Raw genomic sequence first — 63553 nt, 5'->3', positions numbered from 1 at the left:
GCCTACAGGGAGGGGCCGCCAAAAGGCGATATGACGTATCACCTTAGCGGTCCCTGGGCAGAAGGAGGAAGTGGGACAGGAAGTCCCACTCCTCCTGAGGAGAAGTCCCCCACCAAAAAAAATTACATGTGGCATGTAAGGGGGTGAGGAGTGGATTAAGCGGAAGTTCCACTTTTGGGTGGAACTCCGCTTTAAAGGAACCTATTTAGGGAAAAAAAAAAAAAAGAAGCAAACCTTTACAACCCCTTTAAAGCTTGTACTAACAGGCCAGATATTTTTGGTTAAAATTGTAACAAGAGATGGAGGTGCAATTGTGCAAAGCAAGTAAGGCATTGCTTCCAGTGCTGTAGTACACTCTATCCTTAAAGTGGATGTAAAGCCACTCTCATCCTTTCTAAACTACTGCCATAGTGCTGATCTATAAGGATGTACATGCCTCCTGCATGTATCCTTACCTGTCAAATGTCTCCCCTCTGTCTGTTATAAGAACTGAAAAACTGCAGATTCTATGGGTGGGTCTGTTGTCTGGAGGTGAAGTCGTGATGTCAGTAGACTCCCTGCCCTCCTCTACACTCCCCTTGTCAACATGCATTTTTTCCTATGTATTCCTTACACTGAATTCTGCTATGATCACTAACATCCAGTCAAAATCCAGAAAAGTAACCACATGACTTCAGAAAAGGAGTGGGGGTGGGAATTAAAAAAGAATGCCTGTCTCCAGGCTAGTGCATGAGATATGTAAATAACCTGTCACTCACAGCAAGGGGCAGAACGGACTAAGGTTTTTCTCTGTAAGTCCGTTTTATTTCCCTGAACAATAAAAGAGGATTGCTCAGAGCTGGATTAACTCTGTGTGGCAAGACTGGGTACAGGTGATAGGAAATCTTATACTGTACATTGTGACATAAAAAAAATAATACAATTTTTGAGTTTACATCCACTTTAAGGCCCCTGGGTACAGAACCGATATTGAGGAAGGACCAGGGAAAAAAAATTGTGTTTTTGTCCTATTTTTCTCCACTTTTTTTCCAAGTCCGAGTGCTGTGGGAACAGTTTGCCTTTACGGTGCAGAGATGGAATGTTTCTGTTATGTAATATACTGTTACCAGTGGTATCCATTACAGAATTCTCAGGTTACTGCCACTATTCTTTATACAGTGAAAATGTTAACTGTTAGACATCATACAGATCCCTTGTGATGTGGGCTGCTTCTTAAATAGGTTGAGCATTTGTCATCTTTATCTGCCATCAGCAAACTCTAGTCAGAGACTGTTGCCTATGGATAAAATTGCCTGCTATTTGGTTTAGATCTACAGGATTGCAGCTTGCTGTTCATTGGGTTTAGCATACAAATATTTAGAATTCTTGTAGATGTTGTAACCTTTCCAAACTCTATCCAAAACTAAAAGCTGAACAATGGCTCATTAAAAGTAGCTTTTGCTGCAATACTCGCTTTCAGTTTGACCTCAGTACTTCCTTTCTGCCACTAGATGGCTGCAGCCTTTTAGGTTATATGAAGACTCTGCATCATTAAGTCCACTTCCTCTGAGCCCAGGCTGTTATAGAACAGCCTCCAGCCTGTGACTGGACAGTGAATAAAAGGAAGCACAGTGATGAGATACTTTTTTCTTTCCCATTCTAGCTGTGCTGTACAGGAACTGGAAGAGGCTTATACCAAGTCAAATTCTGGTACTTTTGCTGTTTTCATTTAAACCTCTTGCCGCCGCCAACTATTACTCAGATATTTGAGCATATAAAAACAATGATTCCATCACACATATTGGCATGCTGAAGTGAAGACAATAACAGGACCATCATTCACTGGTAATCCTAAATTGATGAGCTGTAAAATCCTTCAAAGTTTTGCCTATGGACAATTTGAGGTACCATAATATTTTCACAATTTTATGGTCTTGTGCAGTTTTGAAACTTGACATATACTGTAGTATGGTTTGCTCAATGCAACCTCACCTTTTATATTTCCCCCCCAAAAATGGGTATTGTGTTTGTGTACATCGAAATTAGTTTTAATGTTTTACTGAAATTATTGATTTATTAAACAGTAGCAATAATCGTGTGACCTAACAAGGGCCACAATTTTATTCTACAGGGTCTCTGCTCTAAGTAAATATGTAGGGCCAGATTCACAGAGCAAGTACGCCGGCGTATCTACTGATACGCCGGCGTACTTTCAAATTTCCTGCTTCGTATCTTTAGTTTGAATCCTCAAACCAAGATACGACGTCATTTGGGTAAGATCCGACAGGCTTCGTACGCCTTTGGATCTTAGATGCAATACTTCGGCGCTCGCTGGGTGGAGTTTGCGTCGTTTTCAGCGTCGGGTATGCAATTGAGCTTTTTCCGACGATCCACAAACGTACGTGCGGTCGTCGCATTCTATTACGTCGTCTCTAGTCGCCTTTTTCCGGCGTATAGTTAAAGCTGCTATTTTGGGGCGTATAGATAGACTTGCCATGTTAAAGTATGGCCGTCGTTTCCGCGTCGAATTTTGATTTTTTTTTTGTGTAAGTCGTCCGTGAATAGGGATGGACGTAAGTCACTTCTAAGTTCAAAAAATGACATCGTTGCGACGTCATTTCGAGCAAAGCACGGCGGGAAATTTCAAAACGGAGCATGCGCAGTTCAATCGGCGCGGGGACGCGCTTCATTTAAATGATTAACGCCCCCTACCCGCCGATTTGAATTACGCGCCGAGAGATACACTACGCCGCCGTAACTTACGGAGCGAAATCTTCCTGGATTCGACTTAGAGCCAGGTAAGATACGGCGGCGTAGCGTATCTCTGATACGCTGCGCCTTTCTAAATCTACCTGAATCTAGCCCGTAATGTTTTGGGGGATTTAAGTCATTTTCTATCTTAAAATGTGTACTTTAGCATGTGCAAAATGAATGTCTCTGATAGCAGAATGGTTAATAAAACATGTTTAATAATGGGTTAAAAAATGCAAAACTACAATATTGTGTGTCTGAACTTGTCAAAAATGATGCTAGGAGCAGGCATCTAGCTGAGGGGCTCCGGGATCTGGCTTCTCAGCTGTTCCCCTGATGCAGGGTACATTCTCATTGATCTTATCTAGCCCTCCTTCCTCCTGTGGTCTTGAGGAATACGACAAGGGGCAGAAGTGTCAGCCTGACCCGTCCAACCGGTGATCCAGTAAGTGCTGTAGCTCCTGCAGGAGATCACGCCGCTAATACATGCCTCATAACCACATAGACAGATGGACTGGAGTCCACCTCACTAGATTCTCCTAAATTCATAAGGACTTAGATAAGTTCCAGGAGCGTGTTACTGGAGTGGAACAAAGGGTTTCCTCTGTGGAGGATGTTCAAGGTGACCACCTAGCGAACCTCCAGGGCGCAAGATGCTGAAAACCACAATCGCCAAAATAAAAAATACTTCATATCCTGAGCCTACCAAATGTCCTCGGCATAATATGGGAAACTGATGTTTTTTTTATACTCTTTATCGCCATTATTTTGCTCCTCTCTGAGCTCATTCTGTGTTGGGAGGGGAACCTGCCTTTCGAGACTGTTGTTACCTCACTCTATGCTTTTTGCATATTTCCCTGTAGGTGGCTCAAAGCATGTTTGGGACTGGTATATAAGCTAGCCTAAGTTTTAAGGGGGTTTGCGGGGTGGAGAGGGGGGGACCTGGTTATATTTTTTTTCCTGTTGTTTTTGTTTTGCTTTTTACTTTTTTATTTGCTGCCATTCAGTATGTTTTGGCTAAAGTATATTTTGGTGCACTGCTCTCTCCTTTACATTTACTATGGTATGAGCCATGCCATTCCATCTGGGTCCGTTCTACCTATAGTGCCCTGCGTACCTATTTCTATGTTGATACAATGCCTCATTTTGGTATTCTCTCAGAATACGAAAGGCATGAACTCCCCCATCAAGCCTTCCCTGTCTTCCAATTTATGAAGACCTATAATGCTCATCTTTGTGTTTTACAAGAGACACATCTCACAGGTATCAAAACTATGACAAAACTTTGCCATGGGAGTATTTGGTGAGAAAGTCCATACCCTTTCGGTTGATGGACTTTTTACTGGACCAGGATGGAGGGTACATAGTTATACATGCACAGATTGAATGCATGAATGCTGTCCTGGTAGGTCTCTACCTGACATTTCCTGCTATACTTAAGTTACCTTATAAACTGATAGCTATTGTGGCCGCCTACTCCACTAATTGCTTCACTAATTGCTGAAAAAGCATTTGATTCTGTTTAGTGGGAATAGCTCTGCACAATCTTGGATAGCTTTGCTTTAATTCATAAATTAATTTCATGGCGTAGACTAAGGACCAATGCTAGTCTTGCTGCTTCTTTCCCCCTGAGTAGAGGGACAAAGCAGCATTGCCCTCTTTCTCTGGGCCTGTTTTCATTAGATTTGGAGCGACTGGCGATTCTTGTCTGCAATGACCCTACGGTCATTGTAGACAAGGAAAATAGTGACTGGGAACCTGCCATTGTGATACAGCATATTCTGCAAATTAACAGAAGGGGCAGAATCCACCAGACAGAAAGGCAGGAGTTATAAAGCCAGCAATTTTGACAAGCTGGAATTTAGATGCTGGGCATGTGGTTGGCAGGGAGTGTATTTTTTTTTTCAATGCAGCAGCTGGGGCAGAGAAATTTGCCTGCTATACTCTACAGCTGGTGGTGTGCTGCTAACAGACGTGTTGCAAGGACCTGTCACAACCTTTGCTATACCATCATCCCTGTCAGTGGAGGCTGCTGAGAGTTCATGAGATAAATTGGAAGGGGGGGTTAGACATGAAGGATGAGAATGAGAAGAATTGTGTCCCTTGTGTGTGGCTTTCAGGTGCTCTTGCCAACGGACTGAGTGGTGGGAGGTTAGATATGACTTGTCAAGCATGTGGTACCAAAATGGCTGGTGTTTTTGCCACGCTTAATCCTTAGGCAGAGATTGCACGTGCGATCTGTGGGAAGTGGGCCAGGAGATAACAGCTCCACAATCTGATTAAATAGGGTGGCTGCTCTCTACTGTTCCATGATTGCTGCCTCTGGAGGACATCCTGCCTCGTTGGGGTTGTTTCTCCCCCTCAGTTTCCTCTCTATCCGGAACATCAGTATCCTCTCCATTCTCATCTTCACTGGAGTCAACTTGGCAATACGCTGCGGCTGGGGGAACATGACTGCCAATTTGTTGTTTACTAGTGTTCTCCTCTCTTTGTGGGGTAGGTTCATTTTACTCCCTTCCTCTACCTCAGAAACAATATCAGAATCAAGTAATATATGTGCATCCTCAAGAAGCAAGTAGCTGATGCTGTGTTCAAATAATTCAGCTGACTCTTCCATGCATGATGCTATGGCAGGAGTAGCTGTGGACAAGGAGGCAGAATAAGCCACTCTGGCAGCAGCGGTGGACTGTGCACTAGTGTCAGCTTGGATCACAGAGGATGATGAGGATGGTTCAGTAAGCCAGTCCACCACCTCCTCTGCAAGCTGTGGCAACATCACTAAACAGAGACAAATGTGCCCTGCCTGAGGATGAACCACATACACCTTTGTCTGTGGACACAGATGCGCTGGCCCCTCATAATGACATGGGACAATGACATGCCTCTCCTTGTTGGCCTCCCAGACATGATGGTGGGGGGGCTTATTACCCAAATTTAATAGAAACTGGGAAATGTGCATACTGACACACTATACTCATGCTATACTGACACACCATACTCACACTGTACTAATACTACACTAAAACCGGGTATACATTAACATTTTTTACACACTAACTGACAGCTTTGCTCGGAGCCATTGTACTAACCATGCAAGGTTTGTTCAGCAATCTCCCCCGCTCAGTTTTTGTGTTCTGACTGGGGGATGGCCCCCTTGCCAGAACACACCAATCAGCGCTCTGTGCCATTGGATGAGAGCGTTGATTGGGAGTCAGTTGGCTGCTGGTTTTCCAACATGCACGTCCGACAGACCGACATACACATGGGCTGAATGTCAGCGTTTTTTTTTAACCAGCCGTTGTCTTCCGAAATTTGGCCCATGTGTACCCAACTTTACACTACACTCAAATAGGTAAACACACTAACTTGCTAGTAGCAAACTGAGCCCTGCTCTATCTATCTCCATTCCAACAACACACTGCAAAAGCTTCCTGTGGGAAGGAACCTTTTATAGTGCTGGGTGGGACATCATCACTTTGTCCAATCAGGGCTCTGTGCCCTAATTGGCAAAGCCTTGCACCTGACCAGCAGTCAGGTGCATTGCTTAATCCAATTGGGAGCCCTAGAATGCACTGTGAAGCACGCAGTGCATTGTGGGGTGCTCAGCGTGTGAACATCCTGCAGAGTGCCCCCTGCAAATTTAGGTGTTTGCTGAACAGGCGATGTTCAGGCCAAACTTTTGCTCAGCCTGAACCGTTCCCCCAACTCTAGTCCCAAGCAATCTGAAAGCCTTCTTCAAGCTTCAGCTTACACTGGCACAAAAGTATCCCAGAAAGATACTTTTGGAAGTTACCTGGTTGTTCCTGCGACTTTGGAGTGATCCATCAGCTCTTTAAGAACACACAGCTCGGCCTGGGACCTGACAAGAACGTGCACACATGACTGCCTCCTTAGTTTTTCAGGTGGACCTGATCAAACAGTCCATGCACCTCTATGGAGCAGTGGAATCCGCTGGTATCCTACCCGAGCCTGTCTGTGAAATGCAGACGGATACAAACCCTATTTTCCATCCATCTGGAGGATCGAATGAAAATGGACAGGTGGTCAGTTTTCATCCGATCTCCCCATAGAGGAGAGAGGGGCTCTGACAGGTCCATCTCTGCACAGTGAGCAGAGATGGACCTGTTATCCGCCTGCTCAGCGGGGATCAGCAGGTCGATCCCCCACTGAGCAAAGCGGAGTCCGCTGGGCGGACCGCCTGTGTGAAATGACTCCATTGGTATTTTTGTTTTACCAAAAACTATGTAGCAGAATACATATTGGCCTAAATTTATGAAACAAAAAATGTTTTTTTGTTTTTTTTTACCTTTTTATTGGTTATGTTTTATAGCAAAAAGTAAAAAATAATTTTTTTTTTATTCAGAATTGTCAGGCTTTTTTTGTTTGTAGCGCAAAAATAAAAACCGCAGAGGTGATCAAATAGCACGAAAAGAAAGTTTTATCGGTGGGAATACAAGAACATACATTTTATTTGAGTACAGTACAGCCTGCGCAATTGTCGATTAAAATAATGCAGTGCCACATCTCAAAAAATAGCCTTGTCATGAAGAGAGCTAAACCTTCCGGCGGTCAAGTGGTTAATTAAAAAAGTAAATGTAATGTAAGGAATTTTTGCTAGCCTTTTCCATGTTATCGCGGCCAGAAGACTTTCCCATACAGTCTTTCCTATATACCTTCCCTCTTAGATTGTAAGCTCTCCTATCCTCTTAGATTGTAAGCTCTCATATCCTCTTAGATTGTAATCTCTCTATCCCTCTCAGATTGTAAGCTCTCATATCCTCTTAGATTGTAAGCTCTCTATCCCTCTTAGATTGTAAGCTCTTCTTCCCTCTTAGATTGTAAGCTCTCCATCCCTCTTAGATTGTAAGCTCTCCATCCCTCTTAGATTGTAAGCTCTCCTATCCTCTTAGATTGTAATCTCTCTATCCCTCTCAGATTGTAAGCTCTCCTTTCCTCTTAGATTGTAATCTCTCTATCCCTCTCAGATTGTAAGCTCTCCTTTCCTCTTAGATTGTAAGCTCTCCTTCCCTCTTAGATTGTAAGCTCTCCTTCCCTCTTAGATTGTAAGCTCTCCATCCCTCTTAGATTGTAAGCTCTCCTTCCCTCTTAGATTGTAAGCTCTCCACCCCTCTTAGATTGTAAACTCTCCACCCCTCTTAGATTGTAAACTCTCCATCCCTCTTAGATTGTAAGCTCTCTATCCCTCTTAGATTGTAAACTATCTATCCCTCTTAGATTGTAAACTCTCTATCCCTCTTAGATTGTAAGCTCTCCTTCCCTCTTAGATTGTAAACTCTCCTATCCTCTTAGATTGCAAGCTCTCCTATCCTCTTAGATTGTAATCTCTCTATCCCTCTTAGATTGTAATCTCTCATTCCCTCTTAGATTTTAAGCTCTCTATCCCTCTTAGATTGTAAGCTCTCCTATCCTCTTAGATCGTAAACTCTCTATCCCTCTTAGATTGTAAGCTCTCCTATCCTCTTAGATTGTAATCTCTCTATCCCTCTCAGATTGTAAGCTCTCCATCCCTCTTAGATTGTAAGCTCTCCTTCCCTCTTAGATTGTAAGCTCTCCTATCCCTCTTAGATTGTAAGCTCTCATTCCCTCTTAGATTGTAAGCTCTCCTTCCCTCTTAGATTGTAAGCTCTCCTATCCTCTTAGATTGTAAGCTCTCCTTCCCTCTTAGATTGTAAGCTCTCCTTCCCTCTTAGATTGTAAGCTCTCCTATCCTCTTAGATTGTAAGCTCTCCTTCCCTCTTAGATTGTAAGCTCTCCTTCCCTCTTAGATTGTAAGCTCTCCTTCCCTCTTAGATTGTAAGCTCTCCTATCCTCTTAGATTGTAAGCTCTCCTATCCTCTTAGATTGTAAGCTCTCCATCCCTCTTAGATTGTAAGCTCTCCATCCCTCTTGGATTGTAAGCTCTAAGGAGCAGGGCCCTCTGATTCCTACTGTATTAAAGTGTATTGTATTTGTACTGTCTGTCCTCATATTGTAAAGCCCTGCGTAAACTGTTGGCGCTATATATAAATCCTGTATAATAATAATAATATACATCAAACCATGACAGATAAAATAGAAACGCCTAGAAATCGTAGTGCCTGAGCCCCACATGTGATGAATGTGGAGAGCATGGCGCTGTCTCTGTGTTTATGTCTGCATGTAACAGGATAGCCGAGGATGCTGCAACCTTCTTCACCATGGTAACGGTTTCCATGGAGCCGCCTCTCTCTTCCTCCTGCTGCCATGGTCACGGTAGTCATGGCCCAGCTGCTGGATGTTGCTAGGGAGAAAAAGAAGACTGTGTGCTAATGAGCAGAGAGAGAGAGATCCGTCCACAGCCCCGTGCCTGTGTATACACAGTGTGCTGATGATACATTGTATACATTGACACAAAGTGACAGCTGATGTGTGTGTGTGTTCACCCGCTCCCCTTTATTGCATCCATCTGCCCACACCATCCCAGCCATGCCCCAGGAGCTCCCGATCTGTGCCCAAGTTGTGCCAGCATCCATCTGTCCTCCACCCACACCGATCCCTCCCTCCTGGGCATCCCGATAGAAGCAGATCACATCGGGGAAGATACCTGTCTGCCTGTGTAGCAGCACCCGATGTGGGCTGCCATCCTCTCCCACCCCAGCGCCCTCCTTACAACCTGGCACTTTTAGCTCTCCTCCTCCTCCCCTCCATCCTCCACCCCCATCAGCCGTCTCCAAGCTGCATCTATGGGCACTGCGAGGTGAGTACACAGCTGCTCTCCGGTATATGAATTTGGGTGGTGGTGGTGGTGGGGGTTACCATTCATGCAATGCTTTGTATAATTGGGGTGATCAAACCCCCTCCCCTCCCCCTTCCTCCATCAATCCTATGTGTGTGTCTGTGTGTTGTGCATAAACAAGCCTGTCATTTATGGTTGCCTTTTTGTAAATGCCAATTAAAAAAAAACAAATGTGTTTGTGTTCATCCCATGTGTTTGGCCTGCATATATTTATTGCAAGTAATGAACGCAATCTGTTTCCAATATGTGCGTTCACTCATTTTATACAGTATGTAAACGCCAATTTTTTCATTTTCCTTTTTTTTTTAAGGTGTGTATTGATTTTTTTTTTATTAAAGTATGACTGTGTTGCATTTTCCCCCACTGATCTTTTTTTTTTTTTTTTACTATGTGCACTGTAAGCTATTTTTGTGCATCGCATGTTTTAATGCTCGGGTTAGTGCAGTTTACAGGAAGTCAGTCAAGTCATGTAAGACGCTAACGTTCCTTCTTATGCCATGTATGTACTAGTAAAATGTGCAAGCAAAGCACAAATGGTTGTAACATAGCAGCAAATCAGCAGACGGACCCAACGCTTTCCCTAAACGTGTCAACTGCATTGGGTAGAGAGTGTGTAAAGTCACTGAACCGTACATAGTATTTGTTGTAATTGTCATGTTTTTTTTTTCCTTCTTTTTCTCCCCAGGTGATCCTAGCAGGCGCGTATACTAACTAGGATCCAGCGGGAAACACTTTTACAGACTACTTCAATTATAAGTCTCCGTTTTGAATCATGGATTGTCATTTATAAGGATATATTATATGAAAATTCGATCCAAGATAACAAAAAATTGGAGGGTCTTGGAAGGTTTCTTTTTGTCACTAAACTGGTTGCCCCCGTGATACAAAAACAACAAGGCGCATTGACAGCGGAGGGTATATAATGTGACCTGCCCCCTACATTTTTTTTATTTTTGCTGATACATCCTGAAGTTGTGAATTCTAGTGGAAACGTAGAAGCACGTGATGCGTTCTGTGTGGAGCAAATAATCAAACAGGCAAACTGGGGCTTGGAAAAAATCGATGTGAAACCGGCTCTTGCATGTTCAGCGGAGGGACATTTGGATTTTCAGATGGTGGGTGTTATATGGGAGACTGGCAGGATGGCCGAGCACATGGATATGGTGTATGCAAGGGTCCAACGAGGCAAGGTGAATACAGTGGACTGTGGAGCCATGGGTTTGAGTCTTTGGGAGTTTACACCTGGCCTAGTGGAAACACATATCGTGGCTACTGGGACCAAGGCAAGAAGAATGGCCTGGGAGAAGAACATAAAGGACGGTGGCTGTATCGGGGTGAATGGACACATGGACTTAAGGGAAGGTTGGGTGTGAGAGAAAGTCTTTCTGGAGCACGATATGAAGGACTGTGGACAGATGGTCAGCAAGATGGTTATGGCATAGAGACGTACTCAGATGGAGGTGAGAAGTTAAGCAATATAGTTGTAGATATAGAATTGTACTGTATAATATGTAAGATGATGTATACAATGAATTGACAGGTTCACCCATAAATGATAACATAGCTTATTTTTTTATTATTGACAATGTAATGTAACCATTTAGTGACCAACCTCCTTCTCTCTCTTCATATTTGCACTCTATGTTTACCCACCCTGCCTACATCCCATTCCATCTCTGCAGGTACATATCAAGGCCAGTGGCAAACCGGTAAGCGTCATGGATATGGGGTACGTCAGAGCGTCCCATATCATCAAGCTGCACTTCTCCGTTCTCCCCGAACACCAACCCTCACTTCTTTGCCTAACTCCCCTGATGCCCACACCAATACAGCCCCAGAACTACTTCCAGGAAGCCCTGCCTCTGGATCCCGTGGCGGTTTTGTTTTGAAAGTTCGAGGAGTTGGCACTGAATCCACTGGTCCTGGCAGCAGTGGCAAGCCTAAAAAGAGAGGGTTTTTCTTCCCACGTTCACTTATACTCAGTGGGTTCCGATTACATCGTGGATCAGAAACCAAAGCCCCCACTAGTGGCCGGGACAGCCAGCGCAGTTCTTTGAGAAGTGAAACTCGGGGGGCTGGCGGCTCTCTGGGATCCAATGCCAGTCAAGATGGATCCAGTGCTAGTGTAGCAGAAACAGAGTCCGAGCTGCCAATTGCTGCCTGGGAAACAGAGACTTATGCTGGCGAGTGGAAGAGTGATCGCCGCAGTGGGTATGGGGTAAGCCGTAGATCAAATGGGCTTAGCTATGAAGGGGAATGGCTGAGAAATCGACGGCATGGTTATGGTAGAACCACCTATCCTGACGGGTCACGAGAAGAAGGAAAGTACAAGATGAACATGTTGGCCAGTGGTAAAGTGAAGAGTCTGTTCCCATTGCGCAGGGGTAAAGGGAGGGAGAAGGTGGAGAGAGCAGTGGAGGCTGCGAGAAGAGCAGAAGCAACTGCCAGACAGAAACAGGACATGGCAATAGCCAGGTAAGAGCAAGCAAAAAAAATGTACTTACCATGAAGCCTTACCTTGCGTTATTTTTTAGGGTATTTATTTTTGCCTGCCTGCCGGTTAAATTCACGCTTGTGTATTATCAAAAAAAAGAAAAAGGGTACTTTGTATTTGTAAAAATATGCATCAGTATTTCAGTGAAGACATAAAAAACATCTCTTATTGCATATAAACTTCATATCTGGATTACTTGTCTATCTATAACACTTGTTTTCTATATACTGGTACGGGGGTCTCCAAACTTTCTAAATAAAGGACCAGTTTACTGTCCTGTGGGCTTTAGGGGGTCCAGACTGTGGTCAGTGTGAATATAAAATGTCCTAGTGTAGGAGCAAACAATCCCTCATCATCGGTGTCAGTAGGAGGAATAGTGCCCCGTCATTAATGTCAGTGACAAGATTTAGGCCCCATTATTGGTGTCAGTGGGAGGAATAATTTATTTGATCGTTGATCTCAGTGGCAGTAATTATGGCCAATTGTTGGTCTCAGTAGGAGGAATAGTTTTTTATATTAGTGGAAGAAGTAGTGCCCCAAGGGCAAGACAAAAAGCAAGTAAAGGGCCACATCTGGCCCCTGGGCAGCATTTTGGAGACCACTGTACTGGAACATAAGGCGCCTGAGCCTGCGCAGTGTAAATGCTTTGAGTACAGCAAACTGGTATCTATTTTTTGCATATGTCCATACACTTTGCTTGTGTTTACCTAATCATTGGTGTATACACACGTACAGCTGTGCATGGTCCTTTGTGTCTATGGGCAGCTGTACGCAGCACCAGAGCTTTCCGGGCAAGGGATATAGCCCATATGCAAGAGGTAAAAAAAAATTCACAATCATGGCCAATCTCCAGGCTGAAGGTTTTAATCACTTGTGAGCAGGGCTGGACTGGGACAAAAATGTGGCCCTGGACTTCATCCAGACCGTCCCAGGGCACAACACATCAGGGTACAGTGCACATCAGGGCACGGTACAGAGCTCAGCACATCAGGTCACAGCACATCAGGGTACAGGGCACAGCACATCAGGGCACAGGGCACATCAGGGAACTGGGTACATTAAGGTACATAGCACATTAGGGCACATGGGACATCAGGGCATGGGACACATCAGGGCACATAGCACATAAGGGCATATAGCACATCAGGACACGGGGCACATATCACATCAGGGCACATAGCACATTGTTCACCAGGCAGCATGCAGAGTAATGCAGGAAGTTTTTGTAATATGTTCTCTCTCCTGTCACGGCACTCCCTTGGCTCCCCGGCGGCCTCTCCTCCCTTCTCGTCCATCCCAGATGATGTCACAAGCAAATGGGTATGGCCGAAAAGAGAGGAGGGGCCGCCGGGGAGCAGCCTTCCTGGTTTCTTGCCTAGGTAAATGATGTCATATATCCTAGGAGTCTTCAGGAGGGGAGAAGAGGAGGAGGGGTGTTCTGTCAGAATCGGTGACCTGTCAGATTAGGTAATGGAATTGACGTTCCATCAGCTGCGCATGCGTCCACCACTACCAGGTTTGCTCATCTGGCAGAGAGAAGAAGCGTCATTTTAGCATTAAAGCGTATATGAGCGTATATGAACAAATATAGTATATTGACATCTGTGATGCTGTTTTGTTGTTACACTTTGAAAGAAGCTGGACGCCAGCAGTAGGAAGGTGGCGGAAGCCATGTTGGTACACCCCGCTCTGGTCAGCGCTAAACCTTTAGGCTTTCAAAATTAAACATCCAAACAGCATTATAGATGTCAATATACTATATTTATTTAGATACGCTCACTTTATTTATGCTAAAATTACTGTGAAATTCAAGACATAGTTGGGTGTACTAAGATATCCGCTGCCTTCTTCTGACTGCAGGTGTTCTGTCAGATGAGAAAACCTGGTAGCGGTGGACCCATGCGCAGCTGACCGAACGTCACTTCCGTTACCTAATCTGACAGGTCGCCAATTCTGATGAAACAGGGGCTTTCTCAGCTAAGCACACTCTCCTGTATGCATGCTTGAGATAAGGGCCTATGGAATTTCAGGAAATAAATGCAACATTAAAGGGTAACTCCACTTTTTTTCTTAACAAAAGTGGAGTAACGCTTTCGTTATTTGCCCTTATTCAAGATGGCCACGGGCAGAAATGCCAGGGAGGTGTTTTCCAAAGTAATTCTTCAACACAATAAAGCATGGAGACATGGATGGATGATGGAGTTTGCTTTGAATAGTAAAAATTAATTAAATAGGGGTTTTGATTTGTGGTGCTCAGATGCAGTGAAGATCCGCTTTAAAACACATTCCAGAATCTTGAAACTTGATGCTTGTTGCGGGACCTCTGGAACAACTCATAATAGCGCCAGTAGAAATGCGCTCAAACATACTGTATTCAGATCGCCTCCACATTTTTATCCTGGATGAAAATGATTAAAATTGGAGATTTTCTTAATGCCATGGACTGAGTTATTACAGTCTACAGTCTACAGTACCTAATATAAAACTAAACATAAATATTCAAAATGGTAAATATATGGTGCCAGTTTAAAGTGGACCTTAACTTTCCATCTATTAAATCTTCTGCCCTTTTAACTTTGGATAGCATTTTTTTTCTGCCAGTAAATACCTTTATACAGCCCAGTTCCTGTTTATTGTCTGGGAAAAAGCCTAGGTTTATGATATCATGCACAGCTCTCTCACTCTCATGAGTCATAAGAGGGCCAATAAGAGCGGCAGAGCTGGAGGTGTGCCTCTGTGTAAATCCAGGAAGTAAACAGGAAGCAGCTTCAGCTGCCCACAGTTAAAATGGCTGCAGCCAGACTCAGTGGAGGGAGATGTCTGCAGCATATTTGGGGCAAGTACAGAATCACAGTATATATAAAATAATGTGCAAAGTGGTTGGAGGGAAGCTTCAGAATGGCAAAGATGTTTTTATTACAAATGATGTGAACAGACTGCAATTCCTCTTTAAGTGTAGTCTTTGTTTTCCTCTAGCTCCCTTGCAAAACCCAACATTTCCTGTTGATCCTACCAGACCAGTGACAAGTTTACTGCTCTCTGTGATGGGGTGACAGTACTATCACACCTCTTCTTAAACCTGGGCAGTGTTCATTGCCACGTTCACATCTGCTAGTCAGTGCCACATGCCGACAACGCAGGTGGCATGCCAAGCATCATTATATCCAACTTGTATCTGGCTGGTCATACCTGGCCTTACTCCTGTTGTATGTTTCTTCTAATGTTGGCTCCACATCCTACTGCTATAGTTCTGGCAGGGTTCCAAAAATAAGAGGAGTAAAATAATCTAGAGATCTTTTACATCAAAGACCCTTTTCTAAAAAGAACTGACTTACGCAATGGCAATGCTTACAGGTGGTATATAGCCTGCCAGCTGGCCTTCTAGTGGCATATAGCCTGCCAGCTGCCATGACTGGTAAAAAAATAAATGAGGTTGCCTAATGAAGTCATGGGAGTTGTAGTCTGCTCAGTTGCCTGCATATCTCACATCTTACAGGCACTGGATAAACCCCCCCCCCCCTCCCACTACCAGGCTTATTCTGAAGAGGGAAAGAAAGGAGGAACGTGTAAAGCAACAGTTTTACACATTCTAAGGGACACTTTTTTTTTTTATTATTATTATTACTTTGGAAATGATTTAGGCCCAAGATTTAACTCAGATTTGTCCAATTATTGCCCATAGTTATACTATATATATGTACTAAGCATGGCTTTTTATTTAAAGGCAGGTACTCCCCCTCATTCACCCAAAAGTCATCCTTGTTGAACACCATCCCATGTCTCCGCCCTCTCCCACCTCCCAATACCACCCCTTTTTAAAGAATACATCCCTCAGCAGCAACAATAAAATCCCCATCAGCAACAATAGATTACCCCATCAGCAACAATAGACCCCCCCCCAGCAAATTCCCAGCAACATCCGTAAAGTAGCATCAGTAAATTCCACAGCAGCAATATTAACTCACCCAGCAGCATCAATAAATCCCCCAGCAGCAATATTAGCTCCCCCAACAGAAACAATATACCCCTAAGCCATACCTCCCAACTGTCCCTGATTTCGAGGGACTGTCCCTGATTTGGAGCGATGTCCCTCTGTCCTTCATTCTCCTCATTTGTCCCTCATTTTGGTCTGATCTGTATAGTTGTATATAAAATGGACTTTTTATCTATCAAAAAGTGTTTCCCAGTGCTAAACCTTTCATCTGATTGCTAAGATGCTGTGTTTGTAAATTCTAAAAGCCAATATAAAGGAATAGTAGTGGTAAAAAAGCACTTGTGGGCTTAACTAATCTTGTTTTTTTGTACAATTCTCCTTTAAGGGGGCGTGGTAAGGGGTGTGTCCTATGCCTGCATACTCTTGCTGATAGGTGTCCCTCATTCCCATCTCAAAAAGTTGGGAGGTATGCCTAAGCAGCATCAGTAAATTCCACAGCAGCAATATTAACTCGCCCAGCAGCATCAATATATCCCCCAGCAGCAATATTAACTCGCCCAGCAGCAGCAATCAATCCCCCAGCAGCAATATTAACTCCCCGAGCAGCAAAAATAAACCCCCCAGCAGCAACAATAGATTCCCCAGCAGAAATATTATCACCCCCTCAGCAATAAAAAAAAAATACCTCAGCAGCAACAATAAATCCCCCAGCAGCAATATTAACTCCCCCAGCAGCAACAAACCCCCCCCCCCCTCCCGTGGGGGAATACAGCATAGCATATGGAATGAAGTGGTGCAGAATAAGGAATGCTTAACATGGCATATAAAATAAGGGGGTGCATAATATGAAACATACAGCATGGCATGTGGAACCAGGTGGTGCATAATAGGAAACATACAGCATGGCATATGGAATAAGGGGGTGCAGAATAGGAAACAAACAGCATGGCATATGGAACCAGGTGGTGCATAGTAGGAAACATACAGCATAGCATATGGAATAAGGGGGTGCAGAATAGGAAACACACAGCATGGCATTTGGAATAAGGGGGTGCAGAATGGGAAACATACAGCATGGCATATGGAATAAGGGGGTGCAGAATAGGAAACATACAGCATGGCATATGGAATAAGGGGGTGCAGAATAGGAAACATACAGCATGGCATATGGGACCAGGTGGTGTATAATAGTAAACATACAGCATGGCATATGGGACCAGGTGGTGTATAATAATAAACATACAGCATGGCATATGGGACCAGGTGGTGTATAATAATAAACATACAGCATGGCATATGGAACCAGGTGGTGCATAGTAGGAAACATACAGCATGGCATATAGAACCAGGTGGTGCATAATAGGAAACATACAGCATGGCATATGGAATAAGGGGGTGCAGAATAGGAAACATACAGTATGGCATATGGAACAAGGTGGTGCATAATAGGAAACATACAGCATGGCATATGGAACCAGGTGGTGCATAATAGGAAACATACAGTATGGCATATGGAACAAGGTGGTGCATAATAGGAAACATACAGCATGGCATATGGAACCAGGTGGTGAATAATAGGAAACATACAGCATGGCATATGGAACCAGGTGGTGAATAATAGGAAACATACAGCATGGCATATGGAACCAGGTGGTGCATAATAGGAAACATACAGTATGGCATATGGAACAAGGTGGTGCATAATATGAAACATACAGCATGGCATATGGAACCAGGTGGTGAATAATAGGAAACATACAGCATGGCATATGGAATGAGGTGGTGCATAATAGGAAACAAACAGTATGGCATATGGAACAAGGTGGTGCATAATAGAAATGTAGAGCATGGCATATGGAATGGGGTGCTTCAGAATATGGAACGTACAACATGGCATATGGAATGAGGTGGTGCAGAATAAGGAATATTTAGCATGGCATATGGAATAAGGTGGTACAGAATATGGAACATACAGCATGGCATATGGGACAAAGTGGTGCGGAATAGAAATGTACAGCATGGCATATGGAATGAGGTGAGGCAGAAAAGAGAACGCACAGCATGGCATATGTGGAACAGGAAACATACGGAATAGAATATGGTGATTGCTAGAAGAAATCTATTTGTACCTTAATAGAATGACCCTGGCCAATTTAGACTTCCATCAGTGCAGACATTTACCCCGGCAGAGTTTTGAGCCAGTGTGGTTTATTGTTCAGTAGGAGCAGGCTGGAGCCGGCGGTGGAAGGAGCAGGCGGGCACATTTGCCGATCCTACTCCTCTAGTTTTTGGCTAGAGTGTGATCTCAACTGTGCAAGAGAAATATTTTTTGTGTGTTTTTCTTGAGCTTTAGCAAGGTAAAAACGCAGCAAAAATGCATTAGTGTGAAAGGGCCCTAAATGCCGCCGGAGAGTAAGAGATGCAGGGAATGGCTGGGTAGGTCACAAATGCCCGGTGTCAATAACTGGTAATTTGGCTAATTACATTCCAGGTGTAGCAAAACAAAAGGTATACAAAGTCTTAATATATATTTTCTCTAACCACCTCTCTCCCAGCTGTTTTATTACTATAGAATGCTATTCAGGGTGGACCTCATATGCCGACCTCCCAGCCGTGCACAGCGAAACACTGATCGGTGTACCGGACCCCTGTGTGCAGGTCTGGTACCATGTGATCACATGTCAGTTGTAAACAAACAATGACTTGTCATTCATAGCCATTGTGTATTACTGTGAGATCTGTGGTTGGTCACAGTGATCACATAGTACAGGGCCAATCATCATGGATCTGTTGCACCATGTGATAGTTGTGACCAATATTGGGATTCACAGTGTGACAGTGCTGGAAACTGCAAATTGGTCTGGGCAAAATTAGAAAGTGTCCAGTATTGAAGTGGGTAAAAAACAGTGAAGCCCAAGTAGAAAAGCCAGTATGCTGTAGAGAAGGACCCTTTCTTTCTGTGGAGAAGTGGAGGTCTCTATGCAGTGGTCCAACACACACACACACACACACACACACACATGATTTAGTGATTTAGAACTATACCTCTCCAGTTATCAGGAGAATGAACTTTACTGATTGCAGAGTTATAGGTTTGAATCAGTAGGGGGTGTGTTAGAACTCAGCAGAGAGACCACTGCTTACACAGAGGTAGCAAGGGACCTTCTCTGTAGCTGCTATCAGGGGACAGGCTTTTCTACTTAGCCTTTAGCAGCTTTAAAATTCATTCTCACAGGTGCTCTGCCTAGGGTTGCCACCTATCCGGGATTCACCCGGACAGTCCATGTTTTAAATCATGTGTCCGGATTTCAGGCGGACTGAAACCTGGACACATTATTCAGACCATGGTGTGGCTCCCCAAGTAACCAAGATAGTCACACACAAATCTTTTGCCGTCCAGGAGCTGCGAGAAGTGTCTGGGGGCAGGTTCGGCATCACTGGGGGGGGCAGGGTGACGATGTCAGCAAGAGCAATTTGGCCACACTTCAGTTTTGCTGCAGCACGCTATGCGAACCGCATTACTCCTCTCTTTGGGGAACCTAAGGCCACTAAAGTGTTTAGGTTTGGCTTGAAAAAAAGGTAGCAACCCTAACCCCATACATCACGTAGAGTCATTTGTTTCATTTTTTTTTTATTACCGCTGCTCTGCATGCAGGTAGCCTGTGCAAAGTGAATGGGTATGCATTGGCTTTACAGACTTTAGACTTATGTTCAGCAGTCGAGTTTGACAGGTATGCAGGGATTGGTGCACGGACCCAGCTATACAAGCTCAGCATACCTGTCCATGTACCTGTGCTTGCATTCCTGCTAAACTTGACTGTGCAGGTGAACCTGTACAGCTGATGAACACCCATTGACTTTGTATGGGCTGCCTGCATGCAGATCAGCGGTAGCATACCTCCCAACTTTTTGAGATGGGAATGAGGGACACCTATCAGCAAAAGCATGCAGGCATAGGACACACCCCTTGCCACGCCCCCTTAAAGGAAAATTGTACAAAAAAAAACAAGATTGGTTAAACCCACAAGTGCTTTTTTTTAACTCTACTATTCTTTTATTTTGGCTTTTGGAATTTACAAATGCGGCAATATAGAATTTGGATGAAAGGTTTAGCGCTGGAAAAACACTTTTTGACAGATAAAAAGTGCATTTTATATACATCTATATGGATCAGACCAAAATGAGGGACAAATGAGGAGGAATGAGGGACAGAGGAACATTGCTCTAAATCAGGGACAGTCCTTCGAAATCAGGGACAGTTGGGAGTAAAAAAAAAGTTAAAGTGGAAGTAAACCCTTCAATTTGATAGTTACAAAACAGTTAACATTCCTGGCATGCCGGAAATGCTAGCTGTCACATTTGTTTGTGCTCTCAACCAAACTGCCAAACCATCCAATGGCTGGTTTCATAACAGGTCACATGTACAGCATCATGGCAGTTGCAGATTAAACAGAGGTCAAGATGGCCGCTTCCTTGGCTGAAAACAATAGGAGGGTTTACTTCCACTTTAACAAATGGTTCTGCAAGCTGCACAGGGCCAACTGCCCATGTAAAGGAGCCCTTAGATAGAAACTGCTTTGCACACCTTTTGTTTTGCTGCACCTAATATATATTTAGCTGATTTTATTTATTTTATTCAATTGGCCTGTAGACTAATAAAAAAATTATAAACCAGTTTCCTGGAGAAAATGTTATTCCAGGCTCAAATCAATGCTAGCCTAGGCTTTTGCTTACATGATCTGTGCAGGAGATGATGAGGCAGTCTGAATTTTGAGCCTCCCCTTCAACAGAGATCACAAAAGCTTGTGCTTTTGGTTATGTGAGCAGCACTGGAGGCAACCTTAAGCCTTCTACACACGATCGAATTTCCATCGGACAAAGCGTAAGACTTTTGTCTGAAGGGCGTTGGCCGTGAACTTGTATTGCATACAAACGGCAAAGAATTGTCGGCCAACAAACACAAAACTACGTGGTTCTTCAGCTCTTTAGCGCCACCCTTTGGGCAACTTCTGCTAATGTTGTGTTATGTTGAGCATTGCTTCTGAGCGTTCGTGTTTGTACTTTGGAGTTTTGTCCATTTGTTGACATCCAATTTTAAAGCATGCTATCCCACATTTGTCTGTGGAAAATCCGACAATTGTCCTATGGAGCATACAAACGGTCGGATTATCCGACAACATCCTGCCATCACACAATTCCCGTCGGATAATCCGAATGTGTGTATGAGGCTTTAGGCAGCAAATACTCCAGTTAATTATACTTCTAGGCCTAGATTCAGGTACGGCCGATCTACGTTGAGCGGGCGTAGCGTACCGTATTTACGCTACGCCGCCGCAACTTAGAGAGGCAAGTGCTGTATTCACAAAGCACTTGCCTCCTTAGTTACGGCGGCGTAGCGTAAATGGGCCGGCGTAAGCACGCGTAATTCAAAGAAGGCTGTAGGGGGCGTGTTGTATTTAAATGAGGCTTGACCCCATGTAGATGCATGGCCGAATGAACGGCACATGCACGCGCATGCTCAGTATCACGTCGTATTTACGCCCAAAAATACGTCGGCTCAATGCCTGTGACGTGAACGTAATTTACGCACAGCCCTATTCGCGTACGACTTACGCCAATGACGTAAAAAGATAGGCCTGTTCCGACGTTGATTCTTTGCATGGGATGCGCCACCTAGAGACCAGCTTTATCTTTACGCCAGCGTATCTTTAACGTAAACGGCGTAACTAATTGCGACAGGCGCACGTACGTTCGTGAATGGGCGTATCTAGTCATTTGCATATTCTACGCCGAACTCAACGGAAGCGCCACCTAGCGGCCAGCGTAAATATGCACCCTAAGATACGACGGCGTAGGAGACTTATGCCGCTCATATCTTAGCCTAATTTAAGCGTATCTGGTTTCCAGAATACACTTAAATTTACGACGGCGCAGATTCGAACTTACGACGGCGTATCTACTGATACGCCAACTTAAGTCTCTGAGAATCTGGCCCCTAGATTGTAAGCTCTAACGAGCAGGGCCCTCTGATGCCTCCTGTATTGAATTGTGTTGTGACTGTACTGTCTACCCTGATGTAAAGCGCTGCGCAAACTGTTGGCGCTATATAAATCCTGTATAATAATAATAATAATTATGTCTTTGCATAAAAAATGGGCCACTGCTCTCCCAATGTTGGGGGTGCCTCGTGCCTATGGGTTTAAATTAATAACCATAATTAATATTGACTGTGTTTAAAAGCTGCTCCCCAATTGAGTAGGTGACCTACTGTATACTGTAATGATGAGTGTAAATGTGAGGGGGCGCTATTGTGATTGAAAACTGAGGGCCAGATCCACAGACGAAGTACGCCGGCGTACTTTCAAATTTCTTGCGTCGTATCATTGTTTTGAATCCTCAAAACAAGATACAACGGCTTCTGGGTTAGATCCGACAGGCGTACGTCTTCGTACGCCTTTGGATCTAAGATGCAATACTTCAGCGTCCGCTGGGTGGCGTTTTCCGCGTCGGGTATGCAAATTAGCGATTTACGACGATCCACGAACGTACGCGCGGCCGTCGCATTTTCTAACTTCGTCTGTAGTCGGCTTTTTCCGGCGTATAGTTAAAGCTGGTATTTTGCGGCGTATAGATAGAATTGCCATGTTAAGTATGGCCGTCGTTCCCGCGTCGAAATTTAAAATTTTTTTTTTTGCCTAAGTCGTCCGTGAATTGGGATGGACGTAACTCACGTCTAAGTTAAAAAAAATGACGTCCTAGCGACGTCATTTAGCGCAATGCACGGCGGGAAATTTCGGGACGATGCATGCGCAGTTCATTCGGCGCGGGGACGCGCTTCATTTAAATGAGACCCGCCCCCAACCCGCCCAATTTCAAATCCGCCGCCAGAAATACACTAAGCCGCCGTAACTTAAAGCGCAAACTCGCTGAGGATTCGAATATACGCCAGGTATCTCTGATACGCTACGCCAATGCAATTGTATGTGGATCTGGCCCTGAATGTTGTACTAAAAACTAATACCACTTTGATGAAAAAATGACACTGGTGCTAATATAGAAACGGTGATAAATCAATCAATGCAATGTGCTAAATAATGATGAACCACATTAACAAAATATTCTCTAATGTTTTTTTTTTTTTAAGTTCATAAATTATGAACCTTAAAAAAAAAAAGCATGTACAAACAACCTTGCAGCCTGAATACTTCAGCAGCAGTGGACATATGGGGAACTATAATACACTGAAAAGGGTGGAGACGACACGAAATGCAGGAAATCAGCAGAAAATAGGCATAAATATATACTGTATGGGATTTTGTAATGAACACGTATAGCAGGCATTAACAAGTAGAGCTCAAAAGATGATAAAAGTACTGTATATGTACCAAATCACTTATAAGGCTGTTCATAAATATACAATACACAACATTTATTTAATGATCAGCCTTTTTTTTGTGTTGACTGCCTCTGCAAAAAGTGATGCATATTCATTATTTATTTTTACAGCGATGGAATTTTATTTCTATATTTTAATATTTTTGATATTAATACAAAAATGTATATTCTTTTGAGTTATTTTATATATATATTATATATATATATATATATATATATATATATATATATATATATATATATATATATATAAATAAAAAAATACCTGTCACATGTGCTGAATACGAAATCCCATACATACACATTTTCTGCTTGGTCTACAACAGCAATTAACTTTTAAGTAAATAATATTGTGTATATTTACTTTAAATTACACCTGTGGCTTTGTAATTTGTAGTGATCGAGAGGTCAATGCAAACACTCATTTTTTATTGTGATAGTAATCAGCAGTGCTTTATTAGGACTCATAAGGGTACATGTACATGGCCACAGGAGGGCGCTGCCACATAAGGGCACAATTCTCTTCCCTGGAGGCACAAGTGCAGTTTACAGCCAGAAGCCTGTCAAAATCAATGGCAGGCTGAAATACGCAGCAGTTGTACCCCAGTGTATACAAATCCAAGCATCACTTGTGTACAAGGAACGCAAACCGTGTGTAAATTTCAGCCTATCATTGATTTTAAAGGACTGTTTGCTGCATCTGGGCTGTATGTGCATGTTTACAGCGTTTTAGCGTTATTTTTCTGCGTTTTTTTGCCGTGATTTTGTTTAGGTCACCAATGTAAAAGGCAGAAAAATGCCTGTAACCTGCCCCACGACCAAAATAGGTCTGCCGATCGGCTCCCTATCACCGCTCTCAGCCAATGACCAAGAGTGCTGACTGTAGCATTCTGGTGGGGGCCGTCCCCCTGTCAGAGAACAATAGAATAGCGGGGGAGAGGTGCCATTGAAATGAATGTACACATTAATAGTTATTTCAGTAGAGCCGAACAAAAAAAAACAACTGACAGCTCAGGAGAAGTCGCTGTACTAACTATCCGGTGTTAGTACAGAGATCTCCCCTGCTATTCTTTTGTGCTTTGACAGGGGGACAGCCTCCACCAGAACACTCCGGTCAGCAATTTTGATCATTGGCTGAGAGCGGTGATCGGGAGCCAGTCAGCAGATCTATTTTGGACATGCCCCTTCTGACAGACCGACTGCAGTACATACAGGTCGATTGTCAGCCAGTTTCTATTGAACCGGCCAATGCCGCCCAACATTCAGCCCGTGTGTACTAGGCTTAAGGGGTTACTCCTCCGCATTGTGTAAAAAGGCTGTTTGATCCTGTCTTCTCTGATCCTTCTCCACAGTCCCTAATCAATTGGCAGAGCCTTGCAGGCACTTTTCTCAGTTTGGTGTGTATTGCTAAAGAGTTTTTTATTTTTATTGGGAGGGTGCATGTGATCAGCACAGGGCCAATCAGCACTGTCCAGACAGGGGGTCAGGGGCCATGCAGCCTCATAGGACAGTCAGAGGAGAATGAAAACTCCTTTCATAATCTTTAACCAGTACTTGGCCAGACACTGATAGAAGTCACAAGACTGCTATATACTGCTGATGAGAAAAGGTATTTAGCAGTTTATAGTTACTAAAGTAATTGCATGGAGTCCTATGTACTGTGAGAGACCAGATATAGTGAATGCAGGGTCCTGGGTTTAGTCACCCTTTTAAGTACAGTTCTTGGATTCCAGAGGATGGGCACAGGTTAGCTTTTAGCCAGAGACATTTAGACCTCTTTCACACTGCATCGGTTTGCAATAGCGCCTGCAAACTGACCCTAAACAGCCGCTGCTATGTCTCCAGTGTGAAAGCCCCGAGGGCTTTCACACTGGAGCGGTGCGCTAGCACGACGGTAAAAAAAGTCCTGCTAGCCACATCTTTGGAGCGGTGAAGGAGCGGTGTGTATACTGCTCCTCCACCACTCCTGCCCATTGAAATCAATGGGACACTGCAGCTATACCGCCGGCAATACGCCTCTGCTTTGCGTTGGTTTTTAACCTGCTCTCGGCCGCTAGCAGGGGGTAAAACAGTCCCGCTAGTGGCCGAATAGTGCTGCGAAATTGGCGGTAAAGCGCTGCTTAAAATAGCAGCTCTTAAAATAGCGGCGCTTTACCGCTGACGCACCTCCCGCCCCAGTGTGAAAGGGGCCTTATTGTCTAGTGGTCTAATCAATGCTGGGACAAGTGCAGAAAGGCCAGTACACCACACTGCTCTCCTGATCCTTGGACAAATGGATCTTTGCTAGGCCTGACAACAGCTGTGCATTCTGATATGCACAAGATAGGGTCGATTTACTAAAGGCATATACTGTAAACTGTTCACTTTGCAAGGGAGGTTGTACTTTGCAGGGGAATTTTCCCCAGAGTTGAGTAAATGAATTTAAGCTCTACTGACTTCCATCATCCAACAAAATTATATATTTTTTTAGTTAGCCTTGCAAGTACAGTAGTTGGGTATTCTTTGAAACTTAGAAATTACAACACATTCATTAACCACTTAAGCCCCGGACCAATATGCTGGCTAAAGACCCAAGGGGTTTTTACAGTTCAGGACTGCGTCGCTTTAACAGACAATTGCGCGGTCGTGCGACGTGGCTCCCAAACAAAATTGGCGTCCTTTTTTCCCCACAAATAGAGCTTTCTTTTGGTGGTATTTGATCACCTCTGCAGTTTTTATTTTTTGCGCTATAAACAAAAATAGAGCGACAATTTTGAAAAAAATGCAATATTTTTTACTTTTTGCTGTAATAAATATCCCCCAAAAACATATATATAAAAAAAAAATTTCCTCAGTTTAGGCGATACGTATTCTTCTACCTATTTTTGCAAAAAAAAATCGCAATAATCGTTTATCGGTTGGTTTGCGCAAAATTTATAGCGTTTACAAAATAGGGGATAGTTTTTTTGCATTTTTATTTTTTTTATTTTTTTTACTAGTAATGGCGGCGATCAGCGATTTTTTTCGTGACTGCGACATTATGGCGGACACTTCGGACAATTTTGACACATTTTTGGGACCATTGTCATTTTCACAGCAAAAAATGCATTTAAATTGCATTGTTTATTGTGAAAATGACAGTTGCAGTTTGGGAGTTAAACACAGGGGGCGCTGTAACATTTAGGGATCACTGTGTATGTGTTTACTAGTGTAGGGGGGTGTGGCTGTAGGACTGACATCATCGATCGAGTCTCCCTAATAAAAGGGATCACTCGATCGATGCGCCGCCACAGTGAAGCATGGGGAAACCGTGTTTACATACGGCTCTCCCCGTTCTTCAGCTCCGGGGAGCGGTCGCGACGGAGCGGCTATAAACAAATAGCCGCGCCGTCGTCCCGGATCGCTTCCCGAGCGGACCCAACCTCCGCATGTATCGGGGGGGGTCCCGATCGGACCCCCCACCCACGTCTAGGTAGGCACGTACAGGTACGTGATTGTGCCTGTCCGTGCCATTCTGCCGACGTAAATGTACATGAGGAGGTCGGGAAGTGGTTAAGCTCTGGGGAAAGTCAATAATGTGCACAAATCAAGGTCCATAAAGACATGGATGAGCAAGTTTGGGGTGGAGGAACTTGACTGGCCTGCACAGAGTCCAGACCTCAACCAAAAAGAACACCTTTGGGATGAATTAGAGCGGAGACTGCGAGCCAGACCTTCTCGTCCACATCCGTGTCTGACCTCACAAATGTGTTTCTGGAAGAATGGTCAAACATTCCCATAGACACACTCCTAAACCTTATGTACAGCCTTCCCAGAAGAGTTGAAGCTGTTATAGCTGCAAAGGGTGGGCAAACTCAATATTGAACCCTACAGACTAAGACGCCATTAAAGATCATGGGCTAGATTCAGCATGAATTTACGCCAGCGTATCTATAGATACGCCACGTAAATTCAAAGCTGCCCCGGCGTATCTTCTTTCTGTATTCAGAAAGCAAGATACGCCGAAATTAGGCTAAGATCCGACTGGCGTAAGTCTCTTACACCGTCGTATCTTAGGGTGCATATTTACGCTGGCCGCTAGGTGTCGCTTCCGTCGATTTCAGCGTAGAATATGCAAATGAGCTGGATACGCCCATTCCTAAACGTACGTGCGCCCGGCGGAATTTTTTACGTTGTTTGCGTAAGGCTTTTTCCGGCGTCGTTCGTTAGAGACGTCATTTACGTGGGGTCATGTTTTATTTACATAAAACACACCCACCTCTTCAGAATTTGAATTCGGCACGCTTACGCTGGCAGATGTATGCTACGCCGCTGTAACTGAAGCCCCATACACACTATCAGTTTCCTGATGGTTTTCTCTTCAGGTTTACCAAAACAATGTAGTGCAAGGGCCTGCCTGATTGCATACAAATTGAAACTCTTGAGGTTTGACCTCATATTAGATGGTTTTGGTAAACCTGAAGAGAAAACCAGCAGGAAAACTGATAGTGTGTATGGGGCTTTAGGGCGCAGATTCTTTGTGAATCCAGCCCCAGCCTCACTAAGTTACGGCGGCGTAGCGTATCTCAGATACGCTATGCCCGCACAAACTTACGGCGGGCTTTATGAATCTAGCCCCATGTGCGTGTACAGGCAGGTGTCCCAATACTTTTGACAATATAGTGTATTTCTAAAGCTTTTGCTAGATGAGGCCTTAGTTGAACTGCACAAGCTTATATGGTCAGAAAAGCACCTACATTACTAGAGCATCCTTAACATATAGACAATGCATGCTCCATCTTCAGTCTTTCATTACATCCACCCCTACTTTGGCTCCAATGCAGTGAAATTTTCTTTTTTTGGCCAACCCATGGTTAAACTGGTAATATAATTATAGGATTTGCTCCTATTCACTTTTATTTATTTTTTATTCTCACCTACAACTTCTTTAGCATGAAATTGGTAGTGCTCGCTCCCAATATGGCGGCTATTGATGTAAACAAAGGCTAAGTCTGTAGTTATCATACTTAGTTTATCATGGTCATCATTATTATTGTCACAATAATATCTGTAAACTCGGGACGGCTACCACTGTAAGTGTGCCAGACTAAATTGCAGGAATCATTTGCTGTTGCACTAAGTGCTTTTCTGCAAGGCTAAAATGATGATCAATACAAATGCTGGCTAGAAAAGCACAATATAGTCAGATGGACTGAGGTATAATTCTTCAGCTACAGACTTAAGAGTACATTAGGATAAATTACACATCAAAAGCAAATTAGCTTAGATGGCAAATGCAGAGATGCACACTTCAGATGCCTGGCCGTTATTTGTCACATGATGAATGTTTTGCAGCGGTTACTTATTAATTGTCACACAATGTACTTTATAGTTTATGCATATTGTATTAAATAGCATCAAACTCCTAATTCTTCATTCTTGCAGTGAAAAATGTATTTTAGTCATTAGGGAAGTACGTTAAGATTGAACTTCAGACAAACAACTAAACGCACAGATGATACACATATGTGGGAACTACTTTCATAGGCTTGTATTTCTGCCCTTACAGTAGGGTTGCCACAGAGTTCCCCTTTTACAGCTGAATCCGCAGAGTTCCCCTTTTACATCTTAATCCGCAGAGTTCCCCTTTTACATCTGAATCCGCAGAGTTCCCCTTTTACATCTAAATCCGCAGAGTTCCCCTTTTACATCTAAATCCGCAGAGTTCCCCTTTTACATCTGAATCCGCAGAGTTTCCCTTTTACAGCTGAATCCACAGAGTTCCCCTTTTACAGCTGAATCCGCAGAGTTCCCCTTTTACAGCTGAATCTGCAGAGTTCCCCTTTTACAGCTGAATCCGCAGAGTTCCCCTTTTACAGCTGAATCCGCAGAGTTCCCCTTTTACAGCTGAATCCACAGAGTTCCTCTTTTACAGCTGAATCTGCACAGTTCCCCTTTTACAGCTGAATCCGCAGAGTTCCCCTTTTACAGCTGAATCCGCAGAGTTCCCCTTTTACAGCTGAATCCGCACAATTCCCCTTTTACAGCTGAATCCGCACAGTTCCCCTTATACAGCTGAATCCGCAGAGTTCCCCTTTTACAGTTGAATCCGCACAGTTCCCCTTTTACAGCTGAATCCGCACAGTTCCTCTTTTACAGCTGAATCCGCACAGTTCCCCTTTTACAGCTGAATCCGCACAGTTCCCCTTTTACAGCTGAATCCGCAGAGTTCCCCTTTTACAGCTGAATCCGCACAGTTCCCCTTTTACAGCTGAATCAGCACAGTTCCCCTTTTACAGCTGAATCCGCAGAGTTCCCCTTTTACAGCTGAATCCGCACAATTCCCCTTTTACAGCTGAATCCGCACAGTTCCCCTTATACAGCTGAATCCGCAGAGTTCCCCTTTTACAGTTGAATCCGCACAGTTCCCCTTTTACAGCTGAATCCGCACAGTTCCTCTTTTACAGCTGAATCCGCACAGTTCCCCTTTTACAGCTGAATCCGCACAGTTCCCCTTTTACAGCTGAATCCGCAGAGTTCCCCTTTTACAGCTGAATCCGCACAGTTCCCCTTTTACAGCTGAATCAGCACAGTTCCCCTTTTACAGCTGAATCCGCAGAGTTCCTCTTTTACAGCTGAATCCGCACAGTTCCCCTTTTACATCTGAATCCACAGCGTTCCCCCCTTACTGCAGAGTCCCACTGTAAGGTGGGACTCTGCAGACTCTGAGGTAAGGGAGGACTCTGGGGACTCTAACATAAGGGATGCTCTGGTGTACGGAGAGGACTCTGATGTAAGGAGGAACACTGTGGCCTCTGGTGTAAAGGGGAGCTCTGATGTTGCTCTGAGAAGCCTGATTTAACTTACTTAGAGGCAGGGGAGAGAAGGGGGAGGGGGAAGGGGGGAGAATTAGTACGGTCTGAATAATGTGTCTGGGTCTCAGACAGTCTGAAACCTGGACGCTTGATTCCAAACCCAAACTGTCCGGGTGAATCCCGAACAGGTGGCAACCCTACCTTACAGTCCAGAGATTTTCACAGCATTATCACGCAGACCTCTCCTTTTTTCTGCTGCAGTTAAGCAATATAGCTAGGTCATCTCCCTGCCTCCAACCTGTTACAGTAAAGGAGCAGCAACAGTCTGCTGAGGTCACCTCTCTGCTCTCCACTTTAATCATTATATTCTTGTCTGCATGTGTGAATTCAGGTCACCTTATTGGTCCTAAGTGCTGCCCCTCCCTTCTTAGTCTGAGCGTTACAGTACAGGGGATTAAATCACACGATGCTAAATTAAAGTCAAATTTAGGTATTTGCACTAGTTGCATTTAAAATACATCAACTGATGTTTAATAAACTCACAACTGTATCTTAAGTGTCTGTTACTTAAAGTATAGCTAAAAGCAAAGCCTTTTTCTTCGTTTTGGATAGAGTAGACATGGATTAGAACCCCTGTCATTTTTTATTGCTGTCTGTGCCCCCGTTAGGGAGATTCACCTCCTCTATTTGTCCTGTTTACCATTATCATTTAAAGTGAAAGTAAAAGAAAACCCCAAACTGTGGGTTGTCCCCAGAAAAGTAATAGATGGGAAATCTTCCAATGGGGATACCAGTTCTGGTGACCTGGGGGTCCCCAATGAATTCATTTAATTTGCAGGGATTTCCTCTCACTTCCTGTTTGGCAATGGGATAGGAAGTGATGAAGAAATCTCTGCAATGGGATACAGATGGCGAAAAAAAAAACCTGACAGGGGTTACATGACCCTTGCTCTATCCAAAATGAAAAAACAAAAAAGTTTTACTTATAGTTCTACTTTAATTTATAAAAGTTGGGGACTACTTTGTTTTGTTTCTCACTAAAATAATTTGAATAACCGACATGTATCTATGGTGAGAATAAAGATTAATGGTGAAAGGGGGCATCCTTGACAAGTGCTATTCTGGAAAGAAAAATGCTCTCTGGAGACTAAGGGCCAGATTCACAAAAGGGATACGACGGTGTATCTCCTGATAGGCCGTCGTATCTCTGTTTCTATCTATGCGGCTGATTCATAGAATCAGTTACGCATAGATATCCCTAAGATCCGACAGGTGTAATAGTTTTACACTGTCGGATCTTAGGATGCAGTACCGCGGCCGCCGCTGGGGGGAGTTCGCGTCGTAAACCAGCGTCGGGTATGCAAATTAGGAGTTACGGCGATCCACAAAGCTTTTTCCCGTCATTACGTCGCCGCGAGTGTTAGTTTGCCGTCGTAAAGATAGGGCACCTTTTACAAAGTGGAAAATTACTCCACCATGTAAAAGTATACCCGTCTTTCCCGCGTCGCTTTTGAATTTTTTTTTTATTTTTTATTTTTCCCGGCGCAAGTCTTTTTTTCACGTCGCGATTCACAAAACGTCGTAATTTCGCACAAAGCACGTCGGGAAATTTGCATCGGGAGCATGCGCAGTACCCGCCCCCTTTGAATTGGCCCGCCTTGCGCCGGACGGATTTACGATACACCGCCGCAAATTTCCAGGTAAGTGCTTTGTGGATCGGGCACTTAGACAGAAAATTTGCGGCGGTGTAACCTAAATCGGTTACGTTACCCTGCGCCCGGGCTACGTGAATCTGGCCCTAAATTATTAATGCCACAATGGAGATATTTGCCAGCACACCACTGATCTTGAAGTTGAGTCCATACTTTTTTTATTGAAGCATGATCACATCACAAACGAGAGAGTGCTCTTGTTTGTGATTTTATCATGCTTCAATAAAAAAAGGTTTGGACTCAACTTGAAGATCAGTGGTGTGCTGGCAAATATCTCCATTGTGACAATGTAAAAGTGGTACATTTTAGAACTACCTGAATCTGGTGCACAAGTCGCTGTCAGAACCAAAAGTGTTGCAAATGGTTCAAATATTTGGCACAATACATAACCAGAGGCATTAATGCCAGAAAAGTGGCGCAGCAGCTTTATTGAATTCCCCCCATTGATTGTAAGCAAGGCTGTTGGGTGTACTGTAAGTAGTACTGATCCAAATGTAAATGTTGGTGGCTAGGCCTGTGTGTTGAAGGGTTGCTGGATGTAAACCCCATTTATGAAATCTGACCTGGGCACAAATATCTGTAGTGTTTACTTATCTCTCTCCAAAATCCTAAGTCCCATGTCTTTCTGCTGCTCCGTACCTCTGTTATCAGCATGATAACTTCTGACAAGCTCTCCGACACAGGAGATAAAAGCAGCTGGAAATTTGTGTCAGGGAATGTAACTTGGAGACAGATAAGTAGAGCGCTTGTCTAATCACAGTACAGCTCTGCAAGTTTCTTCCTACCTGTGACTATGTGGAGGGGGGGGGGGGGCTGGTATGTGCCAATTTTTCCAATCAGCTCAACACACAGTGTATGCCCAGATTCCCCTCCCACTGCTGAAACAGGAAGAAACATTTCTAACACGATGTGCACTTTCTAAAGAGTCTAGAAAGCTGAAAACAGCTGATATCCATGTAAAACGTATGTAGGGATATTTGTTTAATATCTGTGTATCATCTGAGGCTGTTCACTGTACTGGGTATATGTGAGGGTTTACATCCACTTTAAAGTATCATTTTTTTTTTAAGTTTTGGATAGAGTGGAGAACCTTTGTGAGTTGTTATTGCTGTCTGTGTCCCTCTTAAGGAGATTCACCCTTTCTATTTGTCCTGTTTACCATTATCATTGAAAGTAAAAGTAAAAAAAAATACAAAATTTGGGGTTGTCCCACAGATAGGTAATAGAAGGGAAATCTTCCAATGGGGACACAAGTTCTGGTGACTTGGGGGTCTCCAAGGAATTCCCTTTATTTACCACTTCCTGTTTGGCTGCTGGGACAGGAAGTAAATGGGAATCTTCACAATGGGACAAAGATGATGACAAAGAATCTGACAAGGGTTATAACCCTCCCTTGCTCTATCCAAATTGGAAGAAAGAAAGATTTTGCCCATAGTTCTACTTTAATGTTCTTTTTTTTTTTTTTTTTTTTTTTTTACCACCTCAGCTAGTACCAAGTTCAAGAGACCAGCTCATGGTTTGATGCTTCTTACGTCTCTGTTTGTGGATTGCATCATGTGTGGTATATATTCTCTGGGGTTTTTTTTTTTTTTTTTTTGAACAGTGGTCATGTGCGCAAAAAAAAGCAAAATATAAGTATCGCTTTCCCGCTGGGGTTCGCTAGTGACCAGTTACAACTTTTATCCCCCCCCCCTCCCCGCCACCCTCATGGCTCCCATCATGGCTCCCGGGGATCTCGCTCTCTTTTCCTAAGAGAATATAGTTTTAGATTTTTGGAAAGAGGTGAATACTACATAAATAGGATCTGGAGATGACTGTCGAAGTGATGGGTGTTGTTTCATCCAGCTTGGTTATACCCTATCTCTAGTGCCCCCTGACCCTCTCCGCATAGCTCCATGTTTTTTTGTAATCCTTCCATTTTTCCCATTTCTCCCCAAACTCCCTGTGCGTCTCTGAGAGGCTTTCCTTTAACTCTTCTAACCTAAATGTTTCCTCTACTGCGTCTATCCAATTCCAGACCTGTGGGCTTTCAGTCTCCTGCCACTTTTTTGGTATAAGTCTCTTGGCAGCATTTAACAAGTGGGGGAGTAAGGACTGCTTATAGTTTCTCACCCCCCCTTGGCTACAGTGAAAGAGCACTACCCAGGGGTCCTTCTTTAGTTCGTCACCAGTGATAATCTTTATTTGACTTAATATTACCTCCCAATAAGTTTGAATTTTCGGGCATAGCCACCATAGATGGGCCATCGTACCTCTTTCTCGGCAACCACGCCAACACTCTGCGGTCTGTTCTGCTTTATATTTGTTTTCTTTATCCGGGGTGATATACCACCCAGAGATACACTTATAATTTGCTTCGGCGGTTCGTATGTCTATTGCTGATGAATGGGTTAATTGCATGATCCTCTGAAAAGTGTTTGTCCCTCTCGAAATTCCAAGCTCCCTTTCCCATTTTTCCAGAAAGGGTGCTTCTCCCCGTGATCCTATCTTAACCAGTATACCGTATAATTTAGTGATAGTGCCCTTTGAATTTTTATTTATACATATCTTCTCAAGTGGAGTTAACTCCTCCTTCGTCCGTAATGGGTGGTGGAGGTGACGTGCGAAGTGATGCAGCTGAGAATAATGCCACCTATCAAGATTCCAGTAATCCGTTCTGGATTTCAGATCGTCATAGGACATTATCTCACCTTCTTTTACAATATCGCCCAAGTGAACAGTGTCACCCCTAATCCATTTTCCACCAATTTTATATTCCCCTGGTGCGAAAAAGGGATTTTCTTTCAAATTCATTAGAGGGGAGTTAAATTTCCCGTCTAATTGTGACTGCGTCCTGTCCCACATTCGTAAGGTATATCGTGTTATATCGTGTGCTTTGTGATCGAGTGCTCTATAGTGTGCAGGGATCCAAATAATATTATTCAAGTGTTTGCTTATTTGAGCTTGTTCAATTTGTACCCATCTTTTGTCAGACCTGCCCCGGGCCCATTCTACAGCACGAGATAGAACCGCCGCCTTGTGGTAGCTTTTAATGTCCGGGACTGCCAGGCCGCCGAGTGGCTTTCTTTGTTTAAGGATAGAGAGGGATATTCTATGTTTTTTATTTTTCCAAACATAATTTAGTAAGAGGGAATTCAGAATTCTAAGAAATTGCTGAGGAAGAGCAATTGGGATTAATAAAAATTTGTATAGTATTTTTGGGACTATTACCATCTTCAGCATATTGATGCGCCCTATCCATGATATGGGTTTGTTTACCGTTTTTTTTAGTTCATTTTTAATCTCATTTAATAGAGGTACGAAATTTATTTTGTACATCTTCTGCACCGTGTTGGCCAATTTAATACCTAGATACTTTAGTTCTTTAGTCCAGGGAAACGCACAGATTCCCTTGACCAGACCTACCTCCCTTTTATTTAGGTTGATATTCAAGATTTCTGATTTAGTTACATTGATTTTGAAGTTTGAAATAGCGCCATATTGTTGCAATACTTTGAAGAGCTTTGGGATGGATTTAGCCGGATTGGTTACGTAAAATAACACATCGTCGGCGAAGGCCGACAATTTGTGTTCCTCCTCTTCTACTCTGACCCCATTGATATCTGGGTCTTTTCGAATAGTAGCCAATAAAGGCTCTAGGGATAGAATAAAAAGAAGGGGGGACAGGGGGCATCCCTGTCTTGTCCCATTTTTCATCTCGAAAGACTCCGATAACATACCGTTGACTTTAATTTTTGCGGTGGGGTGGTGGTAGAGTGTTTTGATCCAGCGGGCCATCCTGTTCCCTATCCCCATGGTGGTGAGGGTCTTCATCATGAGCCCCCAGTCTACCCTGTCGAACGCTTTTTCAGCATCCACCGACAGGAATAGACCTGGGGGCGCATTCTGCCTTATGGTCTGGAGCAGGAGGATTGCCCTTAGGCTATTGTCTTTGCCCTCTCTGTTTGGGACGAAACCTACCTGGTCGGGGTGCACTAAAAGGTGCATAACCCCTTTCAGGCGTTCCGCAAGGATTTTAGCAAAAAGCTTAATGTCGGTATTCAGCAGGGAGATTGGTCTGTATCCCGAGCAGATTGAGCGATCCTTCCCCTCTTTCAAAATTATTGCAACCGTGGCGGCTATTGCTTCCTTGCTAGTTTCGAATTCGGACCCAAGCCCGTTGAAATATTTACACATCCTCGGTATCAGAATGTCACTAAATCTTTTATAGTACATGACGGAAAAACCGTCCGGGCCGGGACTCTTCCCACCCGACGTGTTTTTCAACGAGTTTTTTATTTCTTCTTCAGTTATAGGACGGTCCATGTTAAAACTTTCTATCTCCTCTATTCTGGGTAATCCTGCTTTGTCCAGGAAATCTCGGGTCTTAGCATCTCTTTCCCCTGTCTGCCCGACTGGATGTTTTATTGTATATAATTCCTCGTAGTAATTTTTAAATGTATCCGCGATTTCTCTGGTTGAATAAGCAAAATTCCCATCTTTCCTTTTGATTTTTTCAATGTAATTTCTGGTTTTCTTTTTTTGGGCCATTTTAGCTAGGAGCTTGCTGGGTTTATTACCCCAGATATATCTCTCTCTCGTAATACAGTTAAGTTTGTTCCTAGCTTCTTGCTCCATAATCTCCTTGAGTGCATCTCTCTTTAAAATTAGGTTATGGTAGGTCTCTTTGGAGCCCTGAGCTTTATGTTTCCGTTCTAAGGTCTCTATATCTTTTATCAAAGCATTAGTTTTGCATTTTCTCTCTTTTTTTTTTTTTACAGCCTCAGCAATCAGGATTCCTCTTATGTATGCTTTGTGTGTCTCCCAAAGGGTGGCACTAGAGACTCCCTCTGTATCATTAAAGAGAAAATATTGTTTAAGTTCGGCTTCTACCCTACTTGCCCCTCCTTCGTCCCGAATCAAGTTGTCGTCTAGACGCCACTCAGGCCGTTGACTCTTTTGTATAGATGATTTAATTTTCATAGTTATTGGGGCGTGATCTGAGACGGTCATAATTCCAATGTCCGTCTCTATGATAAAATCCAGCAACCTATGATCAACCAAAATGTAGTCAATTCTGGAGTACGTTCCGTGGGGGGGAGAGAAAAATGTGTAATTTTGTACATTAAGATGGAAAATCCTCCAAGCATCCACTAATTGGCTATCGTGGATCTTATGCTTTATTTTTTGTAGGTAGGCATTATTTGTCTCCCTCCCCCGGAACGTGCTATCTTCCTTCGGATTCATAGCAAAATTCAAGTCTCCCATCAAAACTATATAACCTTCTGAGAAATTTTTCAACTTCCCCAGGATTTTGCCTAGATATTGGGTTGAATGTATGTTTGGGGCATAGATGTTTGCTAGAGTATAGACCGTGTTATCTAGTTTTCCTTTTAAAAATAAGAATCTCCCTTCGGGGTCTGTCATCCTTGCCTCCAAAATAAAACCGAGCTCTCTTGTAAACCCAATTGCTACTCCCCTTGACCGTTTAGAGATGGCGTCTCCATAAAACCAGATTGGGTATCTTGGGGAGTACAACTTGATGTTTGAGTCTAAGGTCAAGTGAGTTTCCTGGATATACACTATGTCCGCTCTATATTGTTCAATCTCTGCTAAGATCTTAAATCTTTTAACGGCTGAGTTTAATCCCTTCACATTGTAAGATAAGAATTTTACTTCTGCCATTTCCTATTCCTGTGTCACTTCCTCCATCTTTCTGAGAGATCCCCTGAGAGCCAGAATTCCTATTCCCTCCCTTCCCACACCCCTTCCACCTCCCTCCCCGCCCCCCCACCTAGGCCTAAGCATCGCCTCTGAACCGTAGAGATCCTCGGTCCCCCCTACTCGTCGGTTCTCGTGAATGAGGTGGGCCTCCCGACACCCCGCCCTCCCATGTTCCCCCTCAGGATAATCTTCTGGGGGTTGATCTTATATGGGTAGGGTTGCGGACCGCCTCCTTGCTCCCCTTTCCAGTCCCCCCCCCTTCCCCCTCCCATCCCCCCCAGACGCCCCAAGTCTGACTTCTCTAAGCTGCCATAGGAACCCGTTAATGTCATACGACTATTCAACCCAGCCGGGGATCTCCAGCACGGGCATATTTAGTTTGCGACAGAACCCTTCCAAGTCCTCAGGGAATATCAGCTTAGCCGAGACCCCCTCTTTGCGGCCTACCAGGCATGCCGGGAACCCCCATTGATAATTTATATTGAGCAGGCGCATCTGTTCCAAGAGGGGTTTTAGGTTCCTTCTTCTAGCTAGGGTCTCCCAGGCTAGGTCAGTAAAAATCTGGATTTCAGTTCCGTCATAGCATAAAGGGGGCTTTCTTCTCAGTTTTGACCAGATCTCATCTTTGTCTTCAAAATATCTGAACCTCACGATGATATCCCTGTACCATTTGCCTCCTCCCTCTCTGATCTTTCCCACGCGGTGTACCCGTTCTATTTTGAGGGGGCCCTCCATGCCATTATCTAGAAGGGGGAGGAACAGGTCATTGAGAATTTTTCTCAAATCTTCGCCTTTCTCCTCCTTGATGTTTCGTATTCTTAGATTCTGTCTTCTGTCCCGGTTCTCCTGGTCCTCTAAGCGGTATTGCAACCACCTCTGGTTATGTTTCATAGTCTGGTGTTGTTTTTTTAGTTCGTTTAATTCTAGATCCTGCTTTTCCAATCTTTTTTCAACTTCCTCAACCCGTTCCAACATATGGAATAAGTCCTTTCTCAACGAGCTAATCTCTTCTTTTATCACATTTTCCAGTCTCTTTAGCATCCCGTCTAATTCCCCCTTTGTGGGGATATGAGTGTCCGGTCTGGGGTCATCCGTTTGACTGATTTCATACTCACATTCTATTGATGTGTCCGCAATTGGGGTGACCGCCCCCCTACTCCCTTCTTAGTTGTCCCGGTTTTTTCCGCTTTTTTTGACAGACCTGGGCTTTTAGAGCTCCCGTCGGGCGTCATGTAGTGTCTGATTGTACTAGTGAGGGGGTTATCTTTAGGAATTTTCGGGGCGGCCCCCCTTGTAGATCTATTCATGTTGTGTTTTTTAGTCCCTCTAATACGCTTCCCCAGTTTGAGCAACGGGTAGCCACCCCCCCCTCCTTTTTTTTTTTTTTTTTGATGCTGGGTTTGCTTTTTAGGGAGGGAAAGCGGATCTTAGGGGTACAGACTTCTCCTTCAACAGGTTTTACACTAGAGTTCTAGGGGGTCCAGGGGTCATCTGTGTCACCGGTAGTAAGCAAAGGGGGAAGTTCACCCACACTCTGTTTTCAGACTGCTATCTGTCTGAGCCTTCTAAGTATGACCCCCGGGGTACCAAGGGAACTCTGGAACCCAGTCTCAGGAATACCTACAGGAAAGAGAGTGCCACGCCTTGGGGTTATTTGTATTATCTTCTCACTCTTGGTTTTTGTATCCCCACCAGGAGAAGCACTCTGCAGAAAATAGCCTAGCGGACTTAGTTCCGTTGCGCCTTGGCCTCAGCACTGAGAGGTCCGCAATGCCCCTTTTGACGTTGGTGATCACCCGGGTAACCGCCCGGGTTAAAGGAACTGAGGGGAGCTTCGGTAACTGTTTGCAATGGTTGAAAATAAATCGGTAATGATTTATATGTAAGTGAGTAGATGCAGATGTTTACATGTCTTTCCAAGATTTGCACCAGCAGGGACAGCCCAAAGATCACCGCTCTCTCCTCTAACCGCATCACTCACCCCGCCATCCATCCATCCGACTCCGCCAACCCACGGACTGGGTAAGGGGTCTATATGTAGTGACCTAGGGTGGGTGAGGTAATCCTCGTGACGTCCAACCTTGGATGGTCTGACCCTATCCCGCTGTAAATTCTCAGGGAGAGACAAAACATGCGACTCTAGGAATAAATGCCTCGCTAATTTAGACAGCACATAAGAAAATTGAGGGGAAGTCAGACGACAGATCCCAAGGTATATTTCACCTGGCAATACCACCCTTCACTGTGCAGGACCGTCAAAAATTGTAGCAGAATTCCCTGTAGTCAGCTGGCCATTGATATGATAGAAAAATTCATGTAGAAGAAAGTTGTAACTTAGCTCAAACAGTTATCGACTTAATACTTGAGTAATTAGAGGCTTATTCTATATTCATACAGTCACATATGGCATTCTGGTATGAGGAGCAAAAAAATAGGGTGATATGCTGTAATATACTGCCAATCTTACCGATCCCTCGGTTTCAAGGTTGACCTCTTACTCCGTTTGCCTATTTCAGGCTACATCTGCGATGCATTAAATGCAAAAAGAAAGGTATTACCTGCTGATCAGGGCCTATGGCAGCCGGGAGAAGCGTTGGGGTCAGCAGGGGGGCCAAGGACCAGGAGCGCCCACCTCAATTTGCGACTCCTGCTCCCTCCTCCCTGCACCGCTCGTTCTGGCGTCTCCCTCGAGGGAACCGAGGGGACAGGAGAGAGGGGGGGGTCTCAGCTGGGCAGCGGGGGAGAGCGGTTCGGACGGTCGGCGGTCTAGCGGCTCAGCAGACTCCCACTCTGCGTCGTGGCCGCCGCCGCTGATGCGTCCTCGGGTCTTCCGGCTTCGTCCATCCCCCGTGAGCGGGACAGGTCAGGTCCGATCCGTGGCGCGGGCTGCTCCTCCCTCGGCGTGCGTGCCTCACGTGCACCACGTCATCCTCGATGTGACCGTACAACCCTACTTTAATGTTCTAGTTTAGGAGTCTCCAACCTTTGCTTGTCTTTGTACAGCCCTTGGGGCACTAATCCTCCCACTAATACGAGACACTATTCTGCCATCTAACACCAACAATGGGGCACCATTTCTCCCACTGACTAATAATAGGGGCACTTTTCCACTAACCCAGGGGTCTCCAAACTTTCTAAACAAAGGGCCGGTTTACTGTCCTTCAGACCTCAGGAGGGCCAGATCGTGGCCAGCAGGAGTAGAAATTTTTCTGGCATCAGTAGGAGTAAACATCACCACATTTGGTATTAGGTTAGAGCAGAAGTCTATTCCTCTTACCTAATACCATATGTGGTGATGTTTACTCCTACTGATGCCAGAAAAATTTCCACTCCCACTGGCCACAATCTGGCCCTCCTGATGTCTGAAGGACAGTAAACTGGCCCTTTGTTTAGAAAGTTTGTGGACCTCTGTTCTAGTACACCGTTTAATATGTTTTTTCAAGGTTGGTGGCAACTATTACCAAGGGAATCTTGCGAGAGCTTGCACTGTGAACGATGTGATGTTCTTTGGCTTCCTTGGAGGGTGTGAAGCCCACCTAATTAATAAAGGCTTATAAGGTTGGAAAGATGGCGTTAAAGACTGTTATGCAGTATCCTGGTGAAGATTTTTAGATCAGTATTTGACAGAGAATAGTCTGTTAAATACTGGGCAAGATCTGGGCTTTAGGCCTCGTACACACGACCGAGTTTCTCGGCAGAATTCAGCCAGAAACTCGATCAGAGCTGAATTCTGCCGAGAAACCCGACGTGTGTACACTTTCGGCCGAGGAAGCCGACGAGTTCCTCGTCGAGCCAAATAGAGAACATGTTCTCTATTTCCTCGTTGTTCAATGAGGAAAGTTGGCTCGCCGAGATCCTCGGCGGCTTCACACAGAACTCGACGAGCAAAACGATGAGTTTTGCCTGTCGAGTTCCTCGGACGTGTGTACAGGGCCTAAGAGGAGTAGTGTGCCACTGTCTCATATAGGGTATGGTATAGGTGTAAATGCTGGAAGGAACAACATGGAGGAGTGTCATTACCTGGTCCAGAGGTGTCAGAACTCATTAGTCTCTGGGTCCAGTGTTCTATTGTCAAATCAGTCCCGTTTCATCAGGCACCAACGCCTCTATCATGGTATTTGTCTTGTTAAGGGTGGGAGTCCAGCCAGAAAATCAGTGGGGTCCATGAATAGGTGATGGAAGAGCCTGGGGAGTTGTCCAGGATGTTACAAAGTGGAGCCAGGATACCTTAAATCTCAGATTGATTCCATTCCAGTGGCAAAGGAATCAAAGTCCATTGAAAGAAAAACAAGATGGGGGAGATCTCATTGATGGTTAGTGTGTGTTCTGGCATGGGCTCTGGGGAGGGCCCACATGTGCTTGGCGATCTGTTTAAAAGATCAGGACCGGGGTTGGGAAATCACTTGTCCTGGTGGCTGAAGTAGGTACTGATCAGGCTCGCCTCACAGGGTGAAGTTGAAGGGAGAGACTGCTCTATTGCAGCATAGTCTTGTGAGCTGACCATGTGAGACATGTCTAATCCTTACAGATGAAGGCTGTAGGGAGCCAAAGTCTTCTGAGTGTTCTGGGTAGATTATAGCGGGTTCAGAGATAAGTTTTTCATCATTGCTATGCCACAATTGCTTGACCACATCAATTTTTTTTGTTATTGTACCTAAAGTGGGTCTCTGCTTGTGCTTCCCTACCCTCAAGTCTTCGCAAAACTCTTCCCTTATCATTGTATGCTTTCTCACACTGAATCTACCTAATAGGCTCCATGAATTAAGAGTTAGGCCGGCTTATCAGTAGATAAGCAGACCTAACTCAGAATCTACGCCGACTTATGTTTAAGTGTATGCTCAAACAGAGATATGCTTGCGCCGTCCTATCTTAGATTGCAATATTTCGGATGGCCGCTAGGTGGCGCTTCCATTGCGGTCGACGTAGAATATGTAAATGTGTAGATACACCGATTCACGAACGTACACCCCGCCGCCGCAGTACATTTACGCCGTTTTCCGTAAGTCATTATCAGGCCTAAAGTTATTCCATCTATTAGATGGAATAGCAATGTTAAAGTATGGCCGCCGTTCCCGCTTCGAGATTCGAAATTCTTACGTCGTTTGCGTAAGTCGTCCGCGAATAGCGATTTACGTCGTTTATGTCCTTGTCTAAATCAATAGGCCCATACGGCGTACTTAGCCGCAATGCACACTAGGAAATGTAGGCGCCCGGTGCATGCGCAGTAGTAACAAAAATCAAAAACGTGAGGTCAAGCCTTATTGACATAAAACACGCCCCCCTTAGACACATTTGAATTTGGCGCCTTTACGCCCGCCCGCCCGCTTTAGGCTACGCCGCCGTAACATAGCAGGCAAGTACATTGTGAATCATGTACTTGCCTAGCTAACTTACGCCGGCGTAGCCTAAACACGCTAAGCTACGCCGCCACAAGTTTAGGGCAATGTACGTGAATCTACGTATATAAAGAATTTGGCTTCTTTATATAAGTTAGCTTTCAGTGAGCAAGGAAAATACATAGGTAGGCATGTACTTATTTTTTTAGCAGCTTAAAAATCAAAAATCTTCCTTTGTGTGCCTAGGCTTTTAATAACCCACGTTAAACTTGCTTCTGAGCAGAAAACAAAAAAGAATATTGGACACCGGGAACATGAGACTGGCGCTATCATGAAATTATGCCTCTGCTTCAAGTTTTGGGAACGTGCCATTTATTGACTGCTCTTCGGGATCTACAGTAGCTGAAATCTTTGACACCATTTTTTGTATTCATTCAGGATGCAGATGTTATTTGGATGTATGCATTTGTAAAACTTTCACATCATGCTAGTTCCAACAGAACAGCAATCATACAATAATTTGCAAAACATTTCACCCTTTTTGGACCTTTCCACAGCCAGTAGTGTTAAAGCCTGGAATTAAAATTGTTTAAATTGGGATTAACTATCTGCACAATATAGTCCATAATGTGGAAATACACTTGCTTCAACCGTTTTTTAGATGTTTCATCTCAACAAAAAACCTTTATAAGGACAAAGAAGCTATCAAAACAAGTTTGGAATGAAATTCAGGAAAAGCACCAATTAGGGTGCACCATTATATTAAAGATCATGGAACAATCATGACTCTACCTAGAGAAGGCTGTTCACCAAAACTCATTGACCTGGAGAAGGGCATTAGTCACAGAAGCAACCAATGCCAACTAGAGATCCACAGCTAGAAAAGTATCATTATAATCTGGGTAACATCAAAACTGGGTTTTATGGAAGAATAAGAAGAAAACTATTGTTGACAAAAACCCAGACAAATCGAGGACATGTCATACATGAATAAATGATCTCTTGTCTGGTAGGAATAAATATCATTTTTTGGCCTTAGAACAAAATGCTATGTGTGGCAGAATGCCATAACTGCTTGTGACCCCCTGAACACCAACGTGTTGATGGTAGTATAATGTTGTAGGGAATATCTTTACTGTCAGAAATGGGAAAAATAAAAAAACGTTGTTCACCAAATGCCCCCATCCAAACGGGAAGAATTGGTAAAAATAGCAAGATCCAGAGGTTCACCCTAAAAGGCCCATGTCTGTATATGCAGAAAAAGTTCATTTGATAATGATTCAGAAAGGTATATACTTTTGCAGTCAACAGTTATCTGTTTTTGTTTAACTAGTTTGGCATTAGAGCAATTTTTAAAAAAACATTTTGTAAACATGTAAAAACCTTAATTTTTTACCATGAAATTACGTAAACCTCAGATTATTATATATTTTCTAAAGCAGAGGCCTTGTTGAGTAAAAAGATGATAGTTGCAATGTTTTATGCCGCGTAATATTTACACAACTGTTTATCAAAAGCAATTTTTTCGCAAATAAGTATAATAAAATGTTTTTCATGCAAATACACACAATTAGCTAGATTCACAGAGAGTTACGTCGGCGTATCAGTAGATACGGCGTCGTAACTCTGAATCTACGCCGTCGCAAATTTAAGCGTATTCTGGAAACCAGATACGCTTAAATTAGGCTAAGATACGAGCGGTGTAAGTCTCCTACGCCGTCGTATCTTAGGGTGCATATTTACGCTGGCCGCTAGGTGGCGCTTCCGTTGAGTTCGGCATAGAATATGCAAATGACTAGATACGCCGATTCAGAAACGTACGTGCGCCCGTCGCAATTAGTTACGCCGTTTACGTTAGAGATACGCCGGCGTAAAGATAAAGCTGGTCCCTAGGTGGCGCAGCCCATGCAAGGTATGGACTTCGGAACAGGCCTATCTTTTTACGTTGTTTGCGTAAGTCGTTCGCAAATCAGGCTGGACGTAATTTACGTTCACGTCGGAAAGGCGTACTTTGGAGCAATGCACACTGGGATATGTCCACGGACGGCGCATGCGGCGTTCGTAAAAAACGTCAATCACGTTGGGTCACGAGTAATTTACAGAAAACACCCCCCTCATCCTCATTTAAATTAGGCGCGCTTAAGCCGGACCATTTACGCTACGCCGCCGTAACTTAGGAGGCAAGTGCTTTGTGAATACAGCACTTGCATCTCTGACTTACAGCGGCGTAGCGTATGTGCGATACGCTACGCCGCCTCAAAAGTGAGCCGCCCTACCTGAATCCAGCTAAATATAATTACCCATAAAAAAACATTTTTGGTAAAATATAAAAGATGAGGTTGTGTCGAGCAAATAGATACTAAACATGTAATTTCTTAAAATTGTGTGATGTAAAAAAAAAAACTATGGGTACCAAAAAATAGGTAACGCTTTAAAAGCTCATCAGTTTAGAGCAGGGGTCTCCAGCTGTTGCAAAACTACAAGTCCCATGAGACAAGGCTGACAATTACAAGCATGACTCCCTCAGGCAGAGGCATGAAGGGATTTGTAGTTCCGCAACAGCTGGAGGGCCACTAGTTTGAGACCCCTGGTTTAGAGTTTACTGTGAACTTTTTTGCTAGAATCATTGTTCTTACTCTGGACCTCGTGGTGATATTTCACATGTGGAGTGCAACTGTGGTTTACATGCACGTACCGGTGTTCACAATGTAAGCATATCAAGGAATGTATTTCACCAGGAGCGGCCTGTCTATTAAGGGCTCACCGCTCCCCCTATCCATTGCCCCCTCCCCCATCCATGCGTCCAGCCCCTTGCAGGACGCTGATTGCATTAACTACAATGGTGTTTTTAGAGCCAGAGGCCCTAATGGGCTTCAAAATAGGGTGGGCTTGGGGCACAGAGAATGCGAACGGAGCCCACATGGGTGTGTTACAACAGCGAATAAATATTGGATATTATAACACTGATCCTCCTCCTGGCCAATCAGGAAGTGGGTTTTGAGACCCGTCACCGGATTTGCTGAAAGGACAGGCGATCCTATTGGGCGCCTAGGAGGAGGGGAGTAGCCGCACATTGGAAGCCGCCGATGGAGAACATGACACGGAGCAGCTGCCCACTGCCCACCACCCGCCTAGATGGGGTAAGTGCTGACTGACAGACAACATGGGGGGGGGGGGGTTGGTGCCGCCAGCTGCTCCGGTGGGGGTTTGTTTGAGGAGAGGCCATTTGATACAGTCAAATGCCTTGACGTATCTAAAGAGGCCGGGGTACAGCCCCTTGGTAAATGCTTAGTCAGTTGTGCTACCAACTTAGTTGAATTAATTTCTAATGAGGTGGACTTACCAAGCTTGAAGCCTGTTTGGTCTGGATGTGCAATCCCTAAAATGGATAAGGATAAAAGGATAAGATTAAAAATGGCAACACCTGCATTATATCCTTGGTTACATGCAGACATACAATTAGCCTTATGTTTAAAGATACTGCATAGCAAAAGTTTATAGGTATGACTAAACAAATGCTAATATCGACATTTATTAAATAATATCATTGTTATTAATAAACATCCACTTCTCACCGTTTAATAGGGGTAGGTCAGCAATGAAATACAGATCATAAACTGTAGATGAAAATGAGTATATTGTATGAAAAATAAAAAATAGACAGATTAGATACTGGTAAGGAAATATCACACCAGAAAGAACAAGTGGAATATAAATCACAGAAGATTAGCAGCAATAATACCAGGGGTGCACTGACCATTAAGTCACTCAGCACTGCCCGAGGGCCCCATGCCACTAGGGGGCCCCATCAGGGCTGCCAGGCTCAGTAAAACCAGGGACAGTATGTAAAAATCTATGGTTTTTTTTACATCTGTCCCTGATATGTCCGAAACCGACATGCTTTTGATGTGAAAATCCCGAGATTTTAGCTGCCCCGCCTCTGCACTGCCTCCTGGCGTGGTGGCCATCTGTAAGCCCAGGGGCCCCATAATCTTCTATTGCCCGGGGGCCCCATGAGTTGTCAGTCCGCCCCTGAATAATACCCAATACTATCAAGCAATATACCCACACTATGGAAGACCTACCTAAAGAACAAAATACAATATACTCAAACCTTCATAAATTGGATAAATTACTACCCAACAAGCATGTTCAATATTACCACTCCAAGGGCATTAAACAGTAACTAATGTATTTATTGGCACATAACACTCACTTTTCCACCCTCCAAATCGGTTGCAAATAGCGTGTGCGTGTTATACGCCGATACTGCAACTTGGGCTGTCTCGGAGAGAACAGAGAGGGGGGCGGGACGAGCGCCGTCAGATTACATACAGCGAGAATCTCCTGTTTACTCAGCGGCCTCTGTAATAGGAAGTCCCGTCTCCTGGGCTGGCATTGGACCAGTTTTCTGTCTCTCATTGAGGAGGCGGGACTTTGTATTACAGAGGCCGCTGAGTAAACAGGTGATTCTCGTTGTATGCTCATCCCGTCCCCCTCCCTGAGATGGCCATTGATCATGCTGCATTCATGGAAACGGGGAGGCTACAGATGGGCATTAATCAAGCTGCATTGATGGGCAATTGTTAGGCTACAGATGGGCAATGGTGAGGCTGCGAATGGGCATTGATCAAGCTGCATTAATGGGCAATTTTGAGTCTGCAGATGGGCATTGATCAGGCTGCATTGATGGGCACTGACCTATATTTTTCTTCAAAGTTCTTTATTTAAAATTTGATTTTTTTTCCTGAAACTTCCCTCTTAAAATGAAGGTTTACGCCTGAGCGTGTTATATGCCGATAAATATGGTAATCTCTCAGGTCCCGCTGTATGTGCCTAACCTCCAAGTGTTCCCTCAAAGTGACTCTCCATCAGGTCTTCTCAGTCAGGTTCCTTCCAGTATAGGCCTCCCCTAGTGTGCCTCTCTCACATTCTTATCCTAGTTCCTTCCATTTACTATCATTGAGGAATCTTGGATTGGTCCAAACTGCACAAACATATCTTTCTCGTGAAAGTGATTGGATGGAACTCAAGCCCCTTTGATATACCGCCTATCCAATATTAGGTTCTCTCCTTATTGTTTGTAATCTGCTGGCATTACACATGGACCTTTTGACAATCAGTTGACCAGTTTAGCATACCAAAGCCATATGTTCCCACGGAGATGCACTGGTCTGATTCTAATTATAATGCGTAATATTTGGCTTTAGCATTATAGGAAAGGTGACAACAGGAAAGACACAGGCCCAGATTCTTGTATATCGGCGTATCTATGCGGCGGCATAACATATCCGATTTACGTTACGCCGCCGCAACTTACACGGGCAAGTGCTGTTTTCTTAAAGCACTTGCTCCGTAAGTTGCGGCGGCGTAGCGTAAATCACCCGGCGGAATTCAAATTTGGCGGGTAGGGGGCGTGTATCATTTAAATCAAGCGCGTCCCTGCGCCGAACGAACTGCGCATTCGCCGTCCGTAAAATATCCCAGTGTGCATTGCTCCAAATGACGTCGCAAGGACATCATTGGTTTCGACGTGAACGTAAATGACGTCCAGCCCCATTCACGGAGACGACTTACGCAAACAAAGTACATTTTTAAAATTTCGACGCGGGAACGACGGCCATACTTAACATTGTTGCGCCGCACTTATGCCACCATATAGCAGGGGCAACATTACGCCGGTAAAAGCCTAACGTAAACATCGTAACTTTACTGCGTCGGCCGCAGGTACGTTCGGGAATTCGCTTATCTAGCTAATTTGCATACTCAACGCGGAAGTTGACGGAAGCGCCACCTAGCGGGCAAAAAAAAATTGCAGTTTAGATCCGACGGCGTAAGAGACTTGGATATTTATGCGTAACTGATTCTAAGAATCAGTCACATAGATACGACGGGTCAGATTAGGACTTACGACGGCGTACATGGCGCTGCGCCGTTGTTAGTCCTTTGAGAATCTGGCCCCAAGTCTCTCTCGAGAAACAGTAGACAATCTTGTAAATGACCAACAAGTTCCTTGCATACATACATACTTTGGCCCATATCTCATATTAATCCCATATAAATATATGAATTGCATACATTTCCTACAAATACATATATTTTATTGGACAAGGTAATTTCTTACATTGTATTAATGATATAGAACTTTGATATGGGACTTTGAGTGAGGCCGCGCCATGTCAAATAGAAACAAGATCAATACATGAATGAAATTACAATACATGATTTATTATTGCAAACTAAAATTCATACCAGATTCTTGAGAAAAACATTGTATCAAATAAATAGGTAGTCACATGTCTTACACTAAGATATGCTGTTCATAGCATGCAATACAATTGATGAATAGATATGAGGAATATACATGAAATGATAAAAATACCTAATGAGACCAAGTATCTCTTAACATCTAGTGGCACTCGCACAAGAGAAAGTGGTGTAATCTGCTTGGTTGTGAAGGTGGCAGGGTTGTGTAAGTTTAGAAGAGGATGGCCAGCAATACATATGTGTTGGCACATACATAGTTTTAATACATAAATTGTATCCTTTTATTTAGCTATTTGCTGGGAGTTTAGCTATAATCCCAACCCTAAACATAACTTTACAATAGGTATAAAACTAATCCCAATATTAATTTCATGCTAAATATATGTTACGTCAGGACAAATCTGTGCAGTAATATACAGTTAAAGCGGAGTTCCGGCCACAATTTCACTTTTTAAATATAAATACCCCTGTAATACACAAGCTTAATGTATTCTAGTAAAGTTAGTCTGTAAACTAAGGTCCGTTTTGTTAGGTTGTTACAGCATTTAGACACTTTATAAAATAGAAATTGACTGGGGCCATCTTAAGTGTGGGCATCATGAAGCCAGACTGTATGACTTCCTGGATTTCAGCCTTGCAGATCTTGCACATGCTCAGTGCTGCACAAGCAGTGTAATAGGTTTCAGATCAGGTTTCAGCACCTGTACTGTCCAAGTCACATGATTCTTCGAGACTGGGGAGTGCACAGACTCCTGGAAAGTTACACCCACTACATTCCCAGGAGTCTGTGCGGTGTAGGTTAGGAAGCTTAAGCACCTAGGTGCAGGAAGAGTGAAGATTAACTATTCTGCCTAGCAACAACGCTTTGAAGGCATCTAAAAAAAAAATAAAAAAAATTCTTAAAGGACTAATGACATTTTTTTAAAACTACTGATGTAATGTTATATTTATGGGTGGAACTCCACTTTAAGAAAAAAATAAAATAAAATGCTGTTGTACAGTACTGCAAAAGATTGTTGCTATAATGTCTGCAGTGAACACAACTGATCTAACTGATCCCTCCCCTAGTGGTAGTAGCTGAGAATGTCAACTTCTTAAAAAACAAACAAAAAAAAACCTTACCTAAAAACGCTACTTAACTCCTGTAGGGGAAAAAAGGATAAGTTCACTTTAAAAAAGAAAATAAATAAATGCAAATTTTTTGCAAGTAAAAAAAAAAGTGCATTTATTTTTTATACAGTAAATGGATGTGACCTGACACACACACTAATAAAACACATGGCAGCCTCCATCCCTGATTTGGTAGATAGAAGAGAAGGGTTTGGCAGGGTTTGGCATTCCCTCACTTAAAGTCCCACAAACCCTTCTCTTCTATCTGCATTTATTTTTTGTTGCAGGAGCCTGTATGTAAAGCATTGCACCAGGGATCAGTAGATGATGCCATGCAGGTCTCCTGCAGTTCTGTCAGTGTATAGGCTTGTTCGTATCTTGTCGATACATTCTGACAGGAAGAATCAATGTACTACTACAGTGCTCACAGCGCCGTGTTAGTTCATCCATGGCTGCATCTTTTTTGAATTGTGGCAGCAGATACGGGGAGAAGATGCCCGGTTTGCTGTCACAGTGGGGATCGTTGCATTTATAAGATATTACATGGTACACCCTGAATATGGGTGTAACTTATTCTTTAAGCTTACAGTGTGCTGGAGGCCCTAGATGTCTTCCTCAGAAAGCAGACTATACAGAGCTGTGGAAATTGGTGGAGAATAAAAATCACACACACACATAGATTGAACTGGATTTTGTTCAACCTTATAAACTATGTAAAGCCAAAAACGATCTGTATTTCTGCTGTGCCTATCAAGTCAAATACACATCTCCAATTAAATAGTTCAATAGCGTAATTGCAATACTACTATCAAAACATAATTCACCATCAGGCAAACCTAGCAATATCAACGATATTGTAATATAAGCGACAAGAAAAATTGCATCTGCTTAACTGTATGTCCTTAGTTGCCCCCAACAGTAAGGGCCCTTTCACACGTACGGACCGTATGTCCGCATTTTCACCCGTCCGTTTGCGGATGAAAACGGGACATACATGGGTCCCTATGTGATTACGGGTGTCAGCGGATGAACATCCACTGAAACCCGTAATTTGTCCGCCTCCGCAACGATCCGCATTTGCAGACAGAAGAAATCCTATTTTTCTTCCGTCTGCCGGATCGGATCGGATGAACACGGACATACGGTCCGTGTTCGTCCGATCCCCCATAGGGGAGAGCTGAGGAAACACAGGGCGGTCCCTGCACAGTGTGCGGGGACCGCCCTGTCAGCTGCCAGCTCAGCTGGAATTTTACGGAGGATCCCCGCTGAGCTTTGTGGACACACGGAGCGGATCATTACTGATCCGCTCTGTGTGAAAGGGCCCTAAAAGTGAAATCCAGTGAATGAATATTTATTATGAATTTGTATAGGTGTGTACTACATCCAATGTATGAATAGATATTGAATACTGATATAATTTAGGTATTTTTTTTGTATGTAAATATCTGAACAATAAAGTGCTGACACCTAAATGTCCCTTTGCATTGATAATTCTTAGTTTTTTCATCTTTGTTATCTGAAACATCTGCAGTACATTGTGTGTTTTTAGAACTATCCTCTGCATTTTTTTTGTCAGCTGTTTGAAAGTTATTTTGAGGATAAACTATTATTGTTACATGCAAAAAATGAAATGAGATCTCTTTCTCTCTTTAGTGCTGCTGATGCCCGTCTTCAAGCTGAAGCTGCCTCTGTAGCTGCCCAGCAGGCACTGGAGGCATCTCGAGCCGCTCGAATCCTCTCAAATGACCTGGAAGAACTGCTGGAGACACCAAGTGAGTATATTTATTACCATGTAACTTCAACTATAATGTCGCACTGTATTTGCAAAGTAACCCTTAGTAGAGGGTACGTGTATGTCTGTTTATCAGTCTGAAGCCTCGTACACACGACCAGTTTTCCGGAAAACTGCCATGACAGCTTTTGACCGGGAAAAATGGCCGTGTGTATGCTCCATGGCAGTTTTCCTGACAGGAAAACCACCGGGAATCATGGCGGGAAAAATTAGAACATATTTCCTTTTTCCCCGCCGGGATTCCCAGCGGTTTTTAACCTGGAATTTTTTTTTACGGGAACACTGTGGTGGAGCATACACATGGCCGGGTTTCCCGGCCAAAGCTCTCATGGCAGTTTTCCTGCCAGGAAAACGGGCCGTGTGTAGGGGGGAAAAGCTGCCGAGCCGGTCCTTGGCTTTCCCCACGGGTTTCCCGGTGGTTAAAAAACCTTACGGGAAACCCGATCGTGTGTACGAGGCTTTAGAATTGTAAACCAGTCACAAGACACCAAAAACAATTGTCAGCAACGTATCCCAGAAGAAGTGCCAACAACAATACTATAAGGTCCTCTTAGACCCCTTTCACACTGGGGCGGTATGGGCGTTAAAAAGGGGTTAAAAGGGGTTAAGGATGCCTGTTTAGCAATGGGCAGGGGCAGTCATTTCAATGGGCAGGGGCAGTGGAGGAGCGGTGTATACACCGCTCCCTCACCACCCCAAATATGCTGCTTGCGGGACTTTTTTTTCCTGTCCTGCAAGCGCACCGCCCCAGTGTGAAAGCAGTAGAGGCAGTTTACAGGCACTTTACAGGTGCTATTTTTAGCACAAAAGTGCCTCAGGGTGAAAGGGGTCTAAAAGTACTATAGGCAAAAACTTTTTTTTTTATTTTGGATAGGGTAAGGGAGGGTTAGCCAAACAGGAAGTTAGAGGAAATGCCTGCAAATAAAGGGAATTCTTTGAGGACCCCTGGGTTACCAGAACTAGTGTCCCCATTGGAAGATTTCCCCTTAATTACTTTTCTTGCACAACCCACAATTTGTGATTTTCTTTTGCTTTCACTATCAATTAAAATGGTAAACAGGACAAATAGAGAGGGTAAATCTCCTTAACAGGAGCACAGACAGCAATAAAACCTTACAGGGAGTCTAAAAAAAAATGCGCCGGCGGGAAGTACGTTTCTGAAAAGGCGTAAATACCTAATTAGCATATTCCTTGCGTAACTATACGGAAGCGCCACCTAGCGGCCAGCGTGAATATGCAACCTAAGATACGACGGTGTAAGACACTTACACCTGTCGGATCTTAGGGAAATCTATGCGTAACTGATTCTCTGAATCAGGCGCATAGATACGACGGCCCGCACTCAGAGATACGACGGCGTATCAGGAGATACGCCGTCGTATCTCCTATCTGAATCCGGGCCAATGTATATAAATCAATAGAAGCCAATTCACTGATAAATAAACAGTGTAGGTGCAAAAAAAATGCATTGATTTATACATAATAATAATTTATATATAATCATGTAATACTTTCTATTTGCAAGTAAACAGCATGCTATGATGGGGATCCTTTCATGTCCTATATAGCAATACATCCAAAGAATTAGAGCACAAACGTGACATTGCAATTTACTTTTGCCAAGTAGAAGTGATTTGTAAACACTCTATAAATGAACTTAATTTATTTGATCCTTTTGGTCTGATAAATATACCATTGGAAGTGTTTTGTTATAGTTTTGCATTAAGTGCAAAAAATACCTTTTGATCCTGCCAGAAATCTTGTCGGCTGATAACTTCTCGTGTTTTCTGTCCCTGCAGCACTAACCACTAACATTACTTCCAGCAATCTCTGGATAACAGAACTCCTCCATGGTATACAGAAGAGCAAAAGGAGAGGTGCCCTGTAGTCCTGTCCTAGGGTAACAACGCTGCTACTCCATAGATACAGTATGGCGTTCTCACTCTAGGACAGAAAGTGTTTTCCTGCAGGATAAAAGGTGAAAGTAAAGGGAGAAAAGCTTCAAGAAGGAAACCTAATGCAGCCAGCACATCTAAGGACTGCTAATAGCAATATATTGCATTTTTGTTCTTTGATTTAGATACACTTTAATTAACCCCCCTGGCGGTATTCCCGAGTCTGACTCGGGGTTACATTTTTGTGCTGCGATCTGTAACCCCGAGTCAAAATCGGGCTCGCCTCGCAGCATCCATAGGCTTGGTTTACTTACCTTGTCCCTGGATCCAGCAATGCCACCGCGCTCGCTCGATTCACACAGTGCCTCTGTGTGCCACCGATCTCCGTTCCCTGCGACGTTTGCGAGAACGGCGCCAAATTCAAAAAGATAAACAAACACCTTACATACAGTATACTGTAATCTTATAGATTACAGTACTGTATGTAAAACATACACACCCCCCTTGTCCCCAGTGGTCTGCCCAGTGCCCTACATGTTCTTTTATATAATAAAAACTGTTCTTTCTGCCTGCAAACTGTAGATTGTCCATAGCAACCAAAATGTGTCCCTTTATGTCAAAAATGGTTTTAGAGCAGCTAGAAAACAGCGATAATAAATTATAATCACTTGCAGAATTGAGCGATAGCGATTTGTGGGGAAATTCGTCATAAAAAAATAAAAGTAATGACAGCGACAATTCTGCAACTGAGCAAATTTCAGTGATTTTGAGTTGATTACATTATTGAATAATTTTTATTATAATTATATTATTATTTGTTAGAATTATTTATAATTATTTATTATATTATAATTTATAATTTTGTTTTTAAAAAAATGTCATACCCAGGATGCCTACTAGACTCTTGTTTGGTCAGATTTAAGTGAGTTATTCCTAAGAATCACAGGCCTACAGTATAAAACGCCAAATTTCCTTGCAAATAATGGTACCGCTTTCAGCACCTAAAATCGGAAATAACCATACCGCTAGGGAGGTTAAAGGGTCACTAAAGGCAAACTTTTTTTATTTATTTTTTAAATAACAAACATGGTATACTTACCTCCACTGTGCAGCTCGTTTTGCATAGAGTGTCCCCTAACCCTGTCTTCTGGGGTCCCTCGGCGGCTGTCTCGGCTCCTCCTCGCAAAATCTTTCCACCTTCATGCTCGCTCGCTTGCATGGTGGAAAGCTTTTGCGAACGCGCTTCCGTGATACAGCGGCGGGCATAGCCGCCGACTGTATCACTCGGCCCTGCCCCCCGGCGTGCCGCGTCATCCACTGTGATTGACAGCAGCGCCAGCCAATGGCTGCACTGCTATCAATCCATCCAGCCTAGCCAATCAACGGCCAGGTTGGGAACCAAAGAGGATCATGTGGACGCTCGCTGGACTTTCGAGGGGTCAGGTAAGTAAAATGGGGGTTCGGGGGGGGGGGCGGTACCGTCTGATGTTTTTTCACCTTAAAGTGGAGTTCCACCCATTTTTTTATGTTTGTCTGTGCTGCATGCCCTAATCTCATAGTGTTCAGAATGGACAATTTTTATTTATTTTGTTGCTTGTCCTTATTAGCCTAGGCTATTAAGTCACAAGGCTATTCGCAAGGGTTTCTGGGATAGGCATCATGTATCCCAGTAGTCCTTGCAAATAGCCTATTTGCATAGAGAAGGGGCGGCAACTTCCTCTGACACTCCCGTTGCTATGGAAACCTGACTGAAACCTATTACATCGCTTGTGCAGCACTGAGCATGTGCGAGATCTGCAAGGCTGAAATCCAGGAAGTCATACAGTCTGGCTTCATGATGCCCACACTTAAGATGGCCACGGTCTATTTCTAGATTATAAACTAACTAAATGCTCTAACAACCTAACAAAACGGACCTTAGTTTACAGACTAACTTTACTAGACTACATTAAGCTTGTGTATTACAGGGGTATTTATATTTAAAAAGTGAAATTGTGGGTGGAACTCCCCTTTAATGCATAGGATACATTAAGGTGAAAAAAACATTTACCTTTACAACCCCTTTAAGAAGGAATATTACATACAAATATGTTATAGAATAGGCACTTTAATTGCTAATTAATTATTAAATCCTTTTACTTTCGTAGTGCAGTTAGTATGAAAATAACATCACTGTTTTCTTTGTGTCATAAGCAAGTTTTTTTATTACTTTTCCCCCCAACAGGCTCGAATTGTGTGCAAGAAGAAGAGGAGCAAATTGCTGAGAGTGAAATTCCCTGGCTTAGACAGTGCCCCAATGAAATTTGTCATGATGAGACCCCTCTAGACCAAACCCCAGACCCAAGCCTGCCTCCCAGCCATCCTGACACACCCCCAGCCCTTTCATGCTGCCATTTGCGAGATGGGACTCCATGCCCCCCTATCCAGGAAGAGGATATTCCTTCTGTGGAAACCCCCACACATGTGCCAGACCACTCAGAGGAACAAATACCCATTGAATCCACCCTGGAAAAAGGACTAAATAACTCTTCACCCAGCATAGAGTGTGTGGAAGAACCTGTGGATGCAGGGGGGACACAAGAGTCCCCCCTTAAATCACGTATGCAAAGGGTAAGACTTTAATGAGAAAGTAGTCAGTTTCATCATTTCTCCTTTGTGTCGATTCTTTGCCCAGATTCCTAATTTTGATATCCGTTATCTTCCTTTTTCAGGATGCTGATCCTCTTGTGGTGGCTGCCGTGCTGTTTCTCGATGTTTCGCTTGCATTCCTCATCTCGTATTTTTTGACATGAGATGAAAAAGTGTTCCTTTTTAACTTTCTCACACTGTCTCTTCTATCTGTCTCTCCTTCTCTACCTCTCTACCCCTAATGTTTACATAAAAAGGGCTTTACTCTCTCCTTCTTCCTCTTGTCTCTTATTGTCTCCCTTGGTCTTGCACAGTCACGCTCTCCCCATCTCCCTCTTTTTACTGGCTGCACACTTTACAGTCTGTCATTAATCTGTTGCTCCTTTAATGCCATCTTTTAAATGGCCGTTAAATTAAAGTTGCACGTTGTGCAGAGCTAGATTATTGGGGGTTAGGCTAAATAAGCAGACTGTGGTGTAGTTCATTCAGCATGATCGGCCAATGAATGCACAAGATGCCAATGCTCATCATGCAATGTAACGTTCTATCCTCCTCTAGCAGATTTTCATTGTGCAGGATAGGGACGCACAAGCAGGGCCGCTGTTAGAAATCATGGGGCCCTGTACAGCTTACTCGATGGGACCCCCCTTAACCCCTCCATCAACCCCACCCCAGGCTCCTCCCATGACACCACCTCTGCAGATTTGTCACCATTTACATATGCGCGCACGTTCATGATTGTGCATGAGTACAGGGGGACAGAGGCGGTTTAAAAATGTTTTCAATTTTATTACAATTTTTTTTTACACTGTATCCTTAATTTCTTTTGTATCTCTTTTATTGCTATCAGAAGGGATGAACAACATCCCTTCTGATAGCATGGGGCAGTGACAGGTGCTCTATATGGGGCGATCTGGGGTCTATTCGACCCCAGATCTCACCTCTGGCCTTCTAAGTAGCTGATCAAACCAAGTTTGATTTGATCAGATGCTTGTTTGAGCCGGTAATGGCTTGTTTACATGAGACTGAAATTAGAAGTGATTAAATCCTTGTCGCTTCCGGTTTCTGACATCACACAATAGGAGGAACAACATCAGTTCCTCTCACTGTGTCCCAGGAACTGGATGTTGCTGCTCACATACTTAATGGGGCCCCTCATTGCACGGGAGAGCCCAGCAAAGGTGGTGCCTGTAAAAGTAATCCAGGGGCTTCTTAGCCACTAGGATTACTTTTACTTTGTGCAGACTCATTGGGGCTAAAAAATTATATCTTGATCATTGCTGCAGCGATGACCAAAGATATCACCCTTCCAATCCAGCAACATATCAGTAAGTTGCTGGACAGGAAGTGGTTAAAGGGGGGTGGTTGGCGTGGCACATGTTTACTGTGTACAGTGCAGGTGCAGCCACGCTGTCCTCCAGGTTCTTGCTCCCTTTCATCCACTGAGCCGCCTGTTGCCTCACCTCAGTCTCATCAGTCGGCATCTGAAGATGGGAGGCGGGAGCTAAGCGGAGCCTCAAAGTATCACTCCGCCAGGGAAGGCAGTGGGCAGCGGCAGCCAGGTCTAAATAACTAGCAGAGCAATATGCGGCGCGGCTTTATGTTAATGCCCCCCGAAAAAGAAGAAATAGTTTGACTGTTGCGCTCACCTTCTGAGCCCCTCTGTAGACCAGATGGGGCCCAGAAAAATTTAATTACACACCCCCCCCCCCCCTTCTCCAAGCAAGTAGTAGCAAGGGTGAAGTTTAGAAAGCTCTAGTTTTTAATATTCAGAAATTAACTGTAAAGCTGCCCGGACCCCCCTTTGGAGCTGATGGTGGCCGGGCCCGGCACAAATGGGGCTGTCTGTGACCCTGCCCACAAGTTGCAAGGGCTGTGACTGACATCACCAAATTGGCCATTGAAAATTTTACGTGTGTAGCCAGATTTATTATTAGCTGATTCATTAACCCCAATATAGAAATAAATGGACAATGACTGTTGAAAATCCATTACCATTTTGTATTCCTCTACTGAACATTTTCCATTACCGTTTGGTCTAAATCATATCATATTTCTCTCTTTTTCTTCTCAGTATTGGGTATGCTTTTAAAGAATGTGATGATCCAGCTCAGTATATTTGCAAGATTTATTTTCCATTGCAGTATAATTTTCAACCTTAGTCCATCTCTCCTATAGCCTCAAAACTGCCCCTCTCATGGATATGCTGTAACTTTTCCTGCATCACCCCCTTTCCCAACTCTTATCCAGTGCTTCCCTGCCTTATCATGTCTGCTGCCCCTTAATGACTTTGCACATTTTGCTTCCTGTCAAGATGCCTGAACCCTTGCTTTAATCTATTGCCTGATTTTATCCTTGAATTGCCTTGTGCCCTGTTGCCTCATGCTATATGCCCCTTTTTTCAAAGCATGCAATTCACTCCTATTTTGTAGCAGTATTTTGCCTTTGAATGAACCTGAAAGATGCAAAAAAGTGATTTTAAAAAAGCTAAAATAAAACCTTTCAAAAATGAATATAGAAAATATTTAATTTTAAATGTGCACACTTACTTGTTTATTGTGAAATTTGATAGGGGTAAATGTCTATATTTGACCATCGATCATGGTGACAGAATTTTGTAAAGTAGAAACTTAAGTAATAATGTTACACACTGAACCAACAAAGAGGTGTTAAGGGAACCTGTCATTAGAGAATTACATTAATGTCATACTGAAAATGTTGGTTTCCTAGTTGTAATGCTGATTCTCTATCCTCAATATTTTCTAAGGCAGGGGGTCTCTAGACTTTCTAAACAAAGGGCCAGTTTACTGTCCTTTAAACTATAGAAGTGCCAGCTTGTTTCCAATAGGGAAAAAAATATCCTGGCTTCAGTGGGAGTAAACAGTGCCCCATCTTTGCTGTCATTGGAAGGAACAGTACCCCATTGTTGGTGTCAATGGAAACAATCATGCCCCATAGTTGTTGTCATTAGGAGGAATTGTGCTCTATTGTTGGTGTCTGTGGGCAGGCTAGTATGCTATTGTTGGTGTTAATGACAGAAAGTATGCCCTATTGTTGGTGTAAGCGGATGGAATACTGTATTGCCCCAAGGGCCCTATAAAGGCAGGCAAAGTGCCACATCTGGCCCTCGGCCCGCAGTTTGGAGACCAATGTTCTAAGCCTAAGGCATTGACCCAGAACAAGTTTGAAGAGTAATGCCTTGTACACACGATCTGAATTTCCGATGGAAAAAGTCAGAGGGAATTTTTTCATCGGATATTCCGATCGTGTGTGTGCTCCATCTATCGGAAATTCCATTCGCCTGTAGGGAACTCCGACGGAGAAAAAACACGCATGCTCAGAATCAAGTCGACGCATGCTCGGAAGCATTGAACTTCATTTTTCTCGGCTCATCTTATTGTTGTACGTCACCGCGTTCTTGATGGTCGGAATTTGGCGTGACAGTGTGTATGTAAGACAGCTTGAACGGAATTCCGGCGGAAAATCCGATCGTGTGTACAAGGCATAAGGGTCAGGAAACCACTAACTTCAATTATTGTGGACATTTTTTTTTCCTAGGGGGACAACTGGGAAAAGATGGTAATTTTAGAAGGATTTCCTACTACTTCCTATTATGTATTATTTTCTGAATGGTATACAGATGGAAAAATAACAAATACATAAATAAACTGACAAGAGATCTTCCTTTTTCTTACTCCATTCGAAATTAAAAATAGCTTTACTTCGGCAGCGTATAGATAATTTGATTTTCTTTCCTTCTACCACGACTAGATGTAAAAATGTATATCACACATTCTATGAAGATTTGGGTAATTCGTACATCTGTGTCACGGCTTATATTTAGGAATGAGATACAAACATCCATGTTGTAGTGATTAGGAGTAATTTCCTAATCAGAATCAAACTAAAGTCTTTCCATGTACAGCCTGCAAAATAACCATATTAATTCTAAAGCACCTTGTGGAAACGTCCGGAGCAAAACCTATTCATCATTTCTCCCATTTAAGGACATGTGTAATGCATTCCTTCAAACTGCAACGTACAGGGGTTAGCTTTTTCCCTTTCCAAAAGTAAACACAGTTTTCAGTAAAGTATGACATAAGCTATGAACTTAGGTTAAATAGTTTTTATAAATATAAAATGCACTTAGCGTTCCATGCCCAGCAAAACCCCTAAAAGTGGCAACAATATAGCATTGGTCATCCTGCTACACCCTTCCTTTTCCCACAAGATCCAATATGCGTTCTCCTGGACCCGACCCCCCCAACCATTAATGACCACCCAAACACTTGTGCCTTGTACACACGATACGGAATTAGAAACGGAATTCATCTGTATGGAAAAAACATGCATGCTCCGAAACAAGTCGACGCATCCTTCGGAAGCATTGGCTCGTCGTAGTGTTGTATGTCACCTCGTTTTGGATGGTTAGAATTTGGTGTGTCCGTGTGTATGCAAGACAGCTTGAGCGGAATTCCGTCGGAAAAACCCGTTGGAATTTATGCCGATGGAATCTCCGATCGTTTGTACAGGGCATAACATGCAGCGGTTCACAGGGAAGATCCTCTTCTGCACTTGCTTCCATGTATCAACTGACCTTGTAACATGACATAAGATGTTGCTTCCAGAACAAAGCCAAAGCACCCCAAACTGTAATGTAGCTGCCCTGTGCCACCCTGGCTGTACAATAATGACACTACCACTTTATAATATTACTGATAATGTCACCATGGGCAATCTCTCAGATGACATGCTTTCTATAACCAGTCTCTCCCCATTTCTAAAAGGGTACACCTTAATGAAGTAGTTTATAACATAGCATTCTCTTCAAAAGGGTGGTCTCTCACATTTAAATTTCCAGCAGGTCTCTAACAGGACAGCCTCTCTATTATACACTCTTATGCCGCGTACACACGATCTGGCTTTTTCCTGTTCATGTTCTCTATCTCTATCTAAACTCCGATGGGGTTCATCAGAATTTCCAATGAAAAAACTCAGATGGGGCTACACACGATCGGAATATCTGATGGAAATAGTCCGTCTGATTTTTTCCATCGGAAATTCCGATCGTGTGTACACGGCATTAGTCTATCTGGGTATTCACTTTCTAACAAAACAGTCTGACAAATCTGTCTCTCTCTACCGCTCTATACTTTTCTCATCCTTCTAAGGCCGCGTACACATGGTTGTTCCAAACCGATGAGAATGGACCGAGGTTCAGTTTCATCGGTCCAAACCGACCGTGTGTATAGCCCATCGGTCTGTTGTCCTTCGGTCCAAAATTTTAAAACATGCTTTAAAATCGAACCGATGGCCCGCTGCCCGATCGGTCCAAACCGATGGTTAGTACAGAAAGCATCGGTTCAAAACCCACGCATGCTCATAATCAAGTCGACGCATGCTTGGAAGCATTGAACTTCATTTTATTCAGCACATCGTGTGTTTGACGTCACCGCGTTCTGACCCGATCGTTTTTTGGAACGATGGTGTGTACGCACATCAGACCATCAGGCCACTTCAGCGGTGAACCGATGGAAATGGCCCGTCGGACCATTCTCATCGGTTTGGAACGACCGTGTGTACGCGGCCTAAGTTGCCATTACAGGAGAAATAGCCACCAATCTTCAAACCAGATGGGAAAATACGACCGTCTACCCAACCCCTGTTACTCAAGGCTGATGTTTATCCACAAACTCTTCTAACCACTCACAACAGCTCTCAGACTGATCATGACCCTTCAACCCCCTTCAAACTGCTGACCACACACAGTACTCCCCCAGAATATTGACAGTCCTTCAACTCACCACCCTTCAAGACTGAAGACCACCTATTATATTGCTCCCAGATAAATGACTATTCACAATATCCACCTACCAGAGGAAAAACCTATGATCACAAAATCCAAATCCCCTCTTAAATTGATGAGTGCTGATGATTCCCCCGAAACTGATGGCAGGTCCCTACCGGCAAACTGTGCAACCTGCCCAACACCTTTTACTCCAGGCTGATATTTATGCAGATACTCTTCCAAACTACTGACAATTTACAACACCCCTCAGACTGATCAGGACCCGTCACCCCACAATCATCTCCTAAGTGCTGACCACACACAGTACTTCCCAAGATTTATTGCAGTCCTTCAACCCACAACCCTTCCAGACTGAAGACGACCCATAATATTACTCCCAGACAAATGACTATACACAACAATCACCTACCAGATGAAATACCTTTGATCACCCCTCCCAAATCCCATCTCAAATTTATAAGCAAAAATAATTCCCCCTACACTGATGGCAACCACCTACCTGCAAACTGTCCCTTGTCGCATGTTCTAATAGCGACATATTCTGACACCATGGAGTGTGATGTGTACTAAAATAGCAAAGTGTTTGGACATAATTATTGATAAATGTGTTTTGGCAGTGCTGCATTGACAGCTAATGAGTCACACTGATGTTTTCTGTCTTAGTGAACATATTACACGCATTTCTTTCTACTACATTTACTTAGTATATCATCAAGTAAACAGCTAATTTCTTCCAAACACATAAATAAACGTGTTTTTGTTTTTATACTTTTGCTTTTTACATTGTTTGGTGGGTGCCCATGTCAATGTTTATGTGCCTGTTTTTTTACTGCAAAAGTGACAGTAAGGGCCAGATTCACGTATCTGGCCGTATCTTTGTGCGGGCGTAGCGTATCCTGTTTACGCTATGCCTCCGCAACTTGGACAGGCAAGTGCAGTATTCACAAAGCACTTGCTCTGTAAGTTGCGGTGGCGTAGCGTAAATTGGCCGGTGTAAGCCCGCCTAATTCAAAATAGGCTGGTAGGGGGCGTGTTGTATGTAAATAAATCGTGACCCCACGTAAATGACGCGCCTAACGAACGGCGCATGCTCAGTATCACGTCGAATTTACTCCATAAGATACGCCAGGCCCAATGCCTGTGACGTGAACGTAACCTGCGCACAGCCCCATTCACGTACGACTTACGTAAACGACGTAA

General features: G+C 43.7%; 1 protein-coding gene across 1 annotated transcript; it reads left to right on the top strand.

Moving 5' to 3' along the window:
* Positions 1-9033: 9033 nt before the first annotated feature.
* On the top strand, positions 9034-57734 carry JPH4 (junctophilin 4). The gene is made up of 6 exons (XM_040354378.1): positions 9034-9466; positions 10191-10965; positions 11188-11980; positions 51883-52001; positions 56141-56526; positions 56628-57734. The coding sequence occupies exons 2-6, from the start codon at positions 10587-10589 to the stop codon at positions 56706-56708; spliced, it is 1758 nt and encodes a 585-aa protein (XP_040210312.1). The 5' UTR covers positions 9034-9466; positions 10191-10586; the 3' UTR covers positions 56709-57734.
* Positions 57735-63553: the final 5819 nt, after the last annotated feature.

This window comes from Rana temporaria, chromosome 1 (assembly GCF_905171775.1).
Source record: "Rana temporaria chromosome 1, aRanTem1.1, whole genome shotgun sequence".
NCBI classification, from domain to species: Eukaryota; Metazoa; Chordata; class Amphibia; order Anura; family Ranidae; genus Rana; species Rana temporaria.
This window is presented reverse-complemented; position numbering and strand designations above follow the sequence as displayed.

Excerpts from the sequence above, each read along its gene's own strand:
- JPH4 (XM_040354378.1), top strand. The coding sequence starts at position 10,587 with ATGTTCAGCGGAGGGACATTTGGATTTTCAGATGGTGGGTGTTATATG. Across the intron at positions 10,966-11,187 it reads AGAGACGTACTCAGATGGAG|GTACATATCAAGGCCAGTGG; the intron begins GTGAGAAGTTAA and ends CCATCTCTGCAG. Across the intron at positions 56,527-56,627 it reads TTAAATCACGTATGCAAAGG|GATGCTGATCCTCTTGTGGT; the intron begins GTAAGACTTTAA and ends TTCCTTTTTCAG.